At 48.0% G+C, this 71172-nt stretch overlaps 2 long non-coding RNA genes and 1 pseudogene across 4 annotated transcripts; 2 read left to right on the top strand and 1 right to left on the bottom strand.

The window, feature by feature from the left end:
- Positions 1-22520: 22520 nt before the first annotated feature.
- LOC112653686 (uncharacterized) lies at positions 22521-26368 on the bottom strand. The gene is made up of 3 exons (XR_003132375.2): positions 25923-26368; positions 23219-23399; positions 22521-22885 (listed from the first exon to the last, which is right to left on the bottom strand). It is a non-coding gene; the product is annotated as an uncharacterized LOC112653686 (long non-coding RNA).
- Positions 22750-51900, top strand: LOC112653685 (uncharacterized). Of its 3 annotated transcripts, none has more exons than XR_007409996.1 (6): positions 22750-22847; positions 35140-35269; positions 36953-37170; positions 38638-39020; positions 48916-49107; positions 49500-51900. It is a non-coding gene; the product is annotated as an uncharacterized LOC112653685 (long non-coding RNA). The 3 variants fall into 3 exon arrangements; XR_007409995.1 differs by lacking the exon at positions 22750-22847 and adding an exon at positions 26308-26993; XR_007409997.1 differs by lacking the exons at positions 35140-35269; positions 36953-37170 and having other exon boundaries at positions 22752-22847.
- Positions 51901-52552: 652 nt separating this feature from the next.
- On the top strand, positions 52553-54436 carry LOC112653495 (THO complex subunit 4-like; annotated as a pseudogene).
- Positions 54437-71172: the final 16736 nt, after the last annotated feature.

Raw genomic sequence — 71172 nt, 5'->3', positions numbered from 1 at the left:
TTCGACTCAGGTCATGATCCCGGGTTCCTGGGGTGGAGCCCTGCGTCGGGCTCCCTGCTCAACTGGGGAGCCTGCTTCTCCCTCTCCCTCTGCTGCTCCCCCACCGAGCTCATGCTTTCTGTCTCTGTCTCTCTCAAATAAATAAATAAATAAATAAATAAATAAATAAATAAGTCTTTAAAAAAACAAAACGAAACGAAAACAAAATCCCAAGAGCCAAGAATGTTGATGTTGGAGGGCAGAAGACAGATGTCCCAGCTCAAGCAGAGAGCAGCTTCTCCTGTTCTCTGCCTTTGTGTTCCACTCAGACCCTCGGTGATTGGATGACCCCCTCCCACCTTGGGGAGGACGGCCCCTCTTACTCAGCCTGGTACGACTTCTAACCGGTTGCAGAAACACCCTCATAGACACACTCAGAAATGATGCTCCACCAGCTGTCCTGGGCGTCCCTTAGCCCACCCAAGTTGACAAAAGCAGCCATCACAAGGGGGCGGGGCTGCCTAGCAAGTGTCCTCTGCCAGGATGATGAGTCAGCCCAGGTGGCCTCTTAGGGCCAAGGCCAGGAAACGCTCCAGGAGGCAGGGGTAAAGCCACGGCAAGACCCTTCTGATGGTTACAGTGGAAGAGACCAAGTCTGTTGTTGTGTCTCAAGGAACAATATGGATCTGAGGATGGAGAAGAAAGCCAGTGGGTGGAGATCGAAGTAGCACAGGAACAGGGTGGGTGCTCAGGTACAAAGGCAAGAGTGACCGTGGGGGTCTAGGAATGTCACGTCACGTGGTGCAGGGACGCTCGTGTTACTGGTCTGCACTGCACGGCGCTTTGACAGATGCAGCCTGGCTTATAGGAGACATCGGCAATATTTAGGGGAGTTTGGGAATTCCACTTCAGAACATACGTGGTCCGCCGACTTCGCCTTCCTAATCATCGTGGGTGAGGGCCTGTGTGATGCTTCTTCGCCACCATCAGGCTTCCCCGTGAAAAAACTCTTTGCTACTTTAATACCTAAAAACTATTAGCCATTAAATTCACGTTTGCTTGATTATTAGGGAGGTTAATCATCTTTTTTTTCATAGGTCCATATTTGTTATTTTCCTTCTGTGAATTATTTGCTAAATATCCTTTGCCTACTTTTGCTTTGGGATTTGAGTGATTTTTTTTTAAATTGATTTGTGAACGTTCTTTATAGATTAAGAATATTATCTTATCAGCATGTTTCTTATAATTAGTTTCCTTGGTAAGTAAATTTCATTTAAAGTTTTATTGTGTTTATTGGGTTTTAATTTCATTTAAAGTTTGATTGTGTTTGATGTAGAGATGTCTTTTTCACTCATTACATTTAAGCTTAGAAAGTTTTTCTCTGTCACAAGATCTTTAAGCTCTTTGAGGTTTTATCCTCCCGATTTATTTATTTGGTTGCCATTTAGCAGATAAGTTAGCCTGGCTTTGTTCTATTTTGTGGTATGTTGTAAAACGCATATTTTTTCCTTACAATGAAAAATTCTTTGGTACTATTTGTTGAGTAATCCATCCATCCATTTACCTGTTAAATGTGATACTTGTTTGTTTGTTTGAGAGAGAGAGAGAGAGAACAAGCAGGTGGAGGGGCCGAGGGAGGGGAGCCCGACACGGGCCTGGATCCCAGGACCCCAGATCATGACCTGAGCCGAAGGCAGGTGCTTAACTGACTAAGCCACCCGGGCGCCCCTAATATACTTGTTTTATCACATATTAATACAATATTTTCTACCAGTTATTTCAGGCTTATCATATTTAAACCTTAACGATGGTAGCTTTGGAGTATTTCTTAAATGTGTGGCAACGCCAGTCCCTGTTTGTTTCACTTGGCTTGTAGAATAATTGATCGTTGCCACCATTATCCGTTTATTATTCTCTATAAATCTGAGAATTGCTTAGTCAGTTTTCCCCAGAAATGTTATGGGAACTGTGTGAAAACAGTCATTGTCCCTGCCCTAATGAAGTATAATTTACAAAAGGAGAGAGACGGTAACCATATAAACAAGCAAGTGAATATATAATTTTAGAGAAGACATGCACCGCAAGCAATGAATACAGTTTGGTGACTGAAAATGAGAGTATGTGGGATTTAGAAGGCTGGTAGGGAGGCGACTAACATAGCACGTGCAGGCAAGAGCTTCCTAAAATCTTTAGAGCCAGGGTCTGAAGACTTGGAAGATCCAGGTACCCAAGGAGCAAGAAGTAAGGACAGACAAGGCAACTGGAACAGAATATGCAAAGGCCCCGTGGTGAGGCTACCCGAGCACGTTTGAGAAGCTTAACCAAGGTGAAGGGGCTGACACATCACAGGCAGGAGTGGGAGGCAGGTGATGAGGCTGAGCAGGATGACGAGGGCAGAGCTAGGAGTGTGGAGCGTGTTGAAGGTGCAATGGGAACTTGTCAACGGTATGATCAGATGTGTTTTAAAAGGATTATTCTAAAAAAAAATAAAATAAAATAAAAGGATTATTCTAGCTGCTTTGTGGAAAATACATGTTGGGAGGTAGGAGCGAGAGGACGCGGGTCCACGAGGCTGTTGCAGTAGCGTGTGTCATACGTGACGCTATTATTCATTGTTGCATATTTGTTTTGTATTCAGTTACTGTATTAAAAATCCTGATTCTTATAATTCTAGAGATTTCTAGGTTCATTTATTGAGATTTACAGATATATAAACATCTTCAATTAATAACATTTTTTCTGTAAAATATTAATTTTATCTCTCGTACCAGTTTCATCTCTTGTAGCCGTGCTTAGGCATTCCAGAGACGGAAGCTAAAGTAGCAAATGTGACGGTGGTGGTTTTTTCTTTTCTGTCATTTTAATGGCAGTGCCTCGTGTGTGCCATAATTAGATAGCATGATGCATTGTGTCTCAGAAGGCTATTTTTATCATGTTATATTTTTATTTTTATTTATTTATTTTTTAATAATAAATTTATTTTTTATTGGTGTTCAATTTGCCAACATACAGAATAACACCCAGTGCTCATCCCGTCAAGTGCCCCCCTCAGTGCCCGTCATCCATTCACCCCCACCCCCCCCCTCCTTCCACCATCCCTAGTTCGTTTCACAGAGTTAGGAGTCTTTATGTTCTCCCTTTCCAATATTGTTATATTTTTAAACGTGGTTTCATGCGTAATAGATACGTGGCTGCATCAATGCCATCTTTGGTGTCTACATGATGGTCACGTTGTGCTTCTCTTGGTTGTGGGCTTAACTCCTCTCCTGGTCACACCTTTCATGAATCGTATCTTCAAAATCCAGCTCGGGCGACTCTGTGGCGGGGGAGATCACTGGCTACACTAAGGAGCCCTGGAGGAAGGAAATTAGTTAACTTCCATTGTCACACAGGATTATCCGGTTCTAGACTTTCAAGACTTTGCAAATGTGTCCATAAACATAACCTCTTCTTGAGTTCATTTGCTAGTTTTTACCTGGTGAGACTTGGTCCTGCATGCAGGAAGGGACAGAAAGGAGAGAAAGGAAAGAGCCAGGAAGAAAATATGACATGGTCAAAAGTGCAAAGAATTGGGTATTTTTTTTTTTTTAATTTTTAAAAAAAATTTAAGTTCAATTAGCCAACATATAGTACTCATTAGTTTCAGATGTGGTGTTCAATAATTGATCAGTTCTGCATAACACCCATGCTTATCCCATCACGTGCCCCCCTTCATGCCCATCACCCGCCACCCCAACCCCTCCTCATCCCCTCCAGCCACCCTCAGTTTGTTTCCTGTAGTTAAGAGTCTCTCATGGTTGTTCGTCCTCTCTGATTACTTCTCATTCAGTTTTCTCTCCCTTCCCCTATGATCCTTTGCACTATTTCTTAGATTCCCCATATGAGTGAAAGCATATGTTTGTCCTTCTCTGACTCACTTCACTCAGCATAATCCCCTCCAGTTCCATACATTTGTCGAAGCAAATGGTGGGGATCTGTCCTTTCTAATGGCTGAGGAATATCCCACTGTATACACAGACCACAGCTTCTCTATCCATCATCTGTCGATGGACACCGAGGCTCCTTCCACAGTGTGGTTACTGTGGACATTGCTGCTGTGAACATCGGGGTGCAGGTGTCCCGGCGTTTCACTGCATCTGTATCTTTGGGGTAAATCCCCAGCAGTGCAATTGCTGGGTCATAGGGAAGATCTTTTTTTAAGTCTTTGAGGAACCTCCACACAGTTTTCCAGAGTGGCTGCGCCAGGTCACATTCCCACCAACAGTGCAGGGGGGCTCCCCTTGCTCCACATCCTCTCCAATATCTGTGTTTTCCTGCCTTGTTAATTTTCCCCATTCTCACTGGTGTGAGGTGGGATTTCATGGTGGTTTTGATTTGTATTTCCGAGTGATGTGGAGCATTTTCTCATGTGCCTGTTGGCCATGTCTAGGTCTTCCTCTGTGAAATGTCTGTTCATGTCTTTTGCCCATTTCATGATTGGATTGTTTGTTTCTTTGCTGTTGAGTTTTGTAAGTTCTTTCTAGATCTTGGAAACTGCCCTTCACCTGCTAGGTCATTTGCAAATATCTTCTCCCATTCTGTAGGTTCTTTTAGTTTTGTTGACTGTTTCCTTTGCTGTGCAGAAGCTTTTTATCTTTATTAAGTCCCAATCATTCATTTTTGCTTTTGTTTCTCTTGCCTTTGGGGACATGTCTATCAAGAAATTGGCTGCAGCTGAGGTAGAAGAAGTTGTCGCCTGTGTTCTCCTCTAGGATTTGGATGGATTCCTGTCTCACATTTAGATCTTTCATCCATTTTGAGTTTATTTTTGTGTCTGGTGTAAGAGAATGGTCTAGTTTCATTCTTCTGTACGTGGCTGTCCAATTTTCCCAACACCATTTATTGAAGAAACTGTCCTTTTTCCAGTGAATAGTCTTTCCTGCTTTGTCAAATATTAGGTGACCATAGAGTTGAGGGCCCACTTCTGGGTTCTCTATTCTGTTCCATTGATCCATGTGTCTGTTTTTGTGCCAGGACCACACTGTCTTGATGACCACAGCTTTGTAGTACAGCTTGAAATCCAGCATTGCGATACCCCCAGCTTTGGTTTTCTTTTTCAACATTCCTCTGGCTATTTAGGATGTTTTCTGGTTCCATACAAATTTTAGGATTATTTGTTCTAACTCTGTGAAAAAATGTTGATGCTATTTTGATAGGGATTGCACTGAATGTGTAGATTGCCCTGCATAGCACAGACATTTTCACAATATTTATTCTTCCCATCCATGAGCATGGACTGTTTTTCCACCTCTTTGTGTCTTCCTCAATTTCTTTCATGAGTGTTCTATAGTTTTTAGGGTACAGATACTTTAGCGGTTTGGTTAGGTTTACTCCTAGGTATTTTATGGTTTTTAGTGCAATTATAAACGGGATTGATTTCTTAATTGAGACTAAAGACTCTTCATAGTTAGTGTGTAGAAGTGCCACTGATTTCTGGGCATTGATTTCGTATCCTGCCACATTGCTGAATTGCTGTATGAGTTCTAGCGATCTTGGGATGGAGTCTTTTGGGTTCTCCAGATACAGTATCACATCATCTGTGAAGAGGGAGAGTTTGACTTCTTCTTTGCCAATTTGGATGCCTTTTATTTCTTTTTTTTTCTTTTATTTCTTTTTGTTGTCTGATTGCTGAGACTAGGACTTCTAGTACCATGTTGAGCAGCAGTGATGACAGTGGACATTCTTGTTGTGTTCCTGACCTTAGAGGAAAAGCTCTCAGTTTTTCCCCATTGAGAATGATATTCGCTTTGGGCTTTTTATAGATGATTTTTATGATACTGAGGATGATACTGAGGACTGTTCCCTCTATCCCTACACTGCTGAGAGTTTTTATCAAGAAAGGATGCTGCATTTTGTCAAATTCTTTTTCTGCATCAATTGAGAGGAACATATGGCCCTTGTCCTTTCTTTTATTAATGTGATGTATCACGCTGATTGATTTGCAAATGTTGAACCACCTTGCAACTCAGGAAAAAAATTCCAATTGGTCGTGGTGAATAATTCTTTTAATGCAGCATTGGATCCTATTGGCTAGTATCTTGGTGAATATTTTGGCAACCATGTTCATCAGGGATAGTGGTCTGTAATTCTCCTTTTTGACAGAGACTTTGTCTGGTTTTGGGATCAAGGTAATGCTGGCCTCATCGAGTGAGTTTTGCTTCCATTTCCATTTTTTGAAACAGCTTAAGAAGAATAAGTACTATTTCTTCTTTAAATGTTTGGTAGGATTCCTCTGGGAAGCCGTCTGGTCTTGGGCTCTTGTTTTTGGGAGGTTTTTGATGACTACTTCAATTTCCTCCCTGGTTATGGTTCTGTTCAGATTTTATATTTCTTCCTATTTCAGTTTTGGTACTTTATAAGTTTCCAGGACTGCATCCATTTCTTCCAGATTGCCTAATTTGTTGGCATATAGTTGCTTATAATATGTTCTTAAAATTGTTTGTATTTCGTTGGTATTGGTCATGATCTCTCCTCTTTCATTCATGATTTTATTAGTTTGGGTCCTTTCTCTTTTCCTTTTGATAAGTCTAGCTAGAGGTTTGTCTGTTTTATTAATTTTTTCAAAGAACCAGGTTTTAGTTTCATTGATCTGTCCTACTATTCTTCTGGTTTCTATTTCATTGAGTTCTGCTCTAATCTTTATTATTTATTGGTTTAGACTTTATTTTATGTTCTATCTCTCTCTCTAGCTCCTTTAGGTGTAAGGTTAGCTTGTGTATTTGAGATTTTTCTAATTTTTTTGAGAAAGGCTTATATTGCAATGTACTCCATCTTAAGACTGCCTTTGCAGTATTGCAAAGATTTTGAACAGTTGTGTTTTCATTTTCATTTGTTTCCATGAATTTTTAAAATTCTTCTTTAATTTCCTGGTTGACCCATTCATTCTTTAGTAGGTTGCTCTTTAACCTCCAAGTGTTTGAGTTCCTTTCAAATTTTTCTTGTGGATTGAGTTTCAAGACATTGTGTTCTGAAAATATGCAGGGAATAATCCCAGTCTTTTGGTACTGGTTGAGACCTTATTTATGACCAAGTATGTGATCTATTCTGGAGAATGCTCCATGTGCACTCAAGAAGAATGTGTATTCTATTACTTTTGGATAGAATGTTCTGAATACATCTGTGAAGTCCATCTGGTCAGTGTGTCATTCAAAGCCCTTGTTTCCTTGTTGATCTTCTGCTTAGACAATCAGTCCATTGCTGTGAGTGGGATATTAAAGTCCTCTACTCTTATTGTATTATTATCAACAAATTTCTTTAATTTGGTTAGTAATTGGTTTATATAATTGGCTGCTCCTAAGTTAGTAACATAAATATTTATAATTGTTAGATCTTCTTGTTGGAAAGACCTTTTAAGTATGATATAGTGTCCCTCTTCATTTCTTGCTATAGTCTTTGGTTTAAAATCTAATTTTTCTAATATAAGGATTGCTATCTTTTCTTTGCTTTCTTTTGAGGTCCATTAGCATGATAAATTGTTCTCCCGCCCCCTTTCACTTTCAATCTGGAGGTGACTTTTAGTCTAAAATGAGTCTCTTGCGGATAGCATATAGATGGATCTGGCTTTTTTATACAATCTGGTAACCTGTGTCTTGGAGTATTTAACCCATTCACATTTAAAATAACTATTGAAAGAAATGAATTTAGTGCTATTTTATTACCTGTAAGGTCCCTGTTTCTGTAGATTGTCTCTGTTTCTTTCTGGTCTATGTTACTTTTGGGCTCTCCCTTTGCTTACAGGTTCCCCTTTACTATTTCTTGCAGGGCTGTTTAGTGGTCACATATTCTTTTAGTTTCTGCCTGTCCTGGAAGCTCTTTATCTCTCTTTCAATTCTGAATGACAGCCTTGCTGGATAGAGTATTCTTGGCTCCATGTTTTTCTCATTTAGGACCCTGAATATATCCTGCCAGCCCTTTCTGGCCTGCAGGTCTCTGTGGAGAGGTCAGCTGCCAGCCTAATGTTTCTACCACTGTAGGTGAAGAACCTCTTGTCTAGAGCTGCTTTGAGGATTTTCTCTTTATCTCTGAAGTTTGCCAGCTTCACTATTATATGTTGGGGTGTTGATCTATTTTTATTGATTTGGGGATGGGTCCTTTCTACCTCCTGGACTTGAATGCCTGTCTCCTTCCCCAGATTAGGAAAGTTCTCAGCTATAATTTTCTCAAATACCTCCTCTCTCTCTCTCTCTCTCTCTCTCTCTGTCTGTCTTTCATCTTCCTCGGGGACTCCAATAATTCTAATATTGTTTTGTGTTATGGCATCACTGATTTCTCAAAGCCTCCCCTCATGATCCATTAGTTGCTTTTCTCTTTTCCTCAGCTTCCTTCCTTTCTATCAACTTGTCTTCTATGTCACTTACTCTCTCTTCTGCCTTATTTAACCCTAACTGTTAGAGTATCCAATTTAGACTTCATCTCAGTTAGACCATTTTTAAATTCAGCCTGATTAGATTTTATTTCTGCACTAAGATTCTCTTGTGTCTTTTATGCCTTTTTCAAGCCCAGCTAGTAACTTTATACTTGTTATCCTGAATTCCATCTCTGACATTTTACTTATATCCATACCAATTAGATCTCTGGCAGAGTATTACCTCTGGTTCTTTCTTTTGTTTTGAATTCCTCCTTCTAGTCATTTTACCCAGAAAAGGATGGATGAACAGGTAAGCAAAATAAAAAATATCAATCATGACCCAAGCAAAATACACACTAGACAAACTTGAAGAGATTAGAAGCCAAAAAAGAAAAGAAAAAGAAAGAAAAAGAAAAAAAGGGGGGGAGGATGTGGGGAGAGAGAATATAATCTTACAGGGTGGACAAACAGGGTCATCCACTCGGTCCTGAGTGTATTTTGGTCTGTGTGTTAGAACACACTAAATCCCAAAATTGTAAAGAAAGCAAAATATATGTGTGTGTATATATATTATATATACATATACATATATAATATATATACACATGTAAATATGTATATGCAAATATATAGCAAATACAAATATGTATATGCAAAAATAAAATTGAATATAGTGAAAGGAAGCCAATAATGAAGAATATATCCATAAAATGTAAATGTAAACACTGAAAGTGTAAAAAAGACTTAAAAACAAAGAGTTGATAAAATAAGAAACTAATTGAAAAGAGAAAAAAAGGAAAAAAGAAATGGAAAATTTTAAACTGAAAGATAAACGAGTCATGAGAAAACCCCCCTTGAATTCTGTGTACTGCTTTCCCCTAGTGCTGGAGTTCTGCGGTTCGGTGTGGCCCATCGACGCGCTGTTCACCTGTTCTCCCAGCCGGTCCTCTGGGGAGGGACCTGCCACGCAGCTTCTCAGGTGTCCTTGCCTGGGCTGACCCCTCGCCGCCCCTTGCCGCCCCTTGCCAGGTGTACGCCGCTTTTGGTTGCTCTGTGTGGCTTTTGTTCCCTGAAGGTTTTCGTGCCTCTTTAGGGGATGAAAACACAAATGGCCACTCCCGGGTCTCCAGCCCCAGAGCTGAGAGATCGTAGCCCCTGTCCTCTGTAACCCTCGGGATGAGTGCTCTTGCCCTTCGTGCCACCAGCCTCTGCAGACTCCTGCGGTGAGCACCCACTCGCATCCCCAGGGATGGGGCAGGGTCGCTGTGTGTCTGCACTTTGCATCCCCGGATCCCGTGCCACCTCCTCTGCTCCTCTGGGGGGAAGGTGACGGGTCGTCCCTGTTCTGCCCTTACAGGGCCCTGCCCTGAGAGCTGTTGTCCCACCGTGCACTGTCCTGACCTACCTCCCCGGGAGGGCAGGCGGCCTCTGCGTTCCTGTCCTTCGCAGGCCCCATGAGAGAGCTGTGGCCAGGTTGTGGTGTGGCTGCCAACCGACCCGAGAGTCCTCCTAGGCTCGCTAAGTGGAGCCAATCTCCCTGCTCCAGTGCTTGGGAACTCTGCTGGCTCAGGTTGGGCTCCTCGGTTCTTCCTGCGGCTCCAGGAATCCAAGACCACACCGTCCCTCCTTGGATCCTGCCCTGCTTCGCCACCTGAGCACCTTTCGGGCCGGGCCGTCTCTCGGGTTCTGGTGTTGTGCTTCGGGCTCTCACCTTCTGGTACCGGCCTATGGGGCACCCCCCCCCGCCATTTATCTTCCCATGTGTCCACTCAGATCCACTCCTCTGCTCCTTCGACCTTGCAAAAAGTGGTCACTTTTCTGCTTGTAGGGCTTGTAGGGCTCCAGTGATTCTTTCCTTACATCTCAGGTTGAATTCATGGGTGTTCAGGATGATTTGGTTGTCACCTCGCTAAATCCAAGGGCCCAGAGGAAGCGAGATCCCCTAGGCTCCTGCCGTCTTGCCGCCCTCCTGGGGCTTTGTTCACTGCGTGGTTCGTATGCCACCTTGGCCCTTAGCAGTCGTACAGCTCTCGGCGGCTTGCTGAACCCTAAGGGATAAGGGTTTTTTATAGGAGGGCTGTGTGGATCGGGTGATAACATTTAAGTAAAGAATTGAATCCAGCGGCTGGCATCAGGGAATTCTTAGATAAATATTTTAAGATGAGCATAGCCACTGTGTTAAACGCTGTTTTGTGCTAAAGTGTTAACTCCTTCAATTTTCCCAGCAACCTTATGAAGAGGGTGTTATCATCACTGTCTAGTTTTACAAAGGGGGGAAATGAGACACGAAAAGTCTGATTAGCCTGAGATCCCACTGCAAGTTAGTGGCAGCGCTGGGATGGGAACTCGGCAGTGTAGCACCCGAGGCCCTGCTCACGACCGCCACTCGATATGACCTCTTGCTTTAAGAGTATACGTGTCTTCCTATATTCACTAAGCGGGCAAGCCCTGAGGAACCAGGCAGTACTACTGCTCCATTCTACACATGAAGGCAGGGAAGCCCAGGGTGCTAAGTGACCGCCCAGGCCATAAAACAAGTGAATACCCAAACTAGGACTCAATCCTGGTCTCTTCATTCCATTTTGCATCATTTGCAAGTAGAAGGGCCTTCCAGTATCTCTACTTTGGGATGTTTTTCAGGCTTCCTCTTGGGGTCTTGGGTGGATTTCAAGTGTTGTAAGGTGGCAAGGGGCATTTATATGCATTGCATGGTAACTATCAATCAATTTTTAAAGACTTTTCTTTAGGTCAATGATTTTATTTCAAGGGCTTTAGTTACAAGCCTTTGTGGATCTTCAGGATTCATTACAAGTGATTATATTTGTTATATATATATATATATATATATATATATATATATATATATACATTTTTAAATATTTTATTTATTTATTCATGAGAGACACAGAGAGAGGGGCAGAGACACAGGCAGAGGGAGAAGCAGGCTCCATGCAGGGAGCCCGACGTGGGACTCGATCCCGGGTCTCCAGGATCACGCCCTGGGCTGAAGGCAGGTGCTAAACGGCTGAGCCACCAGGGCTGCCCTATATTTGTTATATTTTAAATGCAGAGGAAAATGAGCCAAAAGCAAAAACTGAACAAAAGAGTAAAATAAAATCTCTATGCCTCTAAGTCTCTTAAGTTTCCTTAAGGCTTAATTCTCCTGATCTAACTTGGATTTCTAGCTCAGGTCCAGTAAGTACAAGCAGCACCATGCTTCAGGATGGCAAAATGGATTCATTCCCAAGGTGGAAAAGCAGCAGCTATAACACTGATCCCGACTTTCTAATTGTCCAATATGATAATACCAGAGATTCGTTCCTATGGAGAAAACCTTCCCCAGTGGACTTACCTGCTACTATTTGATAAGGACTGAATGGAGGCCTTAGGAACTTAGATTTTAGGGACGTTATCCATTAGCAGTTCATTGTCGGGGGTCTTCACAATAATTTCTCTCTCTGTTCCCTGAAGTTTCCGTATTGTAACATGGAGCTCCAGCAATTTTTTCCTGGCTCCTCTTTCCACTGTTGTTGCACTGAACCTGAGTAAGTATCACCACACATCAGGTGCGTGGGATGGCATCACAAGAATTCCCCTGCACGGCTTCAGCCTATCTTGGGATAAATCTCAACTCCACGAGTTGGCAAGGACAACTTCATCTCTTGAAGTGGTCCATTTGTTTCCTGAGACGGGGAACTCATCACATCCCCACCATCACTGTGATCACCCATAACGTTTCCTGAGAACGCACCATAGGCTGAGTGCTCTCCATATATGCCCTCTTTCATCCTTTCAACAACTTCATGAGGTAGTTATTATCACTCAAGTTTTACAGAAGAGAAAACAAAGGCCCAAATTAAAAAAAAAAAAAGAAAAAAAAAACTAGCTGATAGTTTTACAATAGTGGAGATAAAATTGAACCCAGTCCTTTATTGGTTCTGAGAGAAGTCTCTGTGGTTAACCTCTGCATCCTAATTGAGAAGCCGTGGTTAGAAGATGGCATCATTTCCACCAAGGGGATCAAGAGGAAGATTTATTTCTTCCTTCATATCTCAACACTCCGGCTGCTGACATAACCCAATTCCTTTATCATACCATGCTGGGAGCACAAGGACTTTTCCAGGTCCTGACAGTTTTGCAGTTACAATTAGTGAGTCTATACACATTGCTATCTTCCATTGCATATTTTAGAAGCAACATAGGCTTAGGCAGTAGAGGGGACTGTGATGTCATGCTGCTTGGATTTGAGGCTAAGTTCCCCAACCAGTTACCTGTATGACGATGGGCAAATTACTTTACTCTGTCCCCACACCTTCCAGATGGGGATGTTGTGAAGATTTGAAGAATTCGTAGGTGTCAAACACTACTGGACACTTGGTAAAGCCATATGAATGGGTTTTCTGTTAGTATCGTCACAAATTAGCCCAGCCTGATTTCCTGCCTCTTTCTGTATTCCTACTTCTCAGAGCACTGGGGCTGGTTGGGGCTGGTTGGGGCTGGTTGGGGCTGGTTGGGGCTGCCTGGGACTGGTTGGGGCTGGTTGGGGCTGCCTGGGGCTGGTTGGGGCTGGTTGGGGCTGCGTGGGACTGGTTGGGGCTGGTTGGGGTTGGTTGGGCCTGTTGGGGCTGGTTGGGGCTGGTTGGGACTGGTTGGGACTGGTTGGGGCTGCGTGAGACTGGTTGGGGCTGGTTGGGGTTGGTTGGGGCTGGTTGGGGTTGGTTGGGGCTGGTTGGGGCTGGTTGGGGTTGGTTGGGCCTGTTGGGGCTGGTTGGGGCTGGTTGGGGTTGGTTGGGGCTGGTTGGGGTTGGTTGGGCCTCTTGGGGCTGCCTGTCCTGAGACTGAATGTGCTTTAGTATTTCATTTCCATTTGGGGGCTCACTGTGGTTTCACCAAGAACCTGTCTCTCTTTCCCATCACTTGACCCATGTCCACACTGTTCCTGGATTTCTTGGTGCCACTTCCCTGCTTACAAGCCAGGATGGCTCCTTGGAGTTTCTCTTGTGGGGTCCGCACTTTGAGGCACACAGAAGTGAGCCTCACTCTACCTGCCCGTCCTTGACACCTGCCACTCAGAGTAGTTCTAGTCCCCCCTCCCCGCCCCAGCTACTTATCCTGCCCAATGTTCCAGCCCCTTGGAAAACTTGTCTCCCCAAGCGCCCCTTCCAGGGGTCTTTATCATTCCATTCCCTCTGTCCAGAAATCTCTTATCCAAAGGGCAAAGCCCCACTCATCCTTTTAGAAATGTTGTGTCTTTTGAGAAACATCCATAGGCCTCAGCTGGCCTTCCTCTTCTGGATTACCAGAACCTTATATACTTGGTTAGGTAACTGGGATGGTGCTAGTGGGCTCTGCTTTGCTGTTTACAAGCATGTCTTCTCCGTCATCTCTGTTCTGGGAGCTCAACGAGGGCAGAGGTGGAGACTGATGATCGTTTAAGAGCCACGCGGTGCAGTGGATTGGAACATGAGTGTGCAGCCCGATTTTCTGGATTTGAATTCTAATTTGCTAACTCCAAACCGTGTGTAACCACGAACAAGTCACGGTGTGGCTCTCCTGGCCTCAATTTCTTCATAGGTAAATTGGGGATAATAACAGAAACTGCCTCATAGGATTGTTCTGAGAATAAAATGAATTCATAGATGCAAAGAGCATGGAAGATAACGAGGCATCTTGTAAGCATCCAGAAATATTGGCTGTTAGTAGTAGATGGTGATGGTAGTGATGGTTATATCCCTGATGTCTGTTGCTGGACGTGGCCTGACATGGAGACTCAGCCACTATTTGGTAATTGAATAGAGGAATTCCAACTTTAAAAAAAATCTTTGATTCCATACGAATTCCCATTTTATATCCTACCCATGAAAATAACAAGTGAAGCCACTCTCATTTCTGAAAGTTTTCCCATGTGCATGATAAGCCCGGACCCTCTAGGCCTGAAACCTCCCTTTTGCCTGTTCCGTCCTCTCTGGGACCTGGAGTGTGGTCCTCACCCTCCGTCTTAGACCTGGGCCTCCATCAGCTGACAGCCCCAGCTCTTTGCTCTGGACTCTGCGCAGCCCCTGCCTGGATTCCCTGCCTGGCTTTGCCGTCCTCCCTCCCTCACAGGCCTGTCCTCCTGCTCACTGACTGCTTGTCTGGATGTGCCCCCCGTCGCCCATCTGTTCTGCAGCCCATTTATCTTCCTGGCCTGGCCTGGCCTCATCCCATCCCCGTTTGCTGCATCCCTTATAACTCAGAGTAGTTCTAGTTCCCCCTGGCCACAGGCCTCGTCCAGAGGGCTCACGGGGTTTCATCTAAACACATCTTACAACCGGGTAGTGAGGCGCGGGGAGGGCCAGTTCAGTTTGTAGTTTGGGTATCATCAGCTTCTTTTGCATTATTAAAAAGTATAACGCGAGGTATAGCTGTGTTCCTTCGAGGGTGTCCTGGTGGTGAGCTAGACGATGTTTGCGGAGGGTGAACGGTGAGTCTTACTCAAAATGGTTAATAGTAGCAGCTGAGCACCCCCAGATCCGAGTGGGTGCAGGACGCGAGCCATCAATTTAGTTGTAGCTGGAATGAACCGTCATGGAAGTTACTATTACAACACTCCTTCGGCGTCTATAATAAAACAATACTTATGATAAAACTTCTATGAAATACTTATAATAGAAACAATTATGGTTTACCTAAAAGTCAAAGTTGGGGGGACACCCTGAGAGTAGTTTGCTAAATCTGGCAGCCCCGTTTAACGGTGCCTCATTCCCAGCTATGCTAACCTGAACATCGGGTCCACTTTCTCGCCATAAAGTTGAAATTCTCCGCCTTTCTAGCACACAGGAGGTGCTCAAGAGCTGTTTGCTGTATTTTGTTTTATTTGAAGGAGAAGGACGGAAATCACAAAGTGAAAGTCAAACACAGGGAAAGCAGCATAACAGAACAGTGCAAGGGCCCCATTTCCAGACAGTCATGCGGCCTGTTGCTGCAGCGGAGACCTGCGTGCTTGTGACTCTCTCCCCAGGGAATGACCACGGGAATTTGGTTTATATCATATTTGGAAAAGCAGCAAATTGCTTGTCTGGAGACACTGAAGTGCAGCATTGTGGACGTTCCGGAAAGGCTCGCCCACGGCAGGGGCAGCTCTGCGTTGGCTTGGTTGGGTGGCACACGGGCCGTTCCCTAACAAGCTTTTCCAGTAGCCACGGTCCCAAGCTGTCACTTTTCCACCATGTGCAGTTTGCTCTAATCCCGGAGAAGGACCCTAACGAGGCCATCGGTGCCAGTCCGGGGGACACGGTGCGATTTAGCAAACTGCGTTGAACCACGCGGCGTCTGTGGGCCTGGTGGGTGGAGCCCCTGGCAGGGCATTTCAGGTGATCTGGAGGCGATGCCGCCCTGATTCCCTGCATCCCAGCCACACCGGGCCCTTCGGGCTCCCCACTGGGCCATGTTCTCTCAGGACTGCCACGTCTTTGCTCCTGCCAGTGCTCCGGCCCCAGTGCTCCTGTCCCAGTGCTCCTGCCAGTACTCCTGTCCCAGGTGCTCCTGCCAGTGCTCTGGCCCTAGGTGCTCCTGCCAGTACTCCTGCCGCAGGTGCTCCTGCCAGTGCTCCGGCCCCAGTGCTCCTGCCAGTGCTCCGGCCCCAGTGTTCCTGCCAGTACTCCAGGCCCAGGTGCTCCTGCCAGTGCTCCGGCCCCAGGTGCTCCTGCCAGTACTCCTGCCGCAGGTGCTCCTGCCAGTGCTCCGGCCCCAGTGCTCCTGCCAGTACTCCGGCCCCAGGTGCTCCTGCCAGTGCTCCTGCCCCAGTGCTCCTGCCAGTGCTCCGGCCCCAGGTGCTCCTGCCAGTGCTCCTGCCCCAGTGCTCCTGCCAGTGCTCCGGCCCCAGGTGCTCCTGCCAGTACTCCGGCCTCAGGTGTTTTCCTCCATCCGTGCTCCACGGCAGGTCCTAGGCCTCCTCCCACATTTCCCTGCAAAGTCTCCAGTGCTCTGTGTGACATTCCCCAGCTTCTGATCTCCTCTCACCTGAGCCCCTTTCTACCTATGCTAATGCCCAGATGGGCGGGGGGAGACCCCCCATTTTTGGGGCTCCACATGAGTCAGAGATCTTTATGTGTTGGGAATTGCATCCAGCTATGAAGAACAGGAACTTTCCAAAAAATGGCTCAAACCAATGGGGAGTTTCATTTTTCTACTTAAATGTGTTGTCCAGGGCTGGCCTTGTAGGGCCGGTGTGCTTAGCTCTGACGGACAGGAGGCTCCTCGTTTTTTCAGATGTGCCGTCCATGATCCTGCATCCCGGCCCAGGGAGCGTTTATTTCTGGGAGATTGTCAGGGCTGGGGCCGTCCCATTCATTACCCTGGTATTTTTGTCATTGTTCACATCCTCATGGCACAGAAAATAATGACTATGCACTAAAAGCTTATTAAATGAATGATAATTCATGAATAACTAATGGAGAATTTGTCACTTGGAGAAAAGGGGAAAATATATATTTGATCATTATAAATAAACCTCAAAGCCCAGATCTATGGAATTAAGAAGACTATTTAGTGCTCTCCCATATTTCATTTAGATATTTTGGTTTATTTGAGAAAATATCCATTTTTTAGGCTCTTACTGTGTTGATTTGAAAAATGAGCTTAAAATATAGCCTCCAAGTTAGACCATAATGTATTCCTAAAACACATGTTATAAAGTGGAATGTGCTTCTTATGGAAACAATATTATAATTGACACTTATATTTTCAACCAAGGATTTGTCAACAAATAAATCACAGAAATGGTGATTAGTATGTCATAAAAACACAAAGCCAGAACAATAATTTAAAAGTGTAAAATTGTGCCTTATGTCCTAGAAAATGAACATACACTCACAGTAAATATTTATGAAACAAAGGGTCCAACTGTACTGTAAATTGTATATTTTACACACAAAATGCAACGCTCTTGTGCCGTAAACATGACTTAAAACTAACATGCTGGTGTAATGATCCTTGAAGGGTTTGGAGTAGATCCCACTGATCCCGTAACCTCCGGGCTCACCACAATCCCTGTCCCATAGAAAGTCCTCAGCAAATGTCTGTGCATGGAATTAAGCTGAGACGTCCGTGCAGCGTGCACACAGCCCTGTCACGCCCTTCGTCTTTTTACTTTCTCAATCATCCTTCCATGTCGTTAGTTGTGTGCAGAGCATCCCGATTTACGGGTAAACTGAGGCCTGTAACGACTTAGTGACTCGTTTTCTCAAGGTCAGAAAGTCAAGTCGCGGGGCCAAATCTCCAAGTTCCAAAGGCTTGCGGGTGGCCTCGCGCAGGCATCCGGATTCCCATGGCCCGGGTCTGCGGCGAAGCTCCAATCTCCAGGCTCCTTTTCTCTTAGTAGGTTTTCTTGGGCTAGAAACGTTCCACGCCGTATTATCCATCTTAGTCGTGGGGCTGCTATCGACGAGCATGATGGAAACGGGTGTTTTTCTCAACAAGTGGTAGTTTCCACAGGAAAACGATTTATCCCTAATTCTTTATTTTTATTAAGAATCGTAGTTTGCTCTCAGGACGAAGAAGGGCCGCCACATCGTCTACATAGCGATGAGCAATACATTTAGTCCACTTGGCCTTCGGGTCGGGACTCCAAACACTTCCCATTCCACGGGAAACTGCACACAGTAACCGTCACCAAAAGCTGTGGTTTTATACAGCCCCGGGGCGTCTTCCGAGGATCGCTAACGTGGGAGGGCCACGGGATGCCAAGAGGGCATCGCCCACCGCACAGTCGGCGCCTCGCCGCGTTCAAAGCCGTGACTTCTGAGTCTAGACTGTGCATCATTGTTCCAGTCCCTTCTCTGCTTCTTGCCAGGAGAGTGGTCTCAGCGAGTTACTGAATCCGCTCTGGGTCATGGTTTTCTCATCAAAAAATGGGGACGAGCATGGTCCCTACCTCTTACGACTGTGAGGGTTGAACGTATGAAAGTAGGCCAAGCATTGCTTGGCAGGAAGGGGGTGTCTGACGAGTGGGAGCAGGGACTCTTGCTGGTTTTATATTTCGAGCGATGGTGGCATCTCTCATGGTCTGCCTAAAATGTGTGGGGAGTTCGGAAGCAAGATAATTGCTTTTATTATGGGATGTTAGTAAAACCCAAATTAATGGTATCTGAATGCAGATTGAATTCCTGTCATACACAACGCAGAGTGTGGGTTCGGTTTATCACAATCGTGAGAGTCACAAACGGAGCCAAAGCTGTGCTTACCCCCGGCTCGTAAACCGTGCACGCGGGTGATCCTCTGTGTTCACCGCGCCTTTTGCTCACACAGTTGACACATTGCAGGCGCTCGATAAATATTTACTTTTGTAAAGATTTTTTTTTGTAAAGATTTTATTTATTTGTTCATGAGAGACACAGAGAGAGAAGCAGAGACACAGGCAGAGGGAGAAGCAGGGTCCACGCAGGGAGCCCGACGTGGGACTCAATTCCAGGTCTCCAGGATCAGGCCCTGGACTGAAGGCGGCCTAAACCGCTGAGCCACCCGGGCTGCCTATTTTTTTAAAAAGATTTGAAAAATTTACTTATTCATGAGACACACAGAGAGGGGCAGAGACACAGGGAGAGCGAAAAGCAGGCTCCTTGCAGGGACCCCAATGCGGGACTCGATCCCGGGACCCCGGGATCACGCCCTGAGTGGAAGGCAGACGCTCAACCACTGAGCCCCCCAGGTGCCCCTCAATAAATATTTCTATAATTAATGAGTAGATAAATGAGCAAAATAATTACTAGCATTTCCACAAGTCTGACTTGTGATTAAGTCACCCCACGGCTACCCAGTACACGAAGTAAGCCGCTGTAGGAGGTGACCACACTGATGGTACTACTAAATGTGCAAACCTGATATGTAGATGAACTCTCGTGAAATACAGTTCTTTTGAAGTTTATAAGGATATGATGCTCTACAAATTTTATTAGTGCTAATTGTTGGTCTCTCAATCACTGCAATCCCAATATTTCCACATTACCTCTGCTCTGGTTAATCATAGAAACCATAATAGAAAAAAAAAAGAGGCTATAATTTAATGCATCTACATCTGCCGTGATGGAATGGGTATCTGTGCCTGTTAAGTAGGAGCTAAATGTTTAAAAAAATGTATTTAAATATGATCTTTGCAGAGTGCAATGACTCTTTCTGAGTAGAGACCTTCGTATTTCATGTTCCGTCTCTGTCCCGAAGATTTTGTTGCTGCCCAACCATTAATAATTCACAAGTAAGGGCAGCCCGGGGGGGCTCAGCAGTTTGGCGCCGCCTTCAGCCCAGGACCTGACCCTGGAGACCCGGGATCGAGTCCCGGGTCGGGCTCCTTGTATGGAGCCTGCTTCTCCCCCTGCCTGTGTCTCTGCCTCTCTCTCTCTCTCGTGAATAAATTAAAAAAATAATAATAATTCACAAGTAGCTTCTTCAGGAGTCATGCACCGGGGTCATTTTGGGTGGTTCCCCTCTGGCTGCTTTACTAGCTTCAGGAGAGGTGAAAGAAGCGCCCCTTTCCTTGCTGAGCGCTTGGTGAGGCACGACCTAGGGGTTTGACGCCTCTGCCATAAGGCGCATCCCAAGCAGCGAGCCACTGTGTTCGTTTGAAGAGCACGTGGAAGCGCGGGACCCTGTGTGCGGGCGGGTCCTGCCAACGTGCGGTGCTCTCGGGTCCTCAGGTTTTCTTCGCTTATTGGCTCTTGGGAACTGGACGCTTTGCCACATCAACGACGTTAGCAAATGAGACGGAGAAAGCACGACCTCCCGGCCTCCCTCCCCACTCCGCATCCTGCAACCGCCGTTTCTGTGGAAAACCTCATTCCACACCCAGCTCTTCCCCGTGCTCAGTCCTGTGCTTTGGTAGGACACACGAACTCATTAAAGGGTGCGTGGACCAGTGATGTCAGAAAGGTTTCTCCGGGGCAGCCCTAGGACTGAGGCCGCCATCTGTGTCTGATCCTCTGTGTAGGGCCCCGAATGCCAAGGAAGACTTTTGGATGCATCGGGCCTTACAGCAGGAGACCTTACAGAAGGTCCTCATCCCAAGGGTCTGTGGCTTGAAGGGAGGAATACAGTCATATCCTCGGTGACGGGAGGTTCTCGCCATGGGATACTCTGGGCGCCGGGACCGGTGCCACGTCCTGACCTTATGCCCGTCGTCTCATGGAATCCTCAGAGCACCCGTTTTAGGATGAAGAGCCCAGGGCTGGGAATAAGCAGCTCGTCTAAGGTCACAGACCAGCAGGGCTCAACCCCGAGTGTCCTGGCTCCTGTTTCTGTTTCCCTCTCTTCCCCTGCCCGGTCCCCGCCCCCTGTAAACCACTGTGCTTTGGTGACTGGGCTGTCCCTGCAGAAGAGGCCACACGCAGTCCTGTTGCTCTGTTGAGCACAGCAGGGAAGGCGCATCCGGCCGCCCGCTGTCTGTGGGTTCAGGCCACGCTCATGTCACCCTCTTCTGCAGAAGCAAATACCCTGCTCTCTGCCCATGACCCCTGGTTCTCTTTCTGATCGTTTGTAAACACGACGAGGCAAGGATATGATTAATCACCAAACTTCAAACTCCAGTTTGGGGAATGTGATTAATTATCAACCTTCAAGCCTATTGCAGGCATAGGGTTGTGATACTATTTTATATTTGCTGGTTGGTTTGTTCTGGTTTTGTTGGCGTTTTAGGGACCCTCTTTCTTTTTAATGACAACAGATCCTTCTGCAAACAGCACTAAATGAACAAGATCAATTAAAATACAGGAGGGAAAAAAAAAAAACCCAAACCAACCCTTGCCCTTGGGAACGGAGCCTCTGACAACTGCATATAAACCCTCCTTAAGCCGAGCTTGCCGTGAGCTGGCTGGACAAAGTGACATTTGCACAGAAATGCCCTGCAGGCGAAGGAAACCAGAGTTGAAACTGAGCCACCATAAACATTGCGGCTCATAAACCTGAAAACAGGAAGGGTGACCTTTCCAAAGGCTAGAAATGCACTTTTCAGCCTCTAACATTCAGACAATTTTTGGTGTCAAAATCTCCTCGAGCTCCAAGTTACTGTTTTTATAAACGTGGCCAAGTCAAAGCCCACGGTAGCCGAAAGCTTGGGTCTTCACATGGAGCCGGCACGGGGCCCGGCTCTTCCCGGGAGGGGCCCGACTGGCCGGTGGGCGTCTCTGAAAGCCCTTTGCCACCATCGTTTCTGTTTACAGTTGACGTTAAAGTCAATCGGAGGAGGACAATCATCATATGGTCTCACTCATAAGGGGAATATAAGAAATAGTGAAAAGGGATCATAGGGGAAAGGAGGGGAAGTGAGTGGGAAAAATTAGAGGGAGACAAACCATGAGAGACTCCTAACTCTGGGAAAGGAACAAGGGGTAGTGGAAGGGGAGGTGGGCGAGGGGTTGGGGTGACTGGGTGATGGGCACTGAGGGGGGCACGGGATGGGATGAGCACTGGGTGTTACACTATATGTTGGCAAATTTAATTAAATTAAAAAAATGTAAAGAAAAAAAAGAAGAATTGCAGACATGACTGTCCAACCCTCTTACCCTTTGCCGCCGTGTCCATCCCCAGCTAGGCCAACCTTCCTAACAATCCACTTTCCTCGAAAGATGCTAGAGCAGTAACGACTCAGGATTACTCAGTTCTCAGAAGATTTGGGGACAAACTTGGGGTTCAGGGAACCAGGAGGGTTTAGTGGAAGGACAAGGAGGCTTGGCGGCCTGCGTCCAGCTGCCTGATGGGCTCTCACCAGAAAGGAGGCGGTAGCGGGCCCTGGGCCTCTGATTGCTCGGCTCCCTTTACCAGCCCTGTGGTCTCGGCTCCTGGCCCCCGTGTTCTGGGCTTTGCAACGGCTCACACCCGAAATCCCCCCTCCGAGGACTCTCCCAGGCTGCGGAGCTGCAGTGCCCACAGATGCACAAGGACACGGGCAGGGGACGGGTAGGGCCTCAGAGTCAACGTCAGTAGTCGAGGGTAGTTGACTTAGTAGTTTGTGTCGGTGCAAGGCCATGTAAGGCCGTGGAGCCCCCCTTGGCCCAAGCAGGGCAGGGGTGGGGGGGTGATTTGTGCTCCGGAGCTCTCCCTTGCAGAGGGCCCGGCTCCCCTCCCAGGGACTTCGCCCGTCCCTGCACCTTTACTGGTGCCCTCCTCCTCCCCCGACAAGTTCCCCGGGAGCATCGCCGTCATAAATCACCAGCACAAAAATCCTTACTCAACGTCTGCTTCCGAGTAAGGGTTATTCGGTTAATTCTGAAAAATAAGATTAGGGCCGGCGGACAACGGTTAGAAGACTTGGCCTCAACACAAGAAGACTTTTTACAAATTGCATATCTCACATGTGATTTCTGAGAAACTACCCAGAAATATTTAACCAGGGGCTGGATGAGTAATTTCTGGTGCCTTGGAGGAGTTCGTGTCCCGGGTATGAGGCCTCCGCTCTCTCTCTGGGTCGAGCCGGGAGTGCAGGCGAGCGGGCTGTGCGGTGGGGCAGCTGCGACAGGTGAGGGACGTTATGTTAAACTGGCTCCAAGGTAACACCTGTGGGAGAACCGCACCTTACAGGAATGTGAGAGACCGATTAATGCAGAAAACATTTGTTATTCCAAAAGGGGGAGAGCAGGCTGGTGACTGGGGACCGGTACACACAGGGGATGACACACAGAGGCGGTTCGGGCCTCGCCGTGGCCGAGCGGAGTTTCTATCGACCTGGTCAGTGATGCTTGCAACCCTTCGGCTTTCCTCGGATGGCCTCCACCTTCGAGGGTGGGACACACCCCCCCCCCCCCGACACGACAAGATCAGTAACTGCTCCGACACCACCTCGCCCCCCGCACAGCCTTCGGTGGCTCCCCTCTACCCAGAGCTTAGAACCTCCATTTCGCGGCTGGGCAGGTGCAGGTTCTCACACAGGCCTGGGGACAGGTTTGATGGCGGCGGAGACCGTTTTTGTCTTGTCTGCGTCCCGAGAGAGAGGAAGGGGCCTCATACGGGGCCGAGTTCAACCGGTACGAGGGAGCGTCACGTTAGGAGAGGGTGGTGGGCGGGTTAGAGACTAACAGGAAAGAGAAAAGCAAAACAATCATGAGAAGCCAAGTTTTGGGGGAAAATCCCCCAACAAATCCTCAAGTTAAAAAGTTGAAAAAGAAGGAATACTAGGATTGCCCTGAGGGGAACTAATAAAGGTGGGCGTGAAATACTTCTCAGAGCAGAGCTGAGAAAATTTCCGCCAAATGGCACCTTCCCAGAAGTACCGGGTGGTTGGGAACTTTGATATTCCCACTTCCTGGCCTCAATCTGACTACGTAAAATCGAGATTCGTTTGTAATCACTTTGTACTACCCTCGTTTCTCCGGGTTCCTCCAAGTCCTTTACTCATTGATTTTACTCATGTAACCGTCCTCATCTCAGCCAAACCAAATTCTACTCATCCCTAAGGGCCAGCATTGGGCTCCTCACTGCAGGATTTTTCAGTCATTCCAGACTCTTAATATCTGTTGAAACCAAACCACAGTTCTCATACCATTTATTTGACCCGTATCGTGAAATGCTTTCAGGGATTTTCTCATTCTTTCTTTTTTTTTAAATTTCTTTTTCATTTATTTATGATAGTCACAGAGAGAGAGAGAGAGAGGCAGAGACACAGGCAGAGGGAGAAGCAGGCTCCATGCACCGGGAGCCCGACGTGGGGCTCGATCCCGGGTCTCCAGGATCGCGCCCTGGGCCAAAGGCAGGCGCCAAACCACTGCGCCACCCAGGGATCCCTCATTCTTTCCTATATGGCAGCTTGCACATCGGGTTCGCATGTATTTATCTCTTGCGTGCTACGTGAAGTTGCTTAGGCCTTGACCTCCCAAGTGGATCTCAATCCAGGGAGCCACCCACCATCTATGCAAATTACATCCATTTGGGTTATAAGATTTTCACCTAAGAAAATAAACGCTCTGTGTTGAGGGTTTAGGAAAGATTCCCGGCGACTGGTGTGTGTCAGGGAGCCTTGATGGCAGCTGGGGAGAAGAACCCAGCAGTTGGAGGGCGTAACAGACTCAGAACCTTCAGGGTGAGCATGTAGCCTCCGCAGAAGAAAAACCCATGGTAACAGCAATAATCGGTAATAATAATTAGCACCGTGCTAAAGGCTTTACTTAGGTGATATCACTTAATCCTTCAACAATAAATTTCATTTTGTTGGTAGGTATTATAATTCTCATCCTAAAGATGAGGAGGTTGAGGCTTAAAAATGATCATTAATTCACCCAAAGTCATGTACGCTGTTGAGTAGTGGAGACTAGATTCCAAGAGTGTTTTAAGTGTGTTATATACACTGTTCCAATAGCAAGATTATGTGTGACATTTACAGTTTCGAAGGAATGTGAAAATTTGTCTCTTGCGGGTTAGCTGCTCTGTCAAAGATTTGGGAGCTGTAAGACCCTAATGGAGCAGAGACGACAACTTATGATGTAAATGCTCAGTTTTGTTTCTTATTTTCACCTCCTGTTCAGGCCCTTTGTATTCCCTCCCAGCACCCACATGTAAGGCATTTCTTTGGAGCATCATTTAGTGCTCGTCCAATGGCTTCTGCGATTCCGAGGAGCCCCTTGGGGTAGTGGAGGGGACCACGGGGACAGACGTCTGGTCCTTGCTTCTACTACCTAGAGTTGCAGGCTCCTGAGACTGGAGGTCAGGGGGACTCTGGCTTTATCTGAGTTGCTTAATTATGTGAAAACACAGAACTATACCAAATGATACACGGCTGATCATTAATTAGAGGTTTGAGAAATATAAACATTTATTACATTATTCTCCATACTTTTCTCCATTTTTACTTCATACAATGATATATGTTTTTGATTAAATTTGTTAGAAAGTTTCTATTTTCCTTTGAATTTTATGAACAGAAAAAAAAACAAAAACAAAGCTAAAGCCAAACAAAACTATGATGTTTTTGCCCCACCATCATGCTATTTTAAGACTAGTAAAATACAGAGGACATAATTTCAGAATTAAGATGAATCATTTAGTTCCTGAAAACCTCATTTTATCCTCTTTATTGTCTATTTCTTTTCCTTGGTGTGGTGAGAACTTTGTCACGGCCTTTACCCAGCTACGTACTGGCGCTTGGGACATGTTGAAATGGACAATGTTAAGCTCACTTGTGCCCTCCTGTTGTGTCTCTGAAACATCTGGGGTCTTTATATACAGACAAAGCGGAGGAGAATTTAAGGCACTTGACTGCCTCAAGACAAGTTTCACTATACTTTTGACCTGGATTCTGTTTTGGGTTCACATGAAATTATTTATCCATTGACCCCCATCAAGCTTTCTGCCTTCGCTCCCTCCCTTCTCTCAAGTTTGGTGCATCAATCACATATGAAAAAGTCTACGGGGATCCCTGGGTGGCGCAGCGGTTTGGTGCCTGCCCTTGGCCCAGGGCGCGATCCTGGAGACCCGAGATCGAATCCCACATTGGGCTCCCGGTGCTGCTTCTCCCTCTGCCTATGTCTCTGCCTCTCTCTCTCTCTGTGTGTGACTATCATAAATAAATAAAAATTAAAAAAAAAAGAAAAAGTCTACATACAAATATAAATGACACAACCAGATCGCGTAGAAATGCACGGTGAATCCACAGACCCAGCGTCTGGATATTTGTCGAAGGAAGAATAACGTTACAGTCAGCAACTCTCGCACCGTGGCATCGACTGGCATCTCCCACACCATGAAGTGTTTAGCTCATTAACTCTCTGCAAAATTGTGTCTCCCAGCCATAACCTGGTCTTTCTGATTGTTCTCAGAAGCAAACTGTGTCCAGGGTAGCAGGTTTTGCTCAGCTGGGGATGCTCTGTCGTGAGCTTTTCCCCTTGCTGTCCATCACAGCTTGGGTTTGGCAATTATTAGGAGTCGTGGCATGAAGCGGTGACTCCCTGTAGTTCATTGAGAGAGTGGGGCTTTGTAATGGGGGGACGAAGCCAGGGATCCGACGGTGGCTCTGAAATCTGTGGAGCTTTATTGTTGTGAGTTCGTGGTGTCAAGTTTGGTTCTGTTGCCATGGTGTTTGGTTACTTGGATTGTTTGTTTTAGCTTTTGTAAATGTGCCCAGATATGGGATGTGCATTCAGTCCCCTGAAAGGAGGCTGAGGAAGTACGGTGAAAGAGGAAATAATTACACTCTGGTTTGGGAGTGAGTCAGAATCCCAAGGTATTATTTATTACTTGGGTTCATATAAATGCACTCCTCAGCTTCCTTTTCAGAAATGAATTTCTGCTTTCATTTCGTGGTAATCAATATTTGCAGCCCTGATCCCTGCAATCAAACATGGAACTCAGATTAACATTCAAACTAACAATATTTAAACAGGAAATTTGAACTTGATATGAGGATTACAGTCTTTACCCTTCAAACAAGACAAGGTTTACATAATCAGCCTTCATAATATCTTTTGCCAGTGCCTGACATTTTCCCCGGGTTTTGGCCTTTCCACTTTCAATGTGATGTTCTGAACGAAAATTATTACCTACTAAACAATTTTTTTCCCCATTTCTTCATCTAAAACTTGCACAAGATGACCTGCTCCTTAGTTTTCTAACCAGAGATTCAATGGCTGTCTCTACGTGGATCCAGGAAAATAAGTGGAGCTTCCCTGCACCAAATGTGAGTCCTAATTGTTTAAAATCCCACGTGCAATACTTCAGAATCCTGAAGCTTTCCCAAAGAGCAAATTTCAACAAACGAGGTGAACCAACGTAAGGGGCCTGGTATAGATTGCCAGTGTGGATCTTCATTTATTTATTCATTTATGCATGCATTGTTCTTTCATTCTTGCCTTCATACATTTCATAATGCATATATTCACCTGTTTAGTCACAAGTTAATCGTCATGCATTCAACAGGATTCACTGTATGAGGTACCAGGCAAAAGGGGTAGAGTGGGGAATTAGAGATAAATAAGATTTACCTTAAAGGGGGACACAGAGCAAATGGAGAAAAGACGTGAGCCCACCTAGTAACAGCAGGCTGCATTACAGTCCTGAACGGAGATAGTTTTGAAGCATTACAGCTCTGAAAAATAGGGGTTTATTTTAACTTGAGTGTTGGTGAAGACAGCTGGAAAAGACCTTATGGAGGGCATGGATCTCCATCTGGAACCTAAAGATTGTTCATTCATTCATTCATTCATTCATTTTTGAGGGAGAGGAGGAGCGGAGGGAGAGGGAGAGGGAAGGAATCTTAAGTGGGATTCATGCCCAGTGTGGAGTCCAACTCGGGGCTTGATCTCATGACCCTAAGATCATGATCTGAGCTGAGATCAAGAGTCAGACGCTTAATGGACTGAGCCCCCCAGGTGAGCCTGGAACTTACAGATAATCTGGTTTTGTCTGGGAGATAAATAAATTGTAGGGAATTTCGGGCAGAGGGAACTGGGCAAAGGTAATGATTTCTAATAAAAAAAAATGATTGAGTTTAGAAATTTTCCAAGTTGAGATTCACTCATGTACCTTTTAGCTTTTATCTAAATGATGCCCAACAACTGGCTAGACTGAACATTTTCCATGATCAGATGATTTCCTTGGCACATCATAGACAGAGCCACAGGGGAGCTAAGTGATCTACCATGTTCTACTCTGTAAATCTTGGAGTCTCAGGGGGAACTGAAATCTGTCTTCTGACTTGTCTTTGCCTACTACCCAGCATTCTCATTCTTTTTCCAGTGAATAACAAACAGACCCTGCAAGTTTGGGTTGCAGTAGACCGGAATCCACACTAAAAGTTTGCTTTAATGTAACACGTTGCTTTAAACGTCTAACACTTGCTTTGGTTCACAAATCAATTAAATATTGATGACTCCTAACACCATATCCCAGACGCTCTTCTGAGTCCTTCCTGCACATCCTCAACTGCTTCCTAGACACCTCCCCAGAAATGTGCCACAGAAGCCACAAATTTCCAAGCTAAACAGTGCATCTGCTCTCTTTACTGGCTCCCTCTATTTTCTACCTTAAAGTCATCGCCGATAAAACACGGAGGGAGCATCGGAGTTACCACCGTTGTCCTCTTCTCCTTTGACCACTCTCTGTGGCCATCTAACCTGTGTCTTACCAATTGTAGTCACACCCAATTCTGTGGCCTCCAGTTTCACCCCACTCTAATCCACTAGTGTTTAAGAAAAGTTGCTCTTCTCATTCCTGTCGAGGTTCTCAGAACGCTTCTTTCTTATTTTGCCACAATCTCTAAATCCTTGAATACGGACATTTTGAGCCACCAATCAAATAAATTGCTGTTCTCCCAAAACACCATGTCTTTTTTTTTTTTTTTCTTTTCTCCTGGGAAACAGACCTGAAGCAGATCCTGTGTGATTCCTGCTAAAACACTCTCAGAAAGATTTTTCTCAGCTACTTCTTTGTTTGACCAATATGTTGCCTGCACCACAGTGAGAACACGTGAAATAGCAACTGACAGTTTGTTTATGAGCAATCATTTCTTGTTCATCTTGTGTCATCCTCTTCTTCTCAAATAATTAGTGCAATACTTGGTATAGTTTAGCTTGAACAATTGCCAAATCTATGGTAATCTTTCTGAATATTGCACGTTGACTTGAATGCAATAAGATGCCGCTGGATTTCTCAGGAATAACTTTATATTTGTGGAATTCGGACTCTATAGCATCTTCTAAATCAGGTGTTATTCTGGGAGTCAGTATAAAGGTTCTTTGAGAGAGGGAGAGAAAACTACCCAACATTCAGTAGGACCAGTTCCAGAAGAGGTTATGTTTCTATACGGCTCCAACATTTGTGACATCTAGACTCTTATTTTTAGTACCTGCTCCAAAAATTGGAGCCAACCATTTTAATCTCTGTTGTCGGGGTGTCCTAGAGATGGTTGATACTGAAGATCTTTTTAAAATTGAATAACATCAGAAGCGTTGGATAGTATTGTTATTATTGATGCTGAGAGTTACCCTATCCTAAGTCTTTATCTCAAAGTTAGAAAAAAAAAAAACAAAACAAAACTTAGGCTGCAGTCATTAAAAAATTTTTAAAGCAATCCTCCGAATCAACTTGTGCTGTTTAATTATTTAATTCTGACTGTTTGAGAGCCTAATGATGGACCTAAGCCTTGCTGACTTTAATGAAGTCCAATTTCAAATCTCATTTTAAAAAGAATCAAGGGAAATTTCTGCTCCAGTCTTATTTGGCAAGACTTCTCCACCTCCATTTTTCTCTTTTGTTGAATGAGCATTATCAATTAGCTGTGAAGAAGTTCCTAGAAAAAAAAATTGTTATTAATTTAATGTACATTTATTAGTCACTTAGATAATGGGAAAGTTTGGATGCAGATTCAATTATCAAGTCCCCTTACATTTTCAACAGTATCTGAATCAAGAAGAATGGTCCATTAATTACCTGTATTGTCAAGAGAGTCACTCAGGAGACTTTGGAAGAAAAGGAGTATTCATTAGTAGAAACAGAAAATGGATGGAGCTTGAGTTCTTCATTTCTCGGTTTCATGCCAACTTTGAAAATGGCCTCGCTGCAACTCTTAGCAGTAGATTCCTGTAATTACAGAGGACTTAATAATGTGTCTAGAACATCAGGATATGGCTTGCATTGTCACCCACAAATGCAACTTCTGGTTGTTGGATTTCTGCTGCAAGGTGCCTTTTCTTGTGCCAGAAAACCTTGTACATCTTCAAGTTACCTTCTGATCCAATTTCTTGTAACTGGGCCCAGACTCAAGGTTAACAGGGAATGAGATAAAGTTGTCTGCCTTTGGCCTGCACTACACAGTTGTCACCTTTGGGTATCCAGAGCCTTCTATGCAGCCACCGGTGCTTACCTTGGCTCACAGTGAGTTTCCTGTGTTGACGAAGGATGACTTTTCCAGTATGTGGTGGTTTCTGGAATGATTTCCGGAATGCTGAAGTTCTTGAAATCACACAGCTCATGCCATATGATTGATTCTTGAAAATCATTCAACAAGATCAAAGTCTGGTTTACTACCAATCTTTAACTCATTAATCAGTATTTACTGAGGAGTTGCAGGTTGTCAGGCAGCAGGACACAGTGAGTCCCGAGATGCCCCTCTCTCCAAGACACTTAAAATACAGGAGGCAGAGACAAATAAAAACACTGGTGCACAACCTCAGTTCTCTTTGGTGCTGGCTAGTTGTGTCATCCCATTTGTAGATGAAGAAATTGAAGAAGAGGCAACACAACTGGTTAAATACTAAGAAATGCTAGAATTTAAAATACGATGGTCTGATGATAGAGCCCAGGATCTTGCTAAGTCATGATCTTGTTCCAGTTATTGGCGTAAGATTGTTTTGAGTAATTGGAATAGGATTGTTTTGAGGAATAAATGAAATAACCCATTCAAAGTTGCATCGCACTTGTCATTCGCTAAATGCCCACCTAAATGTTAAATGCTAAATGTTCGTTGACGTTATTGTTATTTTAATTATTATCTCCCTATCGCTCATGTTGGAAGAGCGAAGTGGTCAAGCATGGTCTGTGCAATCAAATCCTGACTTGGATACTAAAAATGCCTGTGACCTTTGGCAGCATATTTAACTCCCTCAGACCTCAGTTTCCTGGAAAATGGAGATTATGGCGATAGCCCTCAGCAGCAGGGAACCTTCAAGGGAGTAAGCATCACTTGCTTTCCATCTAGCTCTTGGCTGTAACTCAGACCTCTGCCTACCATGGAGTAAGGGCTCAATAAATATTTGGCAAATGCATGAATATCTCCTAGAATTATTTTAAGGTCTAAATGAGTTAATCAATGTAAAGCGCTCAGGAAAATGCCTGGTATGAGATACGTGTTCAATTGATGTTAACCTGATTTTACTTGTATCACTGCCATTACAGTTGTTATTATCAAATGCCTCTTCCCTCATGAGGCCCTCACTGATTATCTCAACAGGACACGGTCTCTTTCTTCTCTGCACATTTACATGTATTTTCTTGGGCTTCCCTCACGACACAGCTTCCTTTCTGAGCTATAATTTTTCACATGTTTTACCTCCCGTAGGAGACTGGAAATTTTGTGACCACAGGCATTGCTAACACACCTTTGTGACTAGCACAACATGTTAGCAAATCTCTGCTCTGACAACTCCATCCTTTTCTTGCTTAATGAGGCTCCTGTATCTTTGTAGTAAGATTTTGTTTGTTTCTTTGTTTCCTAAGTCAGATACGCAAGGTCGGTCAGAGACAGAAAGCAAGTTAGGTCCGCAGTGTCATGGCTTCTCAGGGAAGACATTAGATGCTGCAAGAGCCAGGTTCCTCCCTTCTCAGATGCTGTCTTCCTCCTCCAGGTGCTACCTAGAGGTGTCGATGGGGGAGCACAGGGATGAATGGAAGATGAAATAAGCGTTCTTTCCATGACTATTAATGACATAGGATGATGTTGAAGTCTCTGAAAGTAGATGCTGTTTAAAGGGAGGATGGAAAACCAGAGCTCTCTCAAGTAACAGCTGTGTGTGGATAGAGCTTTAGAGCTACACACAGCATTTTCAGATGGTCTGTGGGTGGGTGGAGGATGTGAAGTGACACAAGAGAGGTAAAGTCCAGGTGAGAGATGCTCAGATATAGGAGAGAGCTCGTTCCCTTAGGATAGGGTTGCGTTTGAGGCTTTAAACAGTGCCCTGTTTATTGCATGTCATTTGGAAATTAATATCTTAGCAAGATAATTCCCAAAAGAATGGTTCCACCCAGTGGTAGGATGCTGTGGCGGAAAGCAAAACAAAACAAAGCATGTGTTTTGGAGCCAGACTGACAGAGATTCTAATCCAGGCTTTGCTGGATCATCTTGGAAAACTACACCTTTCGAGACCTAGCAGCATCTTTGGGGAGAGAGAATGTGGACGTGGTAGTGGTGTTATTAGGGTTTACCGTACCCTCCTGGGCCACAGAAGACCACACCTCTCAGCCCTTTTGGAGCCTGGTTAAGCCATAGGAATAATTGTGGACAGTGGGTTGTAAGCCTAAATGACACAGATCACTTCCAGCTCAGGCAGTGAAACACATGGCACAATTCTTCAATCCCTTTTTCCTCTAAGCAGCCAGAAAGGAGCCTTGTGTTGAGATGGAGCTAAAACACGAAAGCATCTTGGGCATTAAGCACTACATGGAGGACGGTGACTCCAGAAACGTGGCCTCTTAGTGTATCTATATTTTCTTGTTCACTAGCTCAACGAGATAGACAAACGACATAGCATAGCATACGGCACGTTGTAGGCCTTGAGTTAGCTCTCTTCCTTTGCGGGTTTCAGGGAGACGGTTTGGAGTAAGAGAAATGTAGGAACATTTGAGTCCACATAGATGTCCGATTATACAGCCCTTGTGTGAAAGGCTAACCCACCTCTGACACTATTACTTTTATTTGGCACGATGACTTCATATGCTGGAAAGTACCCGGTACAAAAGTGGTGCTTAATAAAACTTGGCTGAATAAAAGTGGCAGGGGGGTCTGCGGCCATTTATTGGGTGTTCCGATGAAGGGCTATTGGGTGGGATATGTTGTTTGGATTCACCAGACTAGACATTTCCTTACATTTGCTTGGGGCTTTAAAGCTAGCGATTCAGTTTCAGAGCAGTTCCTTGGCAGTATCTTCTTTAATGAATGATGTTACATTAACTGTGTTCTCTTCCAAAACCTTCACGCTTCTCCAACAGGACAGGCTGCTACTCACCTCCAAGGTAGCATTCCTTGACATAGAATTGACTCGGACACTAAATGAGGCAGAAGCGTACACAGACTTGCTACTTTCAGTGTTATAGTGTGTGTCCTGCTCTAGGACTGTCTCTGCGGGTCAAGCCATGGCTCAAGGATGGATTCTCTAAGGAGGGGGCACTTTTTTTTTTTCTTGACATGGCTGCATCAGGGTTGCCTCTGATCTGTGGGAGGGGAGGATACTTTTGTTTGCCCAAAGCGAATTAGCATCAGCGTGGGGTACAAATATATGGACACATGGTTGCGGTAGCCAGCCTTCCAAAATGAATCCGGGGAATGTCTGTCTCCTGGTCATCATCCCTTGGTATAATCCCCTCCTCTGGAGCATGGCCTGGACCTAGTGACTTGCTTTAAATGCACTGAGTATGCCAAAGGTAATGGGCTGTTACTTTCGAGACTAGTTATAAGAGGCGATGGCTTTTGTTCTACCCCCACTCTCTTTCTGGCTGGTACTACCTTTCTTGACTTCTGACTTGCTCACTCCAGGGAAGCCAGCTTCCATATGGAGAGGTCAACGTGGCAAGAAACTGAAGGTGGTCTCTGACCAGCTGCCAGTGTGGAACTGAGTTCCTAGTCCAAGAGTCCCCGAGAACCAAACCCTGCCAACAACCAATGAGAGAGCTTGGAAGCATATATTCTTTCAGCGAGACTTGAGATAAATGAGTCCCTGTCTGACAATTGATTCCAGTCTTTTAAGGGACCCTGAGCTGGCTGAGCCAACGAGGCCGTGCCCAATCCCTGACATACAGCAGCTCTGAGGTGTGAACTGTTTATGCTTCGAGGTTTTGGAGTAATGTGTTATGCAGCAACGGGCAAGTGATGTACATCGTGTAATGCCTTTCTGCTGCTCATCTAGTCTTTCCTCTTCGAATGCTGCTTGGGTGACAGGCTCATCCCTATGTTTCGGCCCCAATGTCCAGCCCTTCGGACCAGCAGTGTGTGTTAGAGGCTCACCTTTGTGCATCAGCATGTGGGGCAGCATCATTTATGGAATCACATAGAGTTAGACAAAGGTATTTCTCAAGCAGAGAAGCAGCCACACAGAGAGTAAGAGACGACTACATCAAGAGGCCAGGTGGGCAAGTAGTGCACTCCGGGGGTTTCATACAAACAGTCATCCTTGGCCTGGCCGCCCACAGAATCCCTGGGCAACTACCTCGATGATCCATCAACACAGGCTCTCTCTCAGGGCTGAAGCAATTTAGATCTCTTTCTACTCAAAGCAAGTAAATGATAGAAGACCCATCGTTAACCCAAGGGCACATGTAGACTGGGTCCAACCACAAATCTGTAGGAAGTTTAAGTGGTTGGATATTTGCTTTGATGTCTGGATACCTTTCCTAGCAGCTGTAAGAAGAAGATCCTAGTCAGAATATCCTTTTGAGAAGCAGCAATCAGGAGTACAACCAGTGTCCCCACTTTTCTCGACAAGTCCTTGAGTGTCACTGTTGGTGGGTGGACCCTGGGATCCACTGATGGACTCAAGTCATTGTTCTCACACTGTAGGTACCAAATGACTCCAAGGACCACAGACGTAGAAACTAGACTGATTGAAACCTGGACGGAAATTCACGTAAACCTGTTCAGATGTCAGTCCTCAGTGGTACTTGGGTGCGCTCAATTGGGAAATAGTTCAAGTCGATAAAAACATTGAATTAAAGGGATATGAACATCTAATTGACTGAGAGCTTACCACACGGAGAGGAAAGACCACAGGATTTGGGGCGGGCAGTTTGGGCTTTATGAACACGAAGTAATTAAATGGTTGGGGAGTACGTGGTACAATATCATGTGGTTGGGCATTCACTCAGGAACATGGTACGTGCAGCACTTTAAAAAATCAGCCCTGAAGCAAACCTTGTGATTTTTTTTTATGACAATAAAGAGGAGATTTATTATTTCTATCCAGAGGTGATTTCATGCAGTAGAATTGTCAGAATAATAGACATTGGACTTAGGAGTGAAGTTTTAGGGACAAAATGTCTCAATCAAACCTGACCCTATATCTCATTGTGCAGCATTGGGAAAGTTTCTCTAACTTTGTCTCCGTTTCCTCATCTATCAGATAAACGTATCTACTAATAGCACCTAATTCAAGAGATTGAAGTATGGATTAGAACAGCTCGAGGGATATTGAGAGATGAGTTGAGGGGTTGTTCACACGGACCATGAAGCCAGACTAACAGAATTTGAAGGTGAGCTGCGCTACTTCTCAGATGTTTGCTCAGAAAGTAACTTTGCACATGATTGAATTTCTCTGTGCCTCGGCTTCTCACCTGTAAAATGGGGGTAATAATAATTGTACATATTAAATTAGGTGGTAGTGAGAATTGTTTATTAAAAAATACACGAACTAGGGGTGGTGGAAGGGGAGGAGGGAGGGGGTGGGGGTGAATGGGTGACGGGCACTGAGGGGGGCACTTGACGGGATGAGCACTGGGTGTTATTCTGTATGTTGGTAAATTGAACACCAATAAAAATAAATTTATTATTAATAAAAAAATAAATTAAAAAAATGTATATATAAAGGGAGAATAGGAGTTGGGGACGCCAGAAAAGGAATACGGGTTGGGAGTTCCAGGAAGGCAGGGGGCATGTTGTAGCCTCAGTAGATGGAATGTTCAGGGTTGGCCTCATTAACATGAGGGCAAATGAGCAAAGACTTGAAAAAGACGAGGGGGTATCCGTGCAGTTATCCGGGAGCGTCTCCCAGGCAAAGGGCCCGGACAGACCAAAGCCCTTAGCCGGGAGCGTGCCCGGCATCCCGGACGCGCTACAGGAATCCCGTGTGGCTGGACTAGAGCGGAGCCACAGAGCGGAGTAGAAAATGGGATGAGAGCGCCAACGTGGGTTTTCCGGAATTGCGGATCCCCGGGGAACTTTTAGGATCTTTGGCCTAAAGTCTGAGTAAAATAGGCTGTTCTGTAAGATTATAAACGGAGAAGTGACATGATCTAATTCACGGTCAGGAGGTTAGTTCTGCTCCCGGGTGGAGAATAGGTGTAGAGAGACCAACACACGGGTGGGAAGGCCTTTGTGGCAGGCGCTCTGTTCGGTGTGTTCTTCTGCGTTTCCCGGGATCCCTTTCAGCTAACTTTGCCATGTGCTGGGCTCTGTCCAATGCAGTCGCCACAGGCGATTATGTCACTTCCTCTGGAGGCCCCAAAATCCTAGAAATTGTAGCGCCGTCAGAAGGAAGAGGCCTGGGGTTTCTATGGTACAGCTGGGGGGAGAGTATCTCCTGGGAGAACCACCAGCTCAGGGGCATCTGCTTTGAGCTTTTCATGAGATAAACATCAACTTTCATCGTGTTAGGTCACTCGTATTTGGGGATTGTTTTTTAACAGCAGTTAAGCAAGTTGCTCAACGTAACCTGTTGTAAGGCCACTGCTAGCGACTCAGAAAGAAATGGTGGTGTCTCACGTCACTGTGGTAGCAGCACAAGTGGCTGAGAAAATAGAGCCTTCTGGTTGGGATTTGGGGATTTAAAGAAAGAAGAGTATCGAAGTATTTTGACTTCAAGTATTTTTACTTGAACAATTGCAAGGATGGAGCAACTAGGGTGGGGGATCATATGCAGAGCAGTTTGGGTGGGAGGTCAGGAATTTGTTGATTTATTTTCTGAGTTTGGCATAACTATTCGACCTCCAGGTGACATTGTGTATATGTGTGGAGCTCGAGAGAAAGATCGCACAAACGGGTGCTGAGACTTTGAGTGCAATTTCATAGGATATGTAGAATTTTTTGGCGAGAATTGTTACTTTTGTGAGATTGAGATGTCCTCTCCATGGATATGATGTATATCTTCATTAGGGGTTCTCAGAAAAGTTTGACAAGTCTTTTTTTTTTTTTTTTTTTTGAGAGAGAGAGAGAGAGAGAGAGAGAGAACACATGCAAGTGAGGGGAAGGGCAGAGGGAGAGGAAGAGAATCTTAAGCAGATGCTTTGCTGAGCGAGAACCCCAACTCGGTGCTGGATCCCCACGAGCCCAAGATCATGACCTGAGCCAAAATCAAGAGCCGACTGAGCCATCCAGATGCCTCTGCTTGACAAGTATTTTTGAGCAGTTTTGAACACCTCTGAACATGCACTCCTAGGTACTGAAAGGTTTCTTTCCTTGGTGACATAATGATGTATTATTTACACAGAATAAAATTCATGCATCCTAAGTGTTCAACTTGAGAAGTTTTGACAGTTGTATAAACCTGTGCGGACCCGAACAAGGTGCAGGTCGCTTTCACTACCTTAGACATCTTTTTTTATGACCTTTACAATAGAAATTTCACTTGCCACCAAGGTAAGTGCTTTGGGATTTCTATCATTAGTTTCGCCTGTTTGTAGACATCATGTAAATTGGGTTGTACAGTCTGTACTCTTTTGTGTCTGGCTCGTCTTCAACATGCTGTGTTGGGGGTTCTTCCACGTTCTTGCACAAGCAGCATTTCATTTGATTTTATGGCGTGCAATATTCTATGATTATATTACAGTGCATTTCGAGACATTTGGGCTGTTTCCAGTTTTTGCCTATTATGAGCAAATCTCTTAAGAATTCCTAAGAAAATTGCGCAGTCCTCTTTGTGGGGGTGGATGCCTTTCTTTCTCTGGGGTAAATACCTGGGGTGGAATTGCTAAGTCATAGGTAGATGTATAACTCTGTGAGAAATTGCCATATAGTTCTCCAAAGTAAAGGAATTCTTTTACGCTCCCACACCCTTACTGGTTTTCTTCCTTTGTGTATACTTGTCTTTTTTAAAACTTACATCTTGCATTTGTTTCTTGCAAATGGCATGTTAGCAATCAAAGTGATTTTTAATGTTGTTCTTGTGTCAGGGAAAAATTTCGAACTCTTATTAATAATGAGCTTGCACATAACTCTTCTTGGATTTTTCTGTGCCTGTTGGTTAATTCCTACGAGGTACAAACATGCCGTCGTGCTCAAACATTCTCACATAATCAATCTCTCTCCTCAAAGAGTTCATAATTTAATTTTGCATCTAGGGGGCAGAGTGTGATATTTCTCACTAAATATCCATATGTTCCTCCACATTTCCCATCCTCAATTTGGATGGTGTCAATGTCACTAATTCTAGCCAATTCTTAACTCTTTTGAGGCAGTTACAAATGAGTGGGGCATCTCTCTGGTCTTGATTCCCCCTACCCCAAGACCCTCCTCTGTTTCTTCTATGCATTTCTTTAGCTCAAAGCAAAGGATTCTGAATAAAAGAGTTGAGGGTAGAAGCAGACTGGATCCCTTGATGGGTCCTTAGATAAGAGCATGACTATAGGGTCACCTGGTTCACACTGGATGGTGATTTAAGTGAGAAATATGGCTTTGTTAAGCTATGGAAACTTGGGAGTTTATTTGCACCTGAAGCTTAACTTATCGTGACTTTTACAAAAAGAAGTCAATCGCAAAAATAATTGGCGCTATCTTATGATTAAACTCGGGGTGCCAGGGAAACACAGAGCATACCTGACGCAGTCGTAGACGTTGAGAATGCTCTCTAGCGGAATTAAAGTCTAAACAGAGATTGCAAAAATTAATAGGCACTATTGTGTTCCAGCACAGTCCCTGGCACGGGGTCATCCAAAAATGCTTTCCGAATGAATCAATGAACGCTGTCAACAATCAGAAGAGAGGTGTGTTCCTGAGTACGTCTGCACAGGGTTTCTGATTCATCGAACCCTTGAAAATGTGACGTTCTGTTTGGGCAACTCCTGGAGGCGAGGACTTTCTGGCAAGAGCTCTGTGTGTTCCAACTGCGGATTGATGACCGGAGAATGAAGGCCTGTCTTCTCGCCTGCCGCCCACCGCAGCGCTGACGCCGTGCCGCTCCACCAGACAGGTTTCCCTGGGGTTTGTGTTCCTGTGGGGTGACAGTATTTATATTTCACAGGCAATTCCGTGAGGCTTTTCAAAAACAGAGCAAGCCAGAGCCCAGAGAAGGTAATTAAAAGCAAAACCAAGAGAGAGAACAGGGGGTTTGCTGGCCTCTGGAAGACCACAAGGCCACAGGCTGGGGGAAGGGGTAGGCAGGGAAAGAGAGGGAGAGGCTGAAAGGGAAGTGGGCCCGGTAACAGCAGCCACCTAATGAATCGCCAACTACATCCGTGGTGACCTGGGGATAAACATCTGAAGGAAACAACAGCTGAGGAGGGAGCCTTTTCATTTTGGATGGAAAGCACTGGAAAGAAATCTTAAACCTACTCATTATCTTCAGTCTTCATGCAATGTTAGGACCTGGCCATCCCATGAAGGCACCATAGGCCAATTATGCACACTTGTCAGTTCCTCCACAGAGGTGAGGATTTTCTTAAAAAGAAAGAGAAACCTAGAGCTTTGTTTTAACACTTGGGGGGACAAAGTAAGCGTTCTTTTAATTGCTTTGTATGTTTTCCCTGATAGATGTTAAATACTCATATAATCAAGCCAAATGCATTTTTTTTTTCCTGGTGAGAACTCCTCTCTATCTAACCACTGACAGATAGTATTAGGTGTAATCTGCTCTGCAAGGGTTGCCATGGTAAGAGTTCATCTGCTTCCCCCTCTTTCCATAAATAACAGAGTGGGAAAAATGCACAGGAAGCCTATATAGAAAAGATGTCTGGGGTTAGAGCAAATGCTTAGCGCTTCGCTGTCATGGAGACTCGCCAGGTGTAGGTTTTGTGTTACATTTTTTTTTTTTGTATTAAAAACTCTCTCTGTCTTTCTTTACCTCTTTTCTCTTGTTTTGGGTACGTGTCCCGATTTTCAACATTGGACAATTCAGAGCATCACCACTGAGCCCTGGCAGATTTAATTGAGTTAATGAAGTGGCAGTGTGTGTGCGTGCGTGTGTGCGTGCACGTGTGTACGTGCGTGTGTCCGTGCACGTGTGTGCGTTGGTAGATGCAGTTGAGTTTTAGTAGCAGCCCGCTCCTTGTAAATGCCAGCTCTGTCTCACGTACATTGGACCTCGGAGTCATCTAATACTTCCAGTGGGGTTTCAAACACAGCTCTGTGTTTCCTTCCCAGGAAAGAAAACTCAGTTATCACTTATTCGCCTGCCGAAAATCTCTAATTTATTTTCGTGGAATTCTTAAGCGATTTCTCTCTTTGAGAGTGAATCACTATGAGGTGACATGAAAACTCTTTCTTCTTTCCCCTCTGAGCAGATCAACCTTCGATGTTCAATTTTATCAAGTGCTCATTTAGTGCCTATTCTGCACTCTGCGATTTTCTGGGGAATCCGAGGTAATTAGAACATGGTCCTTGTCCTCCAGGAGGTAGTGTTCAGAACATTAGTCTTGGGCTTAGAAGGTTTTCCTTGCAGGCTGGAGCGATGCGGTTCTGGGGCAGATGCCTGAGTGTGCTGTCGAACACCAGGCGGGTTGAGCCCATCAGCGTGAGGAACGTAGGAGGGCGTGAGCGGAGCTGCCTCCGCTGCCCCAAGGCCGACAGGTAGGGAGCGGCACTCTTCTTGCGTGTCCAGTCCTCAGTAGGTCCTAGGGGACCACAGCAACCATAGGGCTGAGGTCAGAGCCATCAGGAGAGGCCTCCGGCCACAGTTCTTCCATCTCTTGCCAAGAGACTTTTGCTATATTTTAAGCCAGAGCAGCTCTGGGGGTCCTGCTCAGGTCCATCTGCTCTAGCTGGGCCTCGACTTAAAGAGCAGTGGTTGAGTTGGGATGACACGGCGCCTCCATGTGCATCTCCCAAAAGGAACATTCACTTCTTCTTCTTTTTTTAGAGAGAGAGAGAAAGCGTGTGGTGTGCACACAAGTGGGGGGAGAGCCAGAGGGAGAGAGAGAATCTGAAGCAGGCTCCACGCCCAGAGTGGAGTCCAACATAGGGCTCAATCTCACGACCCTGAGGTCATGACCGGGCCAGTATCCAGAGTCAGACGCTCAACCAACTGAGCCATCCGGGTGGCCCAGACATTCACTCCGGATATTCAAGACCTTGGCTGAGGAAGGGGCCAACTACCTGGCCAGGCACAGGGAAGTGATTAGAGTAGCGCGATATCTAGCTACGTGGGTCACAGTTTTATACAGAAAACTTTGATTTCATTTTCACATGATAGAAAAGAATTCATCAGTACGTCAGGTCTGCAGTGGAGTCAATAAAGTAAAGTAAAATAATCTAAAATGTAGTAAATAATGCTATGATAAATAAGTTTAAGAAAAAAGTAAAAAAAAAATTAAAAAAAGAAAAGAAAAAAGATGCATTTAAATAAAAATATCCAATAATTTAAAATAAAATAATTAATAAATAATTAATAATTAATTAATAAATATTATTAAAAATAATTAATAAAGATTAAATTAAATTTTATTAATAAATTAATAAAAATAAAAATATTAAGTCTATCTGATATATGTAAATATATAAATATTAAGTATACAAATAAATGGTTTATCACATGTCAGTCAGGGAAGACCAGCAGCCGTAAAAAATGAGCCATGAGTCTCAAAGACTTGATTTAAGAAAGATCTTCCATGCATGACACAACCCAGTGGCCGTTGACGTCATGGCTCTGCTCCGGGGAGTCACGACACCCCAGGCCTTTTTCCACCGAGGTACTCCAGCACCCACTGAGCCTCGGAGTCCTCTGCTAGACCATCTGGGTATGGTTGGGAGATAAGGTAATAAGGAAAGCGGGGAGGATCGGTGGGCAGTCCTAATGCGCCAGGCCCGGGGATGTTGGTCCACATGATGATCCACCGCCTTCCTTGGGCTCCCACCCGGTCACGTGGCGGCACAGCTCCAAGGGCGGCTGGCAACTTCCATGTGTAGAAGAGGGGAACAGTTTGGTAAACAGCTAACCTCTGGCCCGCATCACTATAAAGAATTTCTTAAGGTTAAACACAAATGACTGACTTGTGAGAACTTTGATAAATTGGCAAAGAATTGAGCTCTGGAGGTTTTTGTTTTGCTTTTTAATCATAACACTATTTTTTTTTATATGGGTCTCACCACTGCCATTTATTAATGAGAAGGACATAGTTCGGTTCCTCTGGTGCTCGAAGGCCCTTTGTGGAGAGCGAGGACATCTAGCTAAAGGGTTTTGGGACAAACAATAGGCGCTCAGGTGTGTTTAGCATCATGCACAATCCTTGGCATGAAGTAGCTGCTCGTCATATGTTAATTCCCTTCCTTTGATATACTTTTCTTCTTCACCTTTTGACCTAAATATCTGGGGAGACACCTTTGTCACAGGGAAACCATGTTAACAATTAAAGCAATAAAATATTTCTCCCCTTGGGGAGAAAGGGATCTTCCCTTTTGGTGTGTTGGCATGCTTTCAATTTCAATATCATATTTTAAATTTGGGCTCACATTGTAAGAATTTTTTTAAGTCACCGGCTGTGTTTATTTTTTAAAACATTTACAAACTACTCAGTTTTGGTCTAGCTAGACTAAACCAAAAGAAATTAAATTAAGCTTTTATAATAAAACCTGTCTACAATGGCTCCAAGTAACCTTTTTGGTGGGTCAGAAAACCTTGTCCTTATTCATGTCTATTTGGTTGTTGCTTTCTATACGGGCTTGTCCTTTGACATTTAGTTAGGACAATCACGAGACATACAGTCATATGAAGGAGGCATTTGTCCTTTAATATCCCGCCGACCTGAGGCAAGAATTTCTGAAGCCATTTCAGGTTTACAGGGTTAAGTTTTATATTTATTGGCCCATTTTCTTATTCATCCACAGTCATCAAATTCCCTTAATCTATTGAGAAGTTACTGTAACTTATAAAGCTTCAACCTAAATTAGATTCTAAAACTAATGAAACTTAGCAAATCTAGAGCAGTAACCAAATAATATTCTCCCCTCAATGAGCACAGGATTGTTTCATTGTATTATGAATGAAGAAATTCTAGGAGTAATGGGTGGGAAATTAATCATGGCACAAGCACCAGTAACTTATACTTTATATTTTTCCCATTGGGACGTCTGATGGAGAATTTGTTCCCTCTGAGATAGAGAAATCTCACATGTAATGCAGACACATCTAGACAGAGCTCCCCTAAGATTCCCGAGTCAATTTAGAATTTCTGGTGGACTGAGAAATCACCAAAATGTGTATTAATGGAAATAATAAAAACTTTTGCATTTATTTTATTTATTTATTTATTTATTTATTTATTTATTTATTTATTTTCATTTATTTATGACAGTCACAGAGAGAGAGAGAGGCAGAGATACAGGCAGAGGGAGAAGCAGGCTCCATGCACTGGGAGCCTGATGTGGGATTCGATCCCAGGTCTCCAGGATCGTGCCCTGGGCCAAAGGCAGGCGCCAAACCGCTGCGCCACCCAGGAATCCCAACTTTTGCATTTATTTGGCACTTAGTATGCACTAGACTCTCAAGCTGTGCTTCATAGCTGGTAGACGTATGGTTTCAACTCCAGCTGGGTGACTCCAAAATTTCTTACTTTTACCCCGACTCTGAAGACAGAACAAGACAAAAGACCTCTAGTCCTTTGGATTCACCAAGTTTGGAATCACAGAAGGTTCCACCACAGTGTTCTGCTCACTTCCTGTGACACTGTAGGAAATCCATTTACCTTTCCAAATCTTCTCATTTCTAAAATGAGGATTAAACACTGTTAACTATACTGGAATTAAATTTTTTAAAAATAAAAATGAGGTTTAAAAACACTTGGAAAAATACGGTTTTCTATCTAGGTAGGTGATTATGCAAAGAACAGGTTATTATTTGGGGCTCTAGAGAAACTGAATGTCTGAATAGTCATTACAAATAGATCATTTGGCTCAGATGTGTTATCTCGGCCTTAATGTGCCGGGGTGACTGTTAGGTTGAGCGCCGTTTGGAATCGAGTACATTTCATTCCATGAGTTACAGATTAATCCAACATAACGTGTACTGGGCACCTACAGTGGGCAAAAACCCATCCCAGCATTTCATAAGAACCACAAATATAAATGAGTTGTGAGTCTAGGGCCTCTGGGTGGCTCAGTGAGTTTGGCATCTAACTCTTGATTTTTGGCCCAGGTCATGATCTCAGGGTCTGAGATCAAGCCCTGTGTTGGGCTCCACACTGAGTGTGGAGTCTGCTTGGGATTCTCTCTCTTGCTCTGCCCCTCCCCTCACTTGCTCTCTCTCTCTCTCTCTAACTAGAACCTCAAAAAAAAAATGCTATGGTCTTGGTCAGCAGCATATTCTTGATGGCAGGTGATAGAAACTGAATAATAATGATGATGAAGTAGGAAATGGATTGGCTTCCCTAACCCGAAGTCGAGGGGTATCCATCCAAGTTGTCGGTGACGTCACCAGCAGTGGGTTTCTCCTCATGTCTCAGCTCTGCTTTCCTCTGAGGTGGGTGTTCCTGTAGGTAAGATGGTATTTTGTTGCTGTTGACTCACAGCTACCTTAATAACCCCAGTGCAAAAGGAAATTCTCTTTCTGAATGGTTCCACAGGAACCCCAGGTGTCATTCTTATCAGCCTGGACTGGGTCACGTGCCTACCCCTAACTACGCTTTAAGGTGAGGGGGGCAGTGCTGTTCTTTCTTTGAGTTGAACTAGGTAACGTTATACTCATTTTGTGGCCGAGGGGTGGCATCTGCAGCTCTACCAGAACAGGCGTAGAGAAGAGGTCGTTCTTCAGGGGACATAGATGGAAGCAGAGAAGTAGATGCTCACAGTAGAGATCATCCTGGCTGGGCTATGAAGGAAGCGTGGGCTTTTGACTTAGAGACAAAGGGGTGAGGTATATTTCAGGTGGAGAGTCCAACACGAATGTGATCATTTTATTTGTCCACTTGATTGGTGTGCGAGATGCCTGAGCAGATGGTAAAAACATTATTACTGGATGTGTCTGTGAGGGTGTTTCTAGAAGAGGTTAGCGTCTGAATCTGTAGACTGAGTCAAGAAGATTGCCCTCACCGGTGTGTGGGGGCCTCATCCAACCCCTGCTGGAGGGAGGAAGGGAGGATTTGCTCTGTTTCAGCCGCCACCTCCGTGTGCTCCAGCCCTCCAACATTAGGGTGCCCCTGTTTTCGGCACCTTTAGACACAGGCTAAGTTATGCCGGTGGTTTCCCTGGTTTTCCAGCTTACCAATGGCAGGTCATAAGGCTTCGTAGCTTGTATAATTGCGTGAGCCAGTCCCTGTGATAAATCTCCTGCTCCTGTTCCTCTGGAGAACCTGACTTACACGAGTAGTGACACAAACACTGGGGATTTAGTTTGATTGAACATACACTGTATAGGAGGTTCGGTGGTAGGGTGGGGTCAGAGAGAGGAATGGTTCCAACGCCAAACAGTGAACCTGCCCTTTATTTCCTGGGCAACGAGAGGCCTCTTATATCTTTTGGGGATGGGAAGTAAAATATCCCCCACTACAGGGTGTGTCCCTCCAGAGCCAGAAGATAACTTTCCCGCTTGCAGGCCGAGCACAAGACAAGGTGCCCAGCCCGCAGCTGGGTCTCATTAAGGACTTGCGAAGGAACATCAGTTTCTTTACCAAATGTCTAATGATGGGTGCTTCTGTGTGTCAGACACTAACTGCTTTATAGGCACCTCACGGGTCGCCACAGAAACCATACGAAGGTGGTGTGCATGCTCCACCTTATAGATGAGGGCTCGGATACTCATAAGGGTCAGGTGGTAGAATGAGGATGAAACTTGAGGTCGTCCGCATTCGAATCACCGTAACATCCCCCATCGCATCAACATGACCCCATGTGATTTGTGCAACACCCGAAAGAATGTTAAGAGATTTCCACGTATACGCTTCACGGCATATCCACGAGGTAGGTGTTATCAGCTCCATTTTATGGCTGATAAAACGAAATTCAGAGCGGAGAAGTAACTCAACCGGAATCACAGGGCCAGTAACTTGAGGTGCTTGACTCGGATTCGGCAACTCTGTCCAAAATCCATTCACTTTCCCCGACCAGTTAGTTGCCCCACCAGCTGCCAGGCCCCATCGTGAGTGGCAGGGAAGATGCTCTGTGAGTGTGTGTGCGCGCGTGTGTGCACCAACTCTAACGTTCGGAGATTCTAGTCTTCCAGCAAAATATTAAATGTGCCTAGCACTCGTCTCAACTCTTTCAGATGTCAGAATGCGAGCTACACGGGCTAAAATGAAAAGATCATTGAATAAGCTCATGATTTCAGTTGGAGCATTGCTGTTTGAATTCCATGAAAAAGGGCTCAGTTAGCTTTCTTAGTATTGTATTTCTCTCTCGTACAAACATCCACGAATTCTCTGCACTAGATCCTTTTACATTCCACTGAGCTTTGAGTGTGACCTGGTTCAGGCCACGAGAGTGGTAACTCTTCCACGAAGGGCTCTTGACAAAGTGGACTGATTTGCAAACCACTATGACCCTGTAACTTGGACTTTCATGCAACATGTGTCATATTGAGAGCATCTCGGGATCAAACCCCTGCACAAGTTAGGGGCGGAGGTGATGATCTGTTTTGTTTCATTTGACTCTGGAAGTCAGAAGAGAACAAGGATCTGTTTTTGGACGTGTCGCATGTGCTGGGAGGATGACATGAAGTGAGGCAATAAAAAATGACAGTTACGATGATAAAAAAAAAACTAACATCAATTGAGGGCTTGGGGCAGTGTTTCAGGCAATAGGTGTGGACTCTGCCTTTTAGCATGGAGGCTTGACTTGTTTTGTCTTTAGGTCATAGTTCTCCTTTTCTGGGAGAGAGGATTTTGGTGGACATTTTAATTTCATTGACATAGACACCCCACATCCCAAGACAAACCCCAAAACCCACATTAGGTTCTTGACAAGGACCCAGATGACAGTGGAATCACCCAGATGTAGATGCTGCTGATGATACGAAGTCATTTGCTTCGCATTTTGCATTAGACATATATTTGGTGTCCCTGAAAATTGTGCAAGGTGTTTGTTTCCTAAATTTTGTTTTGGGGACCCTTCATCAAGATAAGAAGCTTTTGCACAGCAAAGGATACAGTCAACAAAACTACAAGACAACCTACAGAATGGGAGAAGATATTTGCAAATGACGTATCAGATAAAGGGCTAGTTTCCAAGATCTATGAAGAACTTATTAAACTCAACACCAAAGAAACAAACAATCCAGTCATGAAATGGGCAAAAGACATGAAGAGAAATCTCACAGAGGAAGACATAGACATGGCCAACATGCACATGAGAAAATGCTCCGCATCACGGGCCATCAGGGAAATACAAATCAAAACCACAATGAGATCCCACCTCACACCAGTGAGAATGGGGAAAATTAACAAGGCAGGAAACCACAAATGTTGGAGAGGATGTGGAGAAAAGGGGAACCCTCTTACACTGTTGGTGGGAATGGGACCTGGTGCAGCCACTCTGGAAAACGGTGTGGAGGTTCCTCAAAGAGTTAGAAATAGACCTGCCCTATGACCCAGCAATTGCACTGCTGGGGATTTACCCCAAAGATACAGATGCAGTGAAACGCCGGGACACCTGCACCCCGATGTTCACAGCAGCAATGTCCACAATAGCCACACTGTGGAAGGAGCCTCGGTGTCCATCGACAGATGATGGATAAAGAAGCTGTGGTCTGTGTGTACAGTGGGATATTCCTCAGCCATTAGAAATGACAAATACCCACCATTTGCTTCGACATGGATGGAACTGGAGGGTATTATGCTGAGGGAAGTAAGTCAGTCGGAGAAGGACAAACATTATATGGTCTCATTCATTTGGGGAATATAAAAAATAGTGAAAGGGAATAAAGGGGAAAGGAGAAAGAATGGGTGGGAAATATCAGAAAGGGAGACAGAACAAGACTCCTAACTCTGGGAAACAAACTAGGGGTGGTGGAAGGGGAGGAGGGCAGGGGGGGGGGTGACTGGGTGATGGGCACTGAGGGGGGCACTTGACGGGATGAGCACTGGGTGTTATTCTGTATGTTGATAAATTGAACAATAAAAAATAATTTTATTATAAAAAAATAAAAATAAAAAAATAAATTTTGTTTTAAATTTCTCTACGTGCAAACATTTTTTTGTTTTAGGGAAATGTTTGGAAATGTTTGCATGTTTTCTCGTCTAAGCATTTGCTCCCAGGAGATGGGGAGTGGAGGGCAGACCACATGTGAGGGACGTGTTGGCTTGATTTTCTTCTCACCGAGTACTGGAGGAAAGACTGGGGGGAGGGTTGGGATCAACTTTGGATAGCGCAGCATATTCCTGGCAGAAACACTGACATCTGACACCCGGAGTTGACTAACCTGGAATAAACGAGCATTTTAGGAATGGACTGTTGGATCATGCGGACTGCCAGGACTCTGGGATCAGATCACACCTTGTGGGGGGATGGAACTTCTGGGGATGGGGAAGGATATTTTCCCTGCTGATAGTTATGGGGAGAGATAGTTCCAGGCCAGGATATGAGGTGGCATTTAAATAAGGGGTAGAGAGGTTGGGATTCATGCATCCTTTATTCTCATTCTCTGTGGGACTTTTCAAGGGGACGTGGTGATGAGGTTAGACCTACAGTTGCATTTATGGTGATGGACATTGACCCTGGGTGGTGTAGGGGAGGGTAACAAGGCAGGAAGTCAGGGACAGATTCTGGTTTGAGCAGATACTCCTACTTAGGGAGTAGCTGCTTCTAAATGGCCATAAAGGAAACAACTAATGGTAGATCTGCGACTCCCCCGTAAGCCAGGGCGGGCTAAGTCGCCAGCGTAGGCCACCTATGTCTGCCAGATAGCAAATCTGACAGATCAGCCGGTGTCAGAGATTGCAGCCTGCTGGCAGGGTGAAGAGGGTGGAGGGGAGAACAAATAATAGCAAAGGTGGAGACAAACATTGTTGGACGTTCATTGAAGGCAAACCTTGTTTCATTCATTCAGGTGCATGTGGCTCCTTGCCTGGGAGAGGCTCCCACCCTGAGAGGCGGGGGGACGGGACACAGGGACAGCAGATTCACACCTCCCTTCCCACCGAGGGACAGATACCAGTTATCGACAGCGGGATTTCACATATTTCTTCTCTGGCTTTCCTCGCACGTCTATCTCTGGACAAGAGCTTACGGTTACATGGATGTAAGTTAAAGGCGGCCGTTGGATACTGTACTTGCACGACCTCGTTTCATCTTTATAACCAGCTTTAAAAGTAGGCAGGTCCAGGTTATATGTCCAGGTTATACTAGAGAAATAGGGTAGTGAGGTTGAGAGACTTGCCCCAAGTGGTAGGAGACAAGGGGGGTATCTGGCACTTGGGCCCCAGGGGGAGAGAGAGGCACATAATGGAAGCGAAGGGGCACAAGCTTCTTTAGGTCCCTTGCCCATCATCAGGGCCATGATTCGTGTTCAGTTTTGGACCCTCCTCATGCTAAATCCACTCACCCTTTCTACTTTCCCATCCTGCTCACCCTCTGCTACAGACTGTGTTCTTACCAGATTCCTATGTTTGAACCTATTCTCCACTCTGATAGTGCCAGAGGCCTCTGTCTGGGAGGTGATTACGTCGTGAGGGTGGAGCCCTCATGAATGGGAACAGCGCCCCGAATAGAGGAGACCCACAGAGCTTCTCGCCTCTTCTACCACGAGGTACCTGTGAGCCAGGAAGGGGGCCCCCACCAGACACCGAATCCACCAGCCCCCTGATCTCGGACTTCCCACGCCTCCAGAACCGTGAGGAATACATGTCTGTTGTTCTATCAGCTGCCCATTCCGTGATCTTCTCTTTAGCAACCCAGACAAAGACTTCCTTCAAATGGCTCCCTGTTTATATCGAATTTCTTACTGTCCTAGAGCATGATAGTCCCTTTCCCATGTCTTTGTCATGCATCTCTCGTCCTTTTTGCCTGGGGTCTCCTTCCTCCTTGTACAGCTGATTAAAAAGCACTTTATCTTTTAAAAATCAGACCAATATCAAGTTTTCTAGAAAAAAAAAAAGTTTAGCGTGGGGTTTAATAGCACGGCCTCTGGCTCTGTCCCTTAGCATCCGTGGGAATTCTCTGAACTTTAGTCAGCGTTATCGTATCTAAACTGTAGCCAGCAGAGCTACCTACACCCTAGGATGATTGACAGTATTAACTATAAAGGGCTTCCCGTAGATCCCGACGTAGATCCTGACGCAGAGCCCACGAGTACATGCCATTTTTTTTGGTTCTCCACGAAGGCGTCCCTGATTCTTCAAGTACAGTTAACCCCCTTCTCAGATGAGTTGTAGACACTGTTCGTGTCTTTATTATGGAATTTCTTCTATTATCTTGCAATTATCTATTTAAATACCTCTTTTTATACCACCTTATCAATCCGCCCCCCAAATCTATTTCCTATCGGTAATAGTGCGCACTCTGCCTTCCGGAAACTCTAGGCTACGGCAGTTGGAATCAGGAAAAGCCCTAGAGAGCAGACTCCGGGAATCTGTTTTGGAGCTGGATTATTCGTGGTCCAACAGCAACACGAGACCCGTACTGGTGGGAAGTGGTTGGGTGAGAACCCCTGGATGCAGTGGCCTGACAATTACTGATGTTTTCACCTATGATTAACTGGGATGGCATGAAAGGAGTAGGCGAGGCATAATTTTGTGCAGAGGCTTTGCTAAATAAACAGTTTTGGGAAAATGATAATTATGAGACTACTGGGGTCGATTAACTACATTGCAGTTCTTGGCAAAATAAAGAAAAAAAACCAAAAAGCAGAAAAATAACAACAAAACAACAACAACAACAACAACAACAAGGATAGACTCAGAGCAATAACCTGCCGGCTTGAAGCGTGAAAGCCATAAGGGGGCTTCATGGCTGTTTCGAAGAGCGTGGTAGCCATGGAGCAGGCTGTAGGAAATCGGAGGCCAGGGCTGCAGAATGGACCAAATGCACAGCCATGGCACGAGTCTTTATTAGGACCTTGATGGAAAGACAGAGGGAGCCTCAGAGCTGGCCCAGGGACATTGGGGTGGATGAACCTGAGGATCTTGAACCCTCAAACTCCCTTGTGTGTCCAGCGTAGGAAGGAGTAGCCGCCTTCCTCTTGCCAGAGGAAGCATTGTCTCCTGCTTGGATACCGTGTGAGGCTCTGCCCTGAGACAGGGCCTCCCAGTGCTGTCCTGGGCTCCTCAAGATCAGCCTGCCTCGCTCCTCGCTTCCTCCGGAACAATACCCAGGGTCAGATCCTAGCACTTGTTGAATGAAGAGGTACTGACTGGGCCCAGGGGAAAATAGCTTATACCCACAAGGCCTGCCAGTGGTTGCCTGATGCATGCTGGTAGACCTTGGAGAAACCTTTCTGGGAATGGAATTACAAGGTATTGGAGCAGGCAGTGGAGACTCTAAGACTGGATGCGGAGAACTTTTGATGTCAGGGCCTTACTCATGACTCTGGATTTGGGATCTGGAGGAGATACGTGGGTCTTCTGGACAGGCACCTGGAAGCTTAAGGATGAAGATGAACTACAGTGAATGGGCTGGTTGCCCGAACCCCCTTGGAGGTGTCTTACGGGGTGGATCCCAAGGCTTGGGTAGGTGGAAACGTCTGAGTGGCCCCACTGAGTGGGACCTCGAGAGCGCACCAGCAGGCCATGTTTCCCAAGGCAGCCCAGGGGATACACCCTCCACCAAGAGAGTAGGGGGCTCGCTGGTGAGGGGCGCACTGGGTGTTTTTCAGTAGCTCACTGGTGGCTGTTTTATGTGGGCTTGGTCAGACAGTGAGAGACGTCTCCGTAAAATGGAGCTCTTTCCCATATAAATGTTGGATTTGGGGAATGACAGAAGCCGCTTGGCCACATCGAAGCACCAGATGCAAGACAGAAATTATGATCATAATTGGCATCAAGGCCAGAGCGGCAACTGGTGTGGCTTGTCCAACAGGGATAGGAATGGTAACTATTGTGACATTTCTGTGGTGGCGTGGGGAAGGAGGGGAGCGAGGAGGGGGCAGGGGGAGAGAGGGACTGAGACACAGAACCGGAAAGTCATTTTAGGCTTCTCAGCTTGTAACATCAGGGAGGATGGAGAGCTAGTGGGCAGAGGCTGACGGCCGTCGGCACAACAGGAAGTCACGCTCCCTCCTTGAGCCTCCAGATCTGTATCGGTTCACAGACCCAGAACCTACTGATAGGAAGAGGCAAGAGGCGCCACATCTCCAAACTGATCTCTGAAAGAATAGTTTTGTGTAGTAAACATACGTCTGGTCCTTTCCTACAATGACCTGTGGCCGTTTGGTGGGGTGACTGCATTGGGGAAAGAGGAAACCTGGGGCTTTTGGTTGACTTCAGCTGTGAAAGGGTTTGAGCTGACAGGAATACTAGAGTTCTCCAGCTGGGGTGGAAGCCGGTGGAAGTATGGGAGTGAACGGCGTTTGGCCCCAAGTCCTTATTTTTGTGGTTATCATCCGGGGCTCCCATGGGGTAGAAAGGCTTAGCATCCGGTGAGATGCTCACCTTGGTTCTCCAAACTGTGGAGTAAGGGTCATTAACTTAGAGAAGACTAGAAGCTCCTGAAGCTGACCTCCCCCGTCCACGGCCAACAGAGTTGGTGAAATGAAGCTGCTGTTATCAAAGATTCAGGGATGCAGAGGTGGTGGTTTCCTCATTGCCCCTGTCACCAGCACGGGCTCTGCAAACACCATGGATCGTAGAGGATCATAAGGGGCTACAGAAGCTTGGCCAGGTGGCATTATAAGCACAGCTGCTAAGCTGGACGTGGTGTCTCACTGGAGCAGGTCGGAGCAGGTCCCAGCACTGTAATGTATACATTAGGTCGGTGAATACCTTCTGACCTTTTTGACCTCATCAAGTGGGGAGCAGGTCAAAAATGTTTCACCTTTGTGGGGCAGCCCCGCAGCCACCATTCACCGCCTCCCCCAGGGACCGTGTGAATCCTCCTCCCCCCCGCCCGTTGCAACACTGCCCCCGAGACACCTCAGCCAACTTAATGCCATCAGACCGTCACGCCGCCCACTGCTGATGCCATCATGCCACCGACTTGCCCGTCGTACTGGGAATATTCTCAAATGCACGAACTCACATCAAGTCAGATGGACAGAGCAGCAATTCATTATTTGATGGCAATGTATGGAAAGGGTGTATTTGGGATGGGCACAGGGAGATCTGAAAGGCGTATGCACGTCACATAACCAGGTGGCCTCGACTCACTCCCGTATTGTATGGTGGGTGGCTGTCCACACCCTGTCAACACACACCTGTGTTGGGGTGTTTCCTGTGACCAGCCGACAAGGAAGCAGGGGGCCCGGGCTGGTTCACACATGGGTTGGCGTGGTATGTTGGTGCCACAGCTGAAAACGGACCACTGGTCTACCGTAGCACCACTTGGGGAGCGCTGAGGACAGGAGGGAAGGGAAATCCTTCTGTTGGGCCGTGCTTCACACGCCTCGTCATCCGCTCGGTGTGAAGGGAGAAGCCACCCTCGGTATAGATAGATGATACATAGAGAGATGATAGATGGTAGACAGACAGATAGAGAGATAGATGGTAGGTGGTAGATAGATGGATGGATGGATAGATAATGGATGATAGATGGTAGGTAGGTAGATGGATGGATAGATAGATGGATAGATAGATGATAGATAATGGATGATAGATGATAGGTAAATAGATAGATGATAGATAAATAGATGATAGGTAGATAGATGATAAATAGATGCATAGATAGATGATAGATGGTAGATAATGATGATAGGCAGATAGGTGATAGGTAGGTAGATTGATAGATGGGTAGATTAATGACAGATAGGTAGGTAGATAGATGATAGATGATAATAGATGATAGATGATAGATAATGATGATAGGTAGATAGGTAATAAATAGATGATAGATGCTGGATAGATGATGGATAGAGAGATAGACGATGGGTAGCTGATAGCTGATAGATGGGTAGATAGATTTCGGAGTGTCGGACACGGATATTCAGGAACTCTTTGCTGAATCCGGAACTCTGAAGAAGGCAGCTGTACAGCATGACCGCTCCGGGCGCAGTTTAGGAACAGCCGATGTGCACTTTGAACGGAAGGCAGATGCCCTGAAAGCCAGAAGCAGTACGACGGCGTCCCCGTGGATGGGCGCCCCGTGAACATTCAGCTCGTCTCGTCACGGACTGACACAGCGGAGACCCGCGCAGAGCATAGCAGAGGTGGGATGACTGGAAACCGGGGCTCCGGAGGTTTCGGTGGTGGTGGCGGCGGCACCAGGAGAGGCACTCGTGGAGGGAGCCGGGGCAGAGGTCGAGGCACTGGTGGGAGTTTGAAGCAGCAGCTTTCTGCAGAGGAGTTGGACGCCCAGCTGGATGCTTATGACGCCAGAGTGGACACCAGCTAAAGAGACCGGCAGATCCCCAAGTGGAGCAGGACCCAGGTGTCCCCTCCGGGCTCCCTGGAGGGAAGGGGCGTGGACTGGGGCTGTGCGGCCAATGATGGATTTGTTTCTTTTATGTTTTATTTTATTTTATTTTATTTTATTTTATTTTATTTTATGTTTTAAAACACGATTTAAAAACTCATGTAAATGTTTTTTTTCTTATTTTCCTTTTTTTCTTTTTCTTTCTTTTCTTTCTTTCTTTTTTTTTTTTTCTTTTTAAATTCTGAAGCAGCCCTGTTTTGTACCGAGTTATTTTTGGGATAAATGTTGCCGGTTGTCCTTGTGGGGAAGGTGGCGTTTTCACCTTTGTCATAATAAAACAGAGACGTGTGTGGAAAAAAAAAATTTCAGATAGACAGACAGACGATAGATAGATAGACGGATAGATGATAGATAGATGATAGGAATCTTGGACAGCGGCAGGTGGCTTGGTTGGAAGAAACATGATTGGAACACAAGAGAAAGGGGAGCTGGTGGAAAGAGGTCTGTGGACAAACCCATGGCTCTGGGCCCAAAGCTTGAGGATCATTTTATGTCATGATAACGCCTGACGGAGGTTTTCAATGTCCAGGGGACAGGGGGAGAGAATAATTTGACCTGCACGCGTGGCCTTTTCTTTGGCCAGTTCTGCTCGCCACAGCCTCCAGGTGACTGGCAGCGCTGTTGCACAATAGTTTTCCAAAACCATAACAATAATATTTCTCTTCATTGCATCAGTTCCACCCTTTGACCACATTCAGTCTTTGGTTGTTGAGATGATGTGATTTATAAATTCAAAGAAACCGAGTCGTACGTGTTTCTCAGTGCAGATCACAGGGAGAGGACACAAACCACAGATGCCTATTAGGTTAGTTGCAACTCATTCCCCGCCGTGGAATACTCCATGTGAAAACAGACGGGCCTGCAGAGACAGAGGAGGATTTCCAAATTACATGTTTAAAGAGAAAAAATAGGAGGTGCCCCTGGGTGGCTCAGTGGGTTGGGCATCTGACTTTTTTTTTAATTATTAAAGATTTTATTTATTATTCATGAGAGACCCAGAGAGAGGCGCAGAGACACAGGCAGAGGGAGAGGCAGGCTCCCTGCGGGGACCCAATGTGGGACTCGATCCTGGGACCCTGGGGTCACGCCTTGAACCGAAGGCAGATGCTCAACTGCTGAGCCACCCAGTTGCCCCGGGCACCTGATTTCAGCTCAGGTCATGATCTCAGGGACCTGGGACGGGGACCAGAGTTGGGCCCTGCGCTCAGCGAGGAGTCTGCTTGAGGATCCTCCCCCTCTCCCTCCTGCCCTGCCCCTCCACCCCCCAACTCAACCATCCTCTAAAATTTCATTTCTATTTTATTCTAAAATAAAAAATTAATCTTTTTTAAAAATAAAGGGAAAAATGAGAAAAAGATGGAAAGTTCAAAATATTATGAAGAGTAAGATTTCTTTAGTATAAATAATAAATGAATATATGACTCTACATGCAGATTAAGTGATGTAGTTGATTAATTGATTTAATACTTTTAAAGTACTTCAAACTGTGTGGGCCTAATAGTTAATGTTTTGTAAGTTCTGGATTTTATTATGATATATACCATCATATATCACATTTGTAATTTAAATTATTTATTATTAGTATAGTATTAATATCTGTGGAAGAGGGTGTGAGTATGGGCCATTGAGGCTTGGTTTTGCTTTTGTACCTTTGTGTGTGGTTGTTTTTACAAAACAAATTGATATGTTAGGTTTTTCCTCCTTTTTATCTTTATTTTTATTTTTAAAAATATTTTATTTATTTATTCATGAGAGACACAGGGAGAGAGAGAGGCAGAGACACAGGCCGAGGGAGAAGCAAGCTCCATGCAGGGAGCCCGAGGCGGGACTCGATCCGGGGTCTCCAGGATCAGGCCCCCGCTGGAAGGAGGTGCTGAACTGCTGAGCCACCCGGGGCTGCCCCCCTTTTTATCTTTGAAGACATCAGGGCTTATTTGGACAATACATTTATCAGCTATTTCTTCTTTCCTTTTTGAGACTTCTCTATTTAAAAACTTAAAAATAAATTGGCTAATAACAAAAATTACAAAAAAAAAAAGAGCCCTGCAAAGGGTAATTGAGAGAGAAGAGGGTATTATCTTGAATCTGAAATAAGGTGCGAGGAGGAAAATTGTAGGTCCGTGCACCAGAGAGGTCGGGTTCTGTCCATGTACTGTTGGTGGGAACCTGGGTCAGTGTAGTTGTTGCTCCTGACTTTGCTTCCCTGTCTGTAGGATGGAAATAATGGCACCTGCTGCAGAGAGTCACCCTGAGGATTGAGATAACCCTCTCAGTACTCGGGTGGTGGTGCTGGTGGTGAGGGTGCTGGGGTGCTGGGTGTGGGGGTGCTGGGCTGGTGGTGGGGGTGTTGGTGCTGGTGCTCCTGGTGCTCCTGGTGCTGCTGCTGCTGGTGCGCGTGTCTGCGAGGCGCCCCCACACGTCCGTCCACACCTACCCGCCCGCGGGAGAGCGAGCGCCGGTTTCCCGCATCCCGGGGCGGGGAGGGCGGCGGAGGAAGCGTCGTGCAGGCGGGACGAGCAGCGGGTGCCCCGCAGGTGCCCCGCAGGTGCCCGCCCCCAGCCCCGGCTTTCCTCCTGGCCCCGCCTCTTCCCCCCCCACCTCCGCGGCGCGCTCCCTCCGACGGGCGGGCCGGGCCTCGATGCCGGGGGCGCAGCGCCCCCATGTGGCCGAGGTCTGCATTGTCCCCGACGCTCGGCCGGGAAAGCCGCACCTGGAGGCCCAGCCCCACCTGGAGGCCGAGCCGCACCTGGAGGCCCAGCCCCAACTGGAGGCCCAGCCCCACCTGGAGGCCAAGCCGCACCTGGAGGCCGATCCGCACTGGAGGCCGAGCCGCACCTGGAGACCGAGCCGCACCTGGAGGCCCAGCCCCACCTGGAGACCGAGCCGCACCTGCAGGCCGATCCGCACTGGAGGCCGAGCCGCACCTGGAGGCCGAGCCGCACCTGGAGGCCCAGCCCCACCTGGAGGCCCAGCCCCACCTGGAGGCCGAGCCGCACCTGGAGGCCCAGCCCCAACTGGAGGCCCAGCCCCACCTGGAGGCCAAGCCGCACCTGGAGGCCGATCCGCAATGGAGGCCGAGCCGCACCTGGAGACCGAGCCGCACCTGGAGGCCCAGCCCCACCTGGAGACCGAGCCGCACCTGCAGGCCGAGCCGCACCTGGAGGCCGAGCCGCACCTGGAGGCCCAGCCCCACCTGGAGGCCCAGCCGCACCTGGAGGCCCAGCTGCACCTGGAGGCCGAGCTCCACCTGGAGGCCGAGCCCCACCTGGAGGCCCAGCCGCACCTGGAGGCTGATCTGCACCTGGAGGCCGAGCCGCACATGGAGGCCGAGCCGCACCTGGAGGCTGATCTGCACCTGGAGGCTGAGCCGCACCTGGAGGCCCAGCCTCACCTGGAGGCCCAGCCGCACCTGGAGGCCCAGCCCCACCTGGAGGCCGAGCCGCACCTGGAGGCCCAGCCCCAACTGGAGGCCCAGCCCCACCTGGAGGCCAAGCCGCACCTGAAGGCCGATCCGCACTGGAGGCCGAGCCGCACCTGGAGACCGAGCCGCACCTGGAGGCCCAGCCCCACCTGGAGACCGAGCCGCACCTGCAGGCCGAGCCGCACCTGGAGGCCGAGCCGCACCTGGAGGCCCAGCCCCACCTGGAGGCCCAGCCGCACCTGGAGGCCCAGCTGCACCTGGAGGCCGAGCTCCACCTGGAGGCCGAGCCCCACCTGGAGGCCCAGCCGCACCTGGAGGCCGATCCGCACTGGAGGCCGAGCCGGACCTGGAGGCCGAGCCGCACCTGGAGGCCGATCCGCACTGGAGGCCGAGCCGCACCTGGAGGCCCAGCCTCACCTGGAGGCCCAGCCGCACCTGGAGGCCGCGGTCGCTGTCCGGTGGAGCCGGCTGCACGGCCGTGGGCCCACGCCCTGGAGCTGGGAGGGCGGGGTGCAGGCCCGCGGGTCCCCGACACCGGGGGGTGCGGTCCGGGTGCACCTGCCTGCGGGGCCGGGCCCGCTCACCCTGCGCCGAGGCCCGCAGCCAGGTCCAGGCCCGGTCCTCGCCCGCGCTCGAGGCCCCCGTGCAAGCGGCCGCCACGTTTCAGCCCGGGTCGCTGCGGGCGGCGGGGTGCGGGGTGCGGGGTGCGGGGTGCGGGCGGCCCGAGCTCGAGACCGTCACGCGTGGGGCCGGGACCCCGCGAGCCCCGCGGCGGACACCAGGCGGGGGTCGTGGGTGCAGGACGTGCGTCCTCTCGCCCCTGCCTTGCGCACAGTGGTCCTGCTCGGCCTGGGTCCTTGCGAGGGCGGCCGCAGGTGGGGTGCGCTCCAGCCCCTCCCTTCCTCCCTCACGGCCCCCACGGTCCGTGCCGCCCTCGCCCGCCTGGCCCCGGAGCCGCCGAGCATCGCCCGCAGCCCCGAGTCCCTTCCCGGCGGCAGGTGCGGCCAGTCGGAGGCTGCAGGCGCCCGGGTCTCCTTCCGTCCCCAGCATCACGAGAAACCACGCGGCCGCCCCGCCCCCGGGATGGGCCGATCCCGTCCCCACTGGGGGGTCCCCGGCCCCGGCCACAGCCCCGGGCCCCTGCAGTCCCGCCGGCCGCCGGCAGGGGGCGCGCGGGCTGCCCCGGGACAGGCTCCGCCCGGCCGCGCTGGGGCAGGGGGCTCCTGGGGGCGACGCGCGGGCGGAGGGCCCGACCCCGTGACCCCCTGTCGGCTCCGCGCGCCCCGGGGCCTCCTTCCAGCTCCGCGGGCTGCTGTGCTCGGCGCCCAGGCGGCTGTGGAGGCTCTCCCTCCCTCCCCCTGCTCCTCCCACTGTGCTCCCCCTCCCTCCCTCCCCCCTGCTCCTCCCACTGTGCTCTCCCTCCCCTGCTCCTCCCACTGTGCTCCCCCTCCCTCCCCCTGCTCCTCCCACTGTGCTCTCCCTCCCTCCCCCTGCTCCTCCCACTGTGCTCCCCCTCCCTCCCTCCCCCTGCTCCTCCCACTGTGCTCTCCCTCCCCTGCTCCTCCCACTGTGCTCTCCCTCCCCTGCTCCTCCCACTGTGCTCTCCCTCCCTCCCCCTGCTCCTCCCACTGTGCTCCCCCTCCCTCCCTCCCCCCTGCTCCTCCCACTGTGCTCTCCCTCCCCTGCTCCTCCCACTGTGCTCCCCTCCCTCCCCCTGCTCCTCCCACTGTGCTCTCCCTCCCCTGCTCCTCCCACTGTGCTCTCCCTCCCCTGCTCCTCCCACTGTGCTCCCCCTCCCTCCCCCTGCTCCTCCCACTGTGCTCTCCCTCCCTCCCCCTGCTCCTCCCACTGTGCTCCCCCTCCCTCCCTCCCCCCTGCTCCTCCCACTGTGCTCTCCCTCCCCTGCTCCTCCCACTGTGCTCCCCTCCCTCCCCTGCTCCTCCCACTGTGCTCCTCCCTCCCTCCCCCTGCTCCTCCCACTGTGCTCTCCCTCCCCTGCTCCTCCCACTGTGCTCCCCCTCCCCTGCTCCTCCCACTGTGCTCTCCCTCCCTCACCCTGCTCCTCCCACTGTGCTCTCCCTCCCTCCCCCTGCTCCTCCCATTGTGCTCTCCCTCCCTCCCCCTGCTCCTCCCACTGTGTTCTCCCTCCCTCTCCCTTGCTCCTCCCACTGTGCTCTCCCTCACTCCCTCCCCCCTGCTCCTCCCACTGTGTGCTCTCCCTCCATCCCTCCCCCCTGCTCCTCCCTATTGTGCTCTCCCTCCCTCCCTCTCCCCTGCTCCTCCCACTGTGTGCTCTCCCTCTCTGTCTGCTCCTCCCACTCTGCTCCCCCCCCCTGCTCCTCCTACTGTGCTCTCCCTCCTTCTCTCCCTCTGCTCCTCCCACTCTGCTCCCCCCTCTCTCTCCCTCTGCTCCTCCCCACTGTGCGCTCTCTCTCTCTCACACATAAATACATAAATCTTAAAATCCCCACAGAGCTGAGCCCGCGGCCTGAGAATGTGCAGGAGGACTGGGGCAGGGCCCTTGCAGTCCAGGCTCACTGCTGGTTTCTTACCAGGGACACCCGAGCGCAGGTCTCTTCTGTATCAAACCCCACCGTGCTGGGGGGGGGGGGGGGAAGGGTGCTAGAGTTCTGCAGGGACAGGAGGACACCCATGTGTTTAAGAATTATTATCCATAAGGTTTTCAGGTGGAAAAAATGTACACTGGATTTTTTCCCTCCATATTCTACTTTTTCGGTTGGATGTTAATACCCCACATGCTTATGGGGAGTCACTTCTGTGGTGAAAGAGGGCTGACAGCACCGAGCCGAGCCGCCGAGCTGGGCAGTTGTTCCCGGGCTGCTGAGGCAGCGCGCTGGTCCTGGGTTCCTCCACGGTCCCTGCCCGACCCCTTGTCCCTAGCCTGGGCGTCCCCTGCAAGGGTCCCCTGCGCACCACCAGGGCTCGAGGGGTGTGCCCTGAACCCCCGGATCCCCCACTCTGAGACCTCCCCAAGGCCCCTCACAGGGCCCTTCAGCTGCTCCCTAACCCGGGGCCCTCAGTTGGCCCTAAGCCGTTCGAGGTCAGGTCTCTGCGCTTCAAGGGTGGCGTCCCACGCAGAAGAGGGTCCTGAAGTTAAAGGGCCGCAGGAATGGAAAGAAGGAAGGAAAGCAAGGAGGGAGGAGGGAGGAATATCTGCAACACAGGTGCTCACCCCGAGCTTAGTAGACACCCGAAGCGGCTCGTGTTCATTTAGCTCCAAGGAAGAAAAGAGCATTTCAGTCACCGATCACTTGGGGACCAGAGTCTTTCACCGGGTTGGCCGCGCGGGCATCACGTCCCTGGTGTAACACGAGGAGGCAGAACACGCGCAGGTAAAAGAAGTAATAAAGGCCTCACGTATGAGAACAAAGGACTGAGGCCTGGGACCCGCTGGACACCCGCCCGCGGCCTGGAGGAAGTGCCAGGGCCTGGGATGAGGAGGAGGAGCCCCCTCTGGGCCCGGGGCAGCCCCCCCTGCTTTCTTCTCCCTCCGCTCCAGCCCTGCCCTGCCCTCCCCTTTCCTTCCTTCCTTCCTTCCTTCCTTCCTTCCTTCCTTCCTTCCTTCCTTCCTCCTCCTCCCTCCCTCCCTTCCTTTCTCCCTCCTTCCCTTCCTCCCTCCTTCCTTCCCTCCTTCCTTCCCTCCCTCCTTCCTTCCTTCCTTCCTTCCTTCCTTCCTTCCTTCCTTCCCTCCCTCCCTCCTTCCTTCCTTCCTTCCTCCCTCCCTTCCTCCCTCCTTCCTTCCTCCTTCTTCCCTCCCTCCTTCCTTCCTCCTCCCTCCCTTCCTTTCTCCCTCCTTCCCTTGCTCCCTCCTTCCTTCCTCCCTCACTCCCTCCCTTCTTCCTCCCTCCCTTCCTCCCTCCTTCCTTCCTCCTTCCCTTCCCTCCTTCCTCCCTCCTTCTTTCCTTCCTTCCTTCCTTCCTTCCTTCCTTCCTTCCTTCCTTCCTCCTTCCTTCCTTCTTTCCTTCCTTCCTTCCCTCCTTCCCTCCTTCCCTCTCTCCTTCCTCCTTCCTTCCTCCTTCCTCCCTCCCTTCTTCCTCCCTCCCTTCCTTCTTCCTTCCTCCTTCCTTCCTTCCTCCTCCCTCCCTTCCTTTCTCCCTCCTTCCCTTCCTCCCTCCTTCCTTCCTCCCTCACTCCCTCCCTTCTTCCTCCCTCCCTTCCTCCCTCCTTCCTTCCTCCTTCTTCCCTCCCTCCTTCCCTTCCCTCCTCCTCCTTCCTTCCTTCCTTCCTTCCTTCTTCCTTCCTTCCTTCTTCCCTCCTCCCTCCCTCCCTTCCCTCCTTCCTCCCTCCTGCTTCTTCCTTCCTTCCTTCCTTCCTTCCTTCCTCTTTCCTTCCTTCCTTCCTTCTTCCTTCTTCCTTCCTTCCTTCCTTCCTCCCTTCCTCCTCCCTCCCTCCCTTCCTTCCTCCCTCCTTCCCTTCCTTCCCTTCCTTCCTCCTTCCTTTTCCTTCCTTCCTTCCTTCCTTCCTTCCTTCCTTCCTTCCTCCTTCATCCCTCCCTTCCTTCTTCCTTCTTTCCTCTCTCCCTCCCTCCTTCCTCCTTCCTTCCCTCCCCTCCTCCTCCTTCCTTCCGTCCTTCCTCTTTCTTCCTTCCTTCCTTCCTTCCCTCCTTCCTTCCTTCCTTCCTTCCTTCCTTCCTTCCTTCCTTCCTCTTCCTCCCTCCCTTCCTTCCTCCCTCCTTCCTTCCTCCTTCCTCCCTCCCTCCTTCCCTTCCCTCCTTCTTCCTCTTCCTTCCTTCCGTCCTTCCTTCCTTCCTTCCTTCCTTCCTTCTTCCCTCCTCCCTCCTTCCCTTCCCTCCTTCCTCCCTCCTTCTTTCCTTCCTTCTCCTTCCTTCCCTTCCTTCCTCCTTCCTTCCTCCTTCCTCCCCCCTTCTTCCTCCCCTCCCTTCCTTCCTTCTTCCCTTCCTCCTTCTTCCTTCCTCCTCCCTCCCTTCCTTTCTCCCTCCTTCCCTTCCTCCCTCCTTCCTTCCTCCCTCACTCCCTCCCTTCCTTCTCCTCCCTCCCTTCCTCCCGCCTTCCTTCCTCCTTCCTCCCTCCCTCCTTCCCTTCCCTCCTTCTTCCTTCCTTCCTTCCTTCCTTCCTTCCTTCCTTCCTTCTTCCCTCCTCCCTCCTTCCCTTCCCTCCTTCCTCCCTCCTTCTTTTCCTTCTTCCTTCTTTCCTCCCTTCCTCCTCCCTCCCTCCCTTCCTTCCTCCCTCCATCCCTTCCTTCCTCCCTCCTTCCTTCCCTTCCTTCCTCCCTCCCTCCCTTCCTTCCTCCCTCCTTCCCTTCCTTCCTCCCTCCTTTCCTTCCTTCCTTCCTTCCTCCTTTATCCCTCCCTTCCTTCTTCCTTCTTTCCTCTCTCCCTCCCTCCTTCCCTCCTTCCTTCCCTCCCTCCCTCCCTCCTTCCTTTCTTCCTTCCTTCCTTCCTTCCTTCCTTCCTTCCTTCCTTCCTTCCTCCCTCCCTCCCTCCCTCCCTCCTTCCTTCCTTCCTTCCTTCCTTCCTTCCTTCCTTCCTCCCTCCATCCTCCCTACACCAGCAGAATTTCCACTCTTTGAGCTCCAAGCCGGGGAGTTCTGCACCTGCTCCTCCTCTCAGGGGATCTCTCTTTTCCCTGCTCTTCAGGTGGCTGCGTCTTCCCATCAGTGCAGATCCAGCCCAGACACTAGGTCTCTGGGAAACCCAGCCATGGATTTCCCATCACTCCCGCCAGAGAATCCCGTCACTCCCCAGCCATGACGAGGCTTCTAGTCCTTCTCCAGCCCGCACCCCTGCTCTCTTCTCTTCCTAGCACCTGCCACAACCCGGAGAGTAGTCTGCTTGTATTTTCCTGCATTCTCTCTATTTTCTCCTGCTAGGGTGGGCCGTCCGTGAGAGCAGGGGCATTCCCTGGCTTAGGTCCCCTGCGTCGCTGTCCCCTGAAGCAATGCCAGCTCTCCGATTCAGAGTGCGCATCTTCGCAGTGGACTCCTCATACTGACCCTGTTGTCCCTGAAACGTGCCCAGAGATTTATCAGACCACCTTTAACTGCATTCCATCGTATGGAAGACACGTCTGCATCCTGCTTGGGTGCCACTCATTCCGACCACAGCCCGAATTCAGAAGACGAGAGAGAGAGCTCTACTGTAAAGAACAGAGCGGAGATAAACTAAATAGAATATAGAAAAACAATAGGATCGACAAGAGTTGGTCCTTTCAAAAGATCGACAAGACTGACAAACCTGTAGGTAAAGTGGCTAAGTGCATCCGGCCTGGGCTTCCTCAGCTCTGCAGAATGGGGACCACGGGGGGGGGGGGGGCGGGGGGGCGCGGGCGGGCGCTGCCCGACAGGTCTCCCAGCGAAGGACAGCGGGGTTGGGAGGTCTTGCCACCACAAAACATCGTCTGGCACAACGTGAGCTCTCAGTCGTCATTACATTTTTTTCGTATCTGCGGTCCTGGCGTTGATGCTCTCTCCTTGGGAGCTTCCAGTTTCTAGAAGGCTCCTCCTCCCTCATGTGGAAGTGCAAGGTGATGCTTGGAGAACCCGGACATCCATGACATGCCCCGGGATCCCGTCTCCACAGGCAGCACTCACTGCTTCTCCGAGTTTTGCTTAAATCCCCCGTCTTTGCTTTGGAGACTCCAGGTGCCGTCCCTCCAGCCAGCAGCCAAGCCCACGGGGATGGGGTGGGCGTGGGCCGCGGGCTTGGCGCCCTTGGGCTGGAAGCCACTCGAGTATCTGCTCACTGAGAGCTCCCTGTGCCCTCGGGCCTCGGGGCGAGGACCTGCACACGCGTGGCCCTGAGCTCTGGGACGGGCGGAGACTGTGCCTTCAGGAGCCTCCTGGAGCTGTTGGTGCGAGGACCACGGGGTGAGCAACGAGACAGCAGAGCTCCTCGGGCGCCCCGCCACTGGCCTGTGCACCCCGCACCCCGTCTCGCTGATTCCTGTGGGACCCGCTGTGCTCAGTGGGGCCGCTTCTCCCCTAAGGGCCACCGTGAATCCCGATCGCCGTCTAGCATCAAGGGCCAAACTTCGACGACGGCTTTCAGGTCCCTCTAAGCTGGCGCCGCTGCCCGGTGCCCACGTTTGTCTCCAGCCTCCCCCCAGGTGCTTGGGTTTTATTTATGGCCACACCTGCACTGGCCTCCGGGGCTGGGGCGTCCTGTTCCCTGGATGGCACATCCCACCGTATCCTGACAAGGCCCGTTGACTTGGGCCCTGAGAGCAGCTCTTCTCACTTCTCCACCCTCCTCCTCCTTGGGCCGAGGTTAGGGACGCCCCGATGCACTCATAAGCACGTGGCCTGGGACCCTCTGGTCACGCGCGTCTCCCTTACTCATTCCGGTCTCCCAGCTCAGTGTGTAACGCGTGATGGGTGCTCAAGAGACATTCATCAAACAGACGAGCGGGTATAGCAAATATTTCTTAAATTAGTAAATCCCACCAACACTTGCTGGGGTCTACAACTTTGGTGGCAATTGGAGAACATCGTGACCCAGTGCACAGCGTGGGTCACGGCCGGCTACCAAGCCGCGTGCAGGAAGTGCAAGGAAGACCTGACCAAGGGAGACCTGCTACGGCCTTGCGGGGGGGGGGGGGTGACTCGGGCTCTACAGAAAATGACAGCCTCTTCCCCTCGGGGCCCCTCCTCCGGCGCCCCCCTGGGCCGTGTGGCTCCCTGCGCGCACACACCTGTGCACAGCTAAGGAGCATGTCTGGTGTCTACGTGTGAAGGACCTGGGACTCCCGGTTCATCGATCTCCCTCCAGCATCTCTCGTATATAATACATGAACTTTATGTCCAAACTATGATTGCCAAGACTAATACCAGGGAGATCTCCCCCTCTTTTCTTCTGGGAGTTTGTGATTTCATGCTTTACATTTAAGTCTTTAATCCGTTTTGAGTCAAGTTCGGTGGGCGGTGTTTTTTTTCACGTCTGGATATCCAGTTTTCCCCGTGACATTTATCCGACAAACTACTCTTTCTCCATCGTGTGTTCTTGTCCAAGATGACACGTGTCTGGGTTTATTTCTGGGCTCCCTACTCTACTCGATTGGTCTGTCTGTCTGCTTATAGGTCGGTGCCACCCTACTTTGATGACTGTAGCTCTGTAATGTAGTGTGAAGTCAGGAAGCGTGAGGCTTCCAGCTTTGTTCTTTCTCAAGACTGCTTCGGCTATTCGTGACCTTTCGTCGTTCCATGTCGATTTTAGTTTTTTCTTTCCAACTTCTGTGAAAAATGCCATTGAGGTTTCAATAGGAACTGCGCTGAACCTATAGATTGCAGATCATCGGCATTTTAACAATTCTTCCGATCAAAGAATACGAAATATTCCATTTATTTGTGTCTCCTTCATCTTTTTTCATCAATATCTTATAGTTCTCAGTGTGCAGATCTTTCACTTCCCTGGTTAAATTTGTTCCTAAATATTTTATTATTTTTGATGCTATCGTAAATGCAATTGTTTCCTTTGTTTCTTTTTCTCAGATAGTTGTTCGTGTGTAGAAAAGTGCAAGCAATAAACACGAAAAATAAGCGAGAAGGATCACATCAAACTGACGTCTGCATGACAAAGGAAATAACATGGTGAAAACGCAGCTTATGAAATAAGAGTATTTGCAAACCGCGTATCTGATGGGGGTTAATATCTGAATTATATAAGGAACTTGTGTGACTCAATAACAAACATACCCCAAAAAAGCTGATTAAAAAATGGGCAGAGAGGGGCGCTTGGGTGCCACGGTCAGTTAAGCATCCGGCTCTTGGTTTCAGCTCAGGTCGGGATCCCGGGATCGCAGGGCTGTGAGATCAAGCTCTGCCTCAGGCTCCACGCTCAGCGGAGAATCTGCTTGAGATTCTCTCTCCCTCTCCCCCAGCCTCTCCTGCTCTTGCTCTCTCTCTCTCTCTCAAATAAATAATTAAGTCTTTAAAAAAAAATAGGCAGAGAACCTGGATAGCCATTTTCCCAAAGACATACAAATGGCCAGCGGGCACATGGAAAGGTGCTGCACGTCAGTAACTATCAGCAAAGCCACAGGGAGGTGTGACCTCACACCCTTTAGCACGGCTGTTACCAACAAGACGAGAGGTGACGGGTGATGACAAGGATGCGGAGAAATCCCTTGTGTGCTGTCGGTGGATGTATAGCTTGGTACAGCCCTGATGGAAAAGCCGTGCGGAGGCGCCTCAAAAAGTCAAAATCAGAAGCATCATATGATTCTGGACATAACCTGAGGGAAATAAAATCAGCGTGTTGGGAAGGTCCCTGCACGCTCGTGTTCGTTGCGCTATTGGTCACAACAGCCAAGACAGGCGTCAGTCAAGGGCGAGTGGATAAAGAAAATGTGATACAGACCGCACGTGTGTGCACCTGCGCACACGCACACAAGAACGTGATTTAGTCATGAAAAGGAAATCCTGCCGTTTTCCGCAACATGGGTGGACCTGGAGCGCACTACACTGAGTGAAATCGGCCACAGAAAGACAAGTGCCGTGTGTTCTCCTTATTCGTGGAATCTACAAAAATAAAATCCAACTCAGGGAAACAGACAGTAGAATGATGGTTGCCAAGGGCCGGAGTGCGGAAGAAACGGGAAACCCTGGTGAGAGGGGACGGTCTCTCCATCCAAGATGACTCAGTTCTGCGGGTCTAATGTACCGCACGGTGCCCAGACTTCTCTAAGAGAGTAGATCCTACGTGTTCTCACCACGCACACAAAAGCTACCTATACGAAGTACCTTATATGTACCCTATAAGTACCTATCTACATGAATTAACTGAATTGCAGTAATCATTTCGCAAGGTGTATGTATATCAAATCATCCTAGTGTACACTTGAAATATGTACGATTTTATTTGTCAATTATACCTCAGGAAGCCAGGGATGAAAGAGAAGCACCCACGTACGAGATGAGCCAAGTTCTATAAAAGCATGAATTGGAGCTCATTTGTTTCATATTTTATTATATTCTTGCAACAAAATACTAAGATTTGAAAAAAAAATAGAAAATAAAGTGACCTTTATATGATTCTTTTTCCAGAGCTTGGCCTTTTTTTTTTTTTTAATTTAAGAGAGAGGGAGAATGCACATGAGCCGGAGGAGAAGACGAGGCGGAGGGGTGGGAGGGGGAGAGCATCTCCAGCCGTCTCTGCACTAAGCACGGAGCCCGGTGCGGGACTTGATCTCACGACTCTGAGATCATGACTTGAGCTGAAACCAAGAGCCCAAAGCTTAATCGACTCAGCCACCCAGAGGCCCCTACCGGAGCTTGGCTTTAAGAATTCACAAGACATATATATATTTTTTTGGTCACCTTTTATATCCTATATATGCAAATGTACGTGCACATAGACGTACACAAAGGAAATGCATGCGTCTGGGTTGGGCAGGTTGCCCACGGGGTGGATGTCGTAGTGCGGAAGGTGAGTCTGCCTCGCAGGAGCCTCGGCCCCAAGCTCTTTTGGCCTCTGGGCTTTGCTGATCCTGAGGCTCATCTGGAACGGCTGAGTCACACGTAGGGCACAGAGGCTACAGCGATGGACTTCAGGGGCCTGCCTGCCTTCCTCCCTCCTTCCTTGCTCTTTCCTCCTTCCTTCCTCCTTCCTTCCTTCCTTCCTTCCTTCCTTCCTTCCTTCCTTCCTTCCTTCCTTCCTTCCTTCCTTCCTTCCTTTCCTTCCTTCCTTCTTCCTTCCTTTCCTTCCTTCCTTCCTTCCTTCCTTCCTTCCTTCCTTCCTTCCTTCCTTCCTTCCTTCCTTCCTTCCTTCTTTCCTTCCTCCTTCCTTCCTTCCTTCCTTCCTTCCTTCCTTCCTTCCTTCCTTCCTTCCTTCCTCTTTCCTTCCTTCCTTCCTCCTCCCTCCTTCCCTCCTCCCTCCCTTCCTTCCTCCTTCCTTCCTTCCTCCTCCCTTCTTCCTTCCTTCTTTCCTCTTTCCTTCCTTCCTTCCTTCCTTCCTTCCTTCCTTCCTTCCTTCCTCCTCCCTCCCTCCCTCCCTCCTCCCTCCCTTCCTTCCTTCCTTCCTCCTCCCTTCTCTTCCTTCATTCATTCCTTCCTTCCTTCCTTCCTTCCTTCCTTCCTTCCTTCCTTCCTCCCTCCCTCCCTCCCTCCCTCCTTCTTCCTTCCTTCCTTCCTTCCTTCCTTCCTTCCTTCCTTCCTCCCTCCCTCCCCTCCCTCCATCCCTCCTCCCTCCCTTCCTCCCTCCTTCCTTCTTTCCTCCTTCCTTCCTCCTTCTCCTTCCTTCCTTCCTTCCTTCCTTCCTTCCTTCCTTCCTTCCTTCCTCCCTTCCTCCCTCCTTCCTTCTTTCCTCCTTCCTTCATCCTTCTCCTTCCTTCTTTCCTTCCTTCCTTCCTTCCTTCCTTCCTTCCTTCTTCCTTCCTTCCTCCCTTCCTTCCTCCTCCCTTCTTCCTTCCTTCCTTCCTCCTTCCTTCCTTCCTCCCCTCCCTCCCTCCCTCCTCCCTCCCTTCCTCCCTCCTTCCTTCTTTCCTCCTTCCTTCCTCCTTCTCCTTCCTTCCTTCCTTCCTTCCTTCCTTCCTTCCTCCTTCCTTCCTCCCTCCCTCCCTCCCTCCCTTCTTCCTTCCTTCTTCCTTCCTTCCTTCCTTCCTTCCTTCCTTCCTTCCTCCTCCCTTCCTCACTCCCTCCTTCCCTCCTCCCTCCCTTCCTCCCTCCTTCCTTCTTTCCTCCTTCCTTCCTCCTCCTCCTCCTTCTTCTTCTTCTTCCTTCCTTCCTTCCTTCCTTCCTTCCTTCCTTCCTTCCTTCCTCCTCCCTTCTTCTTTCCTCTTTCCTTCCTTCCTTCCTCCCTCCCTCCCTCCCTCCCTCCCTCCCTCCCTTCCTCCCTCCTTCCTTCTTTCCTCCTTCCTTCCTCCTTCTTCTTCCTTCCTTCCCCTTCCTTCCTTCCTTCCTTCCTTCCTTCCTTCCTTCCTTCCTTCCTTCCTTCCTCCTCCTTTCTTCCTTCCTTCCTTCCTTCCTTCCTCCCTCCTCCCTCCCTCCCTCCTCCTTCCTCCTTTCCCTCCCTCCCTTTTCCTTCCTTCTTCCTTCCTTCTTCCTTCCGTCGTCCCCTCCAAGTGGTAAAGTGTCTATAAAGAGAAGAGAGAATTCATGCAAAGCACTTAGCATCCCGCCCGACATGTATTGGGCGCTCAGTCAGTAAAGCTGGTGTCCGACTCTGGTCTTAGCAATGGGCCCCTTTCTGACTTTCCTCCGTGATTCTCTGGATAAATCGCTCATAGGAAAAAAACTGCTATCAAGTTAACTTTGGAAGGATGTGCAGTGAAATAAAAACTTCATTTTGAAAGTTCAAAGCAGCACAGAAGCTGTAAAACACAGCTGCTGCTTGGGTGACGTCTGCCTCACCCGGAGCATGATGCATGATGCAGATGTGACTCCGGGCTCTGGGATCCACGACCTCCAAGAAGAAACCACATTTTAAGAAAAAAAAAGTGTCTTTCAGCTTTGATACGGTCAGGAACTACCAAGACAATGAACCGTTTCGCAGTTTGCAGCCTTTGGCGTCCTTTGCTGACGGGACACTCAGCTGCAGTAGCAGCGCGGACTTGGGAAGGCTTTTCATGCACGTGTACGTCTTTGTAAGAAATAGTGGAATGAGGAGGGCACGTGATGGGATGAATGTTGAGTGTTATACTATATGTTGGCAAATTGAATTTAAATAAAAAAACTCAAAACAAAAAAAGAAATAGCAGTGGAAGGGCTGTGAGTGAAATATCATGTGCAAACTTCAGGTTGCAGCTCATTTTGAGTCTGGAGTAAAATTTATGTGTGGTTTGTCTAGAAGTCGAGGAGTCTAGATGTTAATATTAGAAAAGATTTGCGTGTATAAAAACACAATCATTTCTTTAAAAAATCTGGTTACAACAGCTGTTTCCAGGGACAAGAGTACAAAGACCAATGGAGAACTTGTCCAGAGAGAGATTTCTTTTTTTCAGGATTTTAGAAAGGGGAAAAAAAAAGGTTCCAAGGGAGGGATTCATGGAATAATATGGTTTGAAAGAATCAATGTCAACACATCTTAGACCTGTACCAAATTCTGGAAGCGTCGGCAGATGTCCCAGGAAGAAGTGTGGTTTTATATACTTTGAACTGCTGAGAGATGAGCCTTCGTTCCTTTGGGGCCCCTCCCTTAACCTCAAGGGAAAGTAAGAAGAGCGATGGGGGTGAAGGACTCCTGGGAGCCGTTTCCACCGCCCTCGAACGACAGGGAGGAGGTGGGACCAGGGACGTCCCTGCGGCATGAACACTGTCAGGAGCGGCCTCGGAGGAGCTGAGGGCCCGTCGGTGGGTGCAGCCCCGCGGCACCTGGCTGACCCTGGGGACCCCGCCGGGCGAGGAGGCCTG

Source organism: Canis lupus, chromosome 3 (genome assembly GCF_003254725.2).
Source record: "Canis lupus dingo isolate Sandy chromosome 3, ASM325472v2, whole genome shotgun sequence".
Taxonomy (NCBI): domain Eukaryota; kingdom Metazoa; phylum Chordata; class Mammalia; order Carnivora; family Canidae; genus Canis; species Canis lupus.
Note: the sequence above shows the minus strand (reverse complement) of the source record. Positions and strands in the feature narration are given on the sequence as shown.